At 40.6% G+C, this 72,089-nt stretch overlaps 1 pseudogene; it reads left to right on the forward strand.

Moving 5' to 3' along the window:
• The first annotated feature begins 26,304 nt into the window (after nucleotides 1–26,304).
• On the forward strand, nucleotides 26,305–48,347 carry LOC147322854 (uncharacterized; annotated as a pseudogene).
• Nucleotides 48,348–72,089: the final 23,742 nt, after the last annotated feature.

Genomic DNA, 72,089 nt, shown 5'->3' on the forward strand with positions numbered 1-72,089 from the left:
TAATACACTAATAATATACAGATACCCCTGATCAGGCCCTATAAGGAAGGAAATGGTGGTGAGAGTATTGTGTTTCTCTTAGCACAACAAAGAACATAGTGAAGCTGATGAGACTTGAGCTTGATCAAACTAAACAGCATGGCCACAAACATTTTGAGACTCCTCCTGCAGAAGGTTGTGGTCCACATCAAACATACCTTCCCTGCACAAGAACAGTTTCCATCTGACTTTATTACAGTTTCATTAAAATGAGTCACTTAAGTCGGTTCAGGCATCTGACTAGGATAAAACCTATGTGCTCCATAGCACACCCTACATGGGGGGAGGATGCCCTCTCAGGACACACTGGAAAGATTGTATCTCCTAGCTGGTTTTGCCTCGGAAGAGCTGGAGGGACAGGGGAAGAGGGGCATCTCTGCTTAGACTGCTGCCTCTGCAACTCAGACATAAATATACGTCAGATAAATGGATGCATGGCAAGAATGCAATCATAACACCTATCTCTATGGGTTAGATAATGGCACATTTTTCTGACCCTCTGCACATATGTTAAGACTGAATACTGTGGACATTTTTACACTCTGTAAAACAGATATCTATATATGTTATACACATATTGACATATTCTGTTTGTTTGCAGTACTTGCAGTATTATATAATTTTTGCATACGTTATGGAGCATCATTAAGCACCAAAATACCAAGACAAATCTCCTGTATGTCTTAACCTGTTTAGCAGTAATGCTGATCTGGATTCTGATGTGATCTTAGATGTCGTTCCTATTTTAGACTCTCAGATGTGTTCATCTGAAAGCGTATCCAGCATTTCGGAAACTCTCTCAGGATCTCTGCCCCCCTTTCTCCCTAGCATCCCACGCAACTCATAACCAAAATGAGAAGCAGATGTTATATATCTGTGTAGTGTCTCATGTATTTACGCATGGTTGTGTCTGAGTGTTAGCAAGAAACACGCAGACAGGTCTGAGGGCCATAATCTTGTCCCCAAAATGATTTGCCTGATGTTTTTTTTATGAATCGAATCTGCCGCCAGGAAGACTTACTGGCTAGCTCTGCCACCTCACAGTCACTAAGTCCTGGGTTCTATTTTGGATCTGCTGGCTTTTCTTTGTGGATTTCAGTGTTGCTGGAACACACGACCAAGCCGGAGGTACTGCTGGTATAAGGTCATGCAACATCCAAAAATAATAATACTTAATAGGCTAGGACTTTAGTGAGAAAATAAAACAGAGCAGCACTTTTTTCCCCTTTTTTTCTGTTCATGTCCTCCTTTTTTTATCCTAGCTTCTTTGTCTTATTAATGCCTTCCTACTAGTGTTTTGGGAGAATCCCCTTTAGCCATTACACAAGAGATTTATTCTTTTAATCTCTCAACTGAGGTAGCTTGTGTTACATGAGGAAGTTAATAAATTAAACTCTGCATGGTGATAAAGTTCACCTACTTTTATTAATCTCATTGTAAAAATGTGGTGCCTGAATACAATAATGTTCATCATCGATGTGTTTTCATTTACCATTATTATGTACTGTTTTATTTTTCAAAGCTGCCTGATACAGGTTACATTATTCATTACACAGACATTAAAATCATTATTAAAATAATAAATTTGGGGGACTTTGAACTCTTCCAGTAAATTGATTGGTTTTGTAATGCCTTCTCAGGTGACAGCAGCAAGACCGAATATCTCTGATGGATATCAAAGCGGATTTTTGATGCCCTGAGGCCTCTGGGGGAGCTGTGCTGAACTAGCATACAGCATTTAGCGACATAGCTTTTTGCAAAAGTATGTGTGCCAGGGGAAGGTACTGGCCCTCCATAGAGCAATCAGAATTTTCTAGAATATTTCCTCTTCTTGTTGTACTCCTGGCTTCCAATACTCTTTATTTACTCTTTATTTTATTGCAGGTGGTTCCTGCCAAGAATTTTAATGTTTAGCAGACAAAAACTCTCAGATGTGATTCAAACTCTCAGCTGTATCCAGTGGCTACTTCATCAGCTATGCAGCCACTTCTACCCTTTCTGTTCCACAAGTGGGTCACTGATCACCTGCAGCCTGTTCTTCACTTCTTTCCACCGTCACCCTCTTAGTTCCAAAGCCCTTAAACCCTAAAGGGCTGTGACAGTGTTTCTTCAGATCATCCATTTAACTTCCCCTTTGATTTCCGCTTTCCTGCTCCTGGAATTTGATAGCCATCAAACCTTCATCTCGGGATTTCTTTTGTCTCTGCCTGCCTCCTCTCCATCTCTACTACTTCTCTACATCAGGCTAGATATAAATCCTTCTCCATGTCTCCACCTGTATGCCTTTGATTAAAATTCAAGGCTGACTTGTGTGAAAGTTGAAGACAAGTCAACAAACAGTAATTAAGCATGAGAACCTTTTCTCTCCAGATGTTTATCAGGTTCAACAAGGTCACTGTAGCATCTTCTATTTGTCTGTGTGGCCTATAAGCAAACTGCATGGGGTCAAGCACATCCTCAGTCTGACTTTATATCGCTGTCTACAGAGTTTTGGAATAACTAGATGCAGGAATAGGGAGTAAAGAATGCTTTGATGCATTAGGTACATGCTGTGGCTGTAAATATTTATTAAAATGATAATGGATGGTAATGAAATACAGGAGTCAGCTGCTGAGCACAAGATTTGAGTACACAACCACAAATACTGTCGGGATTCTGAGCCTTGTTTAGTCTTATAGGCCTTTTCTACATCCTTCTACTCAAAGTTAAAGTGCTGATTACGTTCATTCAAGTAACTAGCTAGTTCCATAGTTGCTCAGAAAGCAGCTATTACCCTGCTATTGCTGCTGCTGTAGACGGTGGGCGGAGCCTGAAATTTGAAAATGTTCCATTTACGAGTTTACCTGCTTCATCTACATCCACATATTTATTAACAGCATGAGGTCTATTGAATATCTAATCTTTGTTGATTTAAGCCATAGAATTGCATTATCCTTTATCCATTTTAGCATATCTGTAGTTTAAAGAGATCAGTAATTGTAGACATTAATTGTGGATATCAATACAATCACCACATGAAGACCTCTGCCAAAATCAGTAAACCCAAAATTTGAACCCCAATTTGACCAAAAAAGCAAAAAATGTTATTAAATAAATAAAAGAGATATTATGTGTTACTCTAATGTCGAAAATTTTATAGTAAAGCTTAAATCCTAATATGTTTGACTTTATTGTCTAACAAGCTGTATAAGACGTGAAACCCGGCTAAGGTACAAAATATTACTTTTCCATTTTTTTATGTTTCCTAAATCTTCTAGTTTAACATGCAAAAAATGATCTCATTTAAATGTTCTATAAATTACACATTTGTAACATGAAGATGTCAAACTGTGTCGATAATCTGAATAATTCTGGTCTAGTGACAACACAAATATATAAAACATTCACAAAAAAGTTATCAGTGCTCCAATTAGTTGACATGTGCAATCCACAGTGTTATCACCACAAACTAAAGATGGAAAAATTATAACTAAGGGGACATATTTCACTAAATAACTGGCCATCTCTTATGCCCAGGCACGTTTGGCTGCACTGAGTGGAAGTCTGTGCCATCGGTTGCTGTTTTTGTTTAGCTTTTCCCATTTAGGGACCTGTTTAAACTATTTTTAGACTTTTGGTTCCATGTAATCTATCCAAATCTCACTTTCAAGGTAACAAGTATTGTAAATATTGTACGTATGATGTATGGCTGTGTTTGTGGACCACAGAAGTTCATTAGTCACACTTTCTTCATTTTAGCTCTGATTCGTTGGGCTCTGTCACCTCTTGAGAAAGATATCAAGCTCTTTGGTGGTAAGTTTTATAGCCTGTTTGCCAGCGAGTCACTAATTTGATCTGCTGTTTGGTAGGCTGTAATTAAGGGAGGTTACAGTGGGTTTATTGGTGTTTTTCTCTCACAACAGACGCCTGCTGTGGCTATAAACAAAGTTGATAAGCGCGAGTAACAGAGCACTAGAACACTGAACATGCGGGTGTCCGACCAAGGAAATTAACTACAATTAACTACAAACCTCCAGTAAATGCACTATAAACCTAAGAATAAACTGCAATGGTGAGTGAAAATTTTCATGGGGTTTACTGCTGTGACCCATTTTAGCTTTAATACAGCCATTTGACCTTTTCTGGCATAAAAATACTTTTAAAATACTTTAAAGTCATTTTAACCTCTAAAATTGTGACCATTCCTTCAGAAGTCTAAGTTATGCCACATTTACTATCTTTCTTCATTCAAGTGAAAGCAGTTGAACTGTTGACAGAAGGGGTTTGTGTTCACCCCAGACATGGAAAATAGAAGTCAGCGTTAACAAGTAGTAAACACCCAGATCGGATGCTTGACCGAGTAGTCTTACTGAAACCGGAGCGCTGCATAATGATAGGTAATCACTATGCTAACATGGTGCATTTGTGACTCAGCCACTGCAAGATGGCGATGAAACCCAGACCCAGGTGGAGATGACATGTCAAATATATACAAATGCATGTATAACCATCCCATATGTCCACCATAATGGACGGAACAAACGCGTAGGGTTTGTTTGACCTTCAACCTATCCTGTGATCCAACGCTACGCTTTCAGTAATGGGCCTCCTCTTCCAGTAAACTTGCTTCTTTTCCTTCCCGTAATGGCTACTTTGTGTGTACACGGTCTTCAAACCACATAACGACACATGATGGAAACGGATGAGAAAAAAAAGAACGGAGATGGAGTGACTAGTCGTGTATTACATGGAAAAAAGAAAAAAAATGACGTGTAACACTTTGTCCAGCTCCTAAAACACAATGGTTAGAAATGGTAACATGCTGAACTGATTATCACTAAATGTCAGTCTGCCATAACGGGAAACTGTGCCATATTCCTGCCTCCACTTTGTATTTATGCTGTGAGAGCAAGTGGAACTCCTCAGTGTTTCACTGGCTTACCTGAAAACTGTCAAAAAAACAAGCCCAAATCCCATCATTTTCCAATCCAGTGCTGTAAAAATTCTTGTGATCAGGCTGTGGTGTGACCTCTGTGGCTGGGTCATTAGCAAGCAGCGTGGCTATTGGCTGCCTGTCGCGGCAGCAGAGGGTTATGGCTCCTGCTAAATCTCCAGGGAGGGCTGTAACAGTGCAGAACAACAATAGGGCCAGTGCTGTGTTTAGTCTGCGTCTGTGGGGGCTTACGGCAGATTCTGCACTTTGAAACAAGACCCCGACTTGCTACCAAAGACTTTAAGACTCCCTCGCAGTTAGCTTATTACATCTTAGTTGACTTTTCATCTGTTTCCAAGGAACACACAAACACGCTCATATCATCACACCCAGACTCAAACCAGAAGCATGAGCTGATATTCGCTGTTTTATAGTCCCTCCTGGCATCTCAAAATTGTTAAATCTCATGGTTTAATGTTTTAATAAGTAATACCCGCCCTGGCCTTATCAATATTTTCTTTGATTGGACCTTTCACTTGACTTTGAAAAAAATACAACACCCCTCATGCAGCAGCCTACACAGCTGAAAAATGAATCCAGCAAGGAAGGGCCCAGACTGCCTCCCCATAGACTCCCACGATTAAATGTTTACAACCCTGTACAAAAAATTTTAAAATCTGTAGCTGACTTTCTTAGTCAGGTTTTTTACATTTGAGTTATTTTTAATCTATATAAATTTTAAATATTGACATTTAAAATTCGGGCTGGGTATTCTGATTCGATTCAATTAGGACTCAGTCAGAAATATTATATATCTGATCATTTACCACTACATATCCACATTTTATATCTATGTATAAAAACAAAGCTGACACTTGTGAGACTTCATCACAGCAGATGCCTTTGTGTCAAAGTAACTGAGGGTAAAACACAGAAAAACATGAAGGAGATTTTCTTGGCCTGGCTATTTATAGCATATGAGAAAACCACGAATCAACATATGAACATTACCTGATGCTGCTGAGGTGAAGCAGAGCAAAGTTACAGAGGTTTTATTAGAGACACAGCTGAGCGTTTTGCATCATTTGTAAACATTTACATTTCTTTGGTTTTGAACAGCAAAAATGAGATTTTCTTGGAGGAGGTCATTTTTTACAGCACTGTAAACAACGGTAGACTGGTGCGTAATAAGCTAGCGAATTAAGCAGAAAACAGATTTTTCATGGTAAATTGGTCTCAAAGTACACTGAGAGAGAAAGAGCTGTGCAGGAAGTTTGATTTTATTGTGGTGGAAGCAAAACAGCAAAGGTAAGAGGGAATTCATGACGAGGTTTATCAAACGTGAAGTACAGTTTTGATCTTCTTCAGTGAACTTTGGTCGGAGAGTGACAAAACCTGCAGCATCAGAATCTGTGAGATTTGGGCTATCAGCACCGACGGCTTGTCTGCGTACGTACCGTTGGGGGAGAAAGCCGACATCTCACTGATTATGAAGTGTCGAGTCCACGCTTTGTGTTTACGTCTTTGTACGGAATTCATTTACCTGCTCTGCTCTCATTTACTGTTTTAGCTGTTTGGTGGTTGTTGAAATAGTTTTGTGAGCTTTAACCTGAGATTCTGTTCTTTCTAGAAAAATATATATTTAAAACTCGATTCAGGATTTAATGAATCGAAATCGCTTTACTCAAGCTAAAATCGACGTGAATCATTTCATCTTATCCAATGTTTGGATGCTAATTTGATTAAGTACACATTGTTTCAGGTCTGTCTACAGGGAGTGCAGAATTATTAGGCAAGTTGTATTTTTGAGGAATAATTTTATTATTGAACAACAACCATGTTCTCAATGAACCCAAAAAACTCATTAATATCAAAGCTGAATGTTTTTGGAAGTAGTTTTTAGTTTGATTTTAGTTTTAGCTATTTTAGGGGGATATCTGTGTGTGCAGGTGACTATTACTGTGCATAATTATTAGGCAACTTAACAAAACAAATATATACCCATTTCAATTATTTATTTTTACCAGTGAAACCAATATATGGTAAATGGTAAATGGCATGTATTTATATAGCGCTTTATTAGTCCCTAAGGACCCCAAAGCGCTTTACATATCCAGTCATCCACCCATTCACACACTGGTGATGGTAAGCTACATTGTAGCCACAGCCACCCTGGGGCGCACTGACAGAGGCGATATAACATCTCCACATTCACAAATATACATTTCTGACATTCAAAAACAAAACAAAAACAAATCAGCGACCAATATAGCCACCTTTCTTTGCAAGGACACTCAAAAGCCTGCCATCCATGGATTCTGTCAGTGTTTTGATCTGTTCACCATCAACATTGCGTGCAGCAGCAACCACAGCCTCCCAGACACTGTTCAGAGAGGTGTACTGTTTTCCCTCCTTGTAAATCTCACATTTGATGATGGACCACAGGTTCTCAATGGGGTTCAGATCAGGTGAACAAGGAGGCCATGTCATTAGTTTTTCTTCTTTTATACCCTTTCTTGCCAGCCACGCTGTGGAGTACTTGGACGCGTGTGATGGAGCATTGTCCTGCATGAAAATCATGTTTTTCTTGAAGGATGCAGACTTCTTCCTGTACCACTGCTTGAAGAAGGTGTCTTCCAGAAACTGGCAGTAGGACTGGGAGTTGAGCTTGACTCCATCCTCAACCCGAAAAGGCCCCACAAGCTCATCTTTGATGATACCAGCCCAAACCAGTACTCCACCTCCACCTTGCTGGCGTCTGAGTCGGACTGGAGCTCTCTGCCCTTTACCAATCCAGCCACGGGCCCATCCATCTGGCCCATCAAGACTCACTCTCATTTCATCAGTCCATAAAACCTTAGAAAAACCAGTCTTGAGATATTTCTTGGCCCAGTCTTGACGTTTCAGCTTGTGTGTCTTGTTCAGTGGTGGTCGTCTTTCAGCCTTTCTTACCTTGGCCATGTCTCTGAGTATTGCACACCTTGTGCTTTTGGGCACTCCAGTGATGTTGCAGCTCTGAAATATGGCCAAACTGGTGACAAGTGGCATCTTGGCAGCTGCACGCTTGACTTTTCTCAGTTCATGGGCAGTTATTTTGCGCCTTGGTTTTTCCACACGCTTCTTGCGATCCTATTGACTATTTTGAATGAAATGCTTGATTGTTCGATGATCACGCTTCAGAAGCTTTGCAATTTTGAGACTGCTGCATCCCTCTGCAAGATATCTCACTATTTTTGACTTTTCTGAGCCTGTCAAGTCCTTCTTTTGACCCATTTTGCCAAAGGAAAGGACGTTGCCTAATAATTATGCACACCTGATATAGGGCGTTGATGTCATTAGACCACACCCCTTCTCATTACAGAGATGCACATCACCTAATATGCTTAATTGGTAGTAGGCTTTCGAGCCTATACAGCTTGGAGTAAGACAACATGCATGAAGAGGATGATGTGGACAAAATACTCATTTGCCTAATAATTCTGCACTCCCTGTATTTATTTATACATTTGCTATTTAGCAATAAAAAAACCCCTTTCATACCACACAGCAGATTACAAAGCTAGCCAGCTAGTACTAACTCCTTAGCACCGTCCTCTCATCCAAATATAAGTGTGATATTTACATCTTTGTATTGGCTGCTTTGTTGCTAGTACGTTGGCACGGTGGTTAGCACTGTTGCCTCACAGCACAAAGGTCCTGAGTTCAACTCTGCCACCAGGGTGGGGTCTTTCTGTGTGGAGTTTGCATGTTCTCCCTGTGTGCGTGGGTACTCCAGCTTTCTCCCACAGAGCAAAGACATGCAGTTAGTGGGGATAGGTTAGTTGGCAACACTGAATTGTCCATAGGTGTGAATGACAGCCCAAATGGTTGTCTGTGTGTTAGCCCTGTGACAGACTGGCAACCTGTCCAGGGTGTGCTCTGCCTCTTGCCCTAAAACAGCTGGGATAGGCTCCAGCGACCCTGAAGTGGATGGATGAATACTTGTTATTTATTTATATTTATTATTTCACAAAGAATTTGCATACAACTATTTCAAGCTAACATAGAGCAAATAATATAGCCAAAATAGCAGCCAAATAAAGTAAAACACATTTTAGTAAAACAGTACAGTCATTCTGAGAGCTGCAAATTGCATTTTAATAAGTCACATCTAACTTGGTGTATTCTTTTATAATTAAAATATGACAAAGATGTTGGCTAGCACTGGCTAGATAAGAATGCGTCTTTAACCTCTTATGAGGATGCACATTTGTTCTGTTTCTCGAACCTGATATTGTGTTTGATATTCTGATATTGTTAGTTTAACCTAATCAGATTAGGACATAAATTTAAACAAAGACAGATTTATAAACTGCGGCTGAGGCAACATTCATCCTCTTTACATAACATTTGATTTTTAGGAATCATTATCAAAAATTGCATCGCTTTTTTGACCCATTATTACTATACCGACCTTTACTACACGTTGGCACAGTTGTGCTGGCTAGTTCTGAACAACTGGATTTGTAACATTTGCTTCTCAGACATCTTTTAGCTTTTCTGTGTTTTTTCTCTCCGCAGCTGAGAAGAAATTTTGTCTAAATAAATGTCAATCTTTGACCAGTATTTTTTGTTTTTTAAAATCCATTATATACTGAAGAAGAAGCTGCCCTGTCCACCTCTCTGGGGTTACAGGCGACAGCCCTGGTGGGCTCTCATGTGGCTCACTCCATCTTGCTGCCATAACAATTGGAGGGCGTGTTGAGGTCCAAAACACACAAAAGGTCAGGTGCTGAGCATTTACAGCACTTGTGTCTCACAGCTCAGCCCCAGGGGCTTGCTGGGTAAAAGCCAGACCGCTTCTTTTTTTTTTTTTTTTTTTTTGTATTTTTATTTTTGGAAGCCAAGGTTCAGTACTCGGCATATTATTTTAAGGCTGAAAGAGTCGAGGCTTCTGTCTGGCTTGTGGTAGAAACCCATAATAATGCTTACCTTTAACCACACTGTTGTACCAAAGCATGCACTGCTGGTGGTATTTTATTTCATCACAGTGATACAGTACAGGAGTGAGATTTTAAATGTGCTATAATGGTGGCAAGCCAGATTTTAAAACAACATAGTATAGTATATTTCTTCCAAAATTACCACCTGAATCAAAAACATGTGAGTTTTGCATTATCAGTTAAAAACCTTCATATTCAAGTTATGTGAAATAAATGTTGCATGAAAACACTGGGTAGCTTTGTGCAGGATAAACAGGTTCACTAGCATTAATGTGGTGAATTCACAGTGGAGCAGTGTGTTGGACTGATACACAGTGTCTGTGGTGCTTATGGTCAGTGTTGGGTTACATCAAGTGTAGCAGAGATGAATTTATGTTTAAGCTGATGATGCTCAGATTAATTCACTGAATTCCAAATTTATCCTGTGTGGTGTAAAAACTGTGTGAACAGTATAGTGTCAGTGTAGGAGATGCACATCAGCCAGGATAGCTTGTGAAACAGTTTACATGTTGTTGAATTTATTTGTGTAAATCTGCAGCAGATCAGCTGATCACAGCATGTTAGTTATGATTCTTTTCCCTGTGCTGAGTCACTACACAGGCGTTAGGGTTCCCTGATCTGCTGAATCCCACTGTAACCCTTTACTGTACTAGTTGTACTGTTTATGTGCGGAAGTAAAGTCACCCTCTACAATGTAGGCAACAGAAAATAGTTAAATTTTAAAATTCAACTTCAAGCTAAGGACATCCATTAGAATTTTAATTTAAATTTGAATAATTTTGTATAACCTATTATGTGCTTATATTATTTTTATTATCATTATTAGTATCTAAATTATTATTCCACCTGCACAAACGCCGTCTCGCACGGCCCCGTCCACTGGACCAGATCTGGAGCACCCTTCCGGGTAAGATCGGTTAAGGGGCTGGTCAGCTGCGCAAACCCTGGCACGAACCGGCGATAGTAACCCGCCAGCCCCAGAAACCGTCTCACCTCCTTTTTAGTCTTGGGGTGCGGGCAGGATGCGATCGCTGCCGTCTTTTCCACCTGTGGACGCACCTGCCCGCCCCCAAAGTGGTACCCCAGATACTCCACCTCCCTCCGTCCAACCTCACACTTCTTCGGGTTGGCCGTGAGCCCCGCCTGCCTCAGGGACCCCAGGACCGCGGCCACCCGCTGCACGTGCTCCGCCCAGGTGTCGCTGTGGATGATCACGTCATCCAAGTAGGCAGCAGCATACGCAGCGTGCGGGCGCAGCACCCGGTCCATGAGGCGCTGGAAGGTGGCAGGGGCCCCGAACAAGCGTAACGAATTGGTACAACCCGTACGGAGTGGAGAAGGCTGTTTTCTCCCTGGACTCGGCAGACAAGGGAATCTGCCAATAGCCCTTGGTCAAATCCAGCGTCGTGAAAAAGCGGGCCGTGCCCAGCCGGTCCAGGAGCTCGTCGACCCGGGGCATGGGAGAGGCATCAAAGCGTGATACTTCGTTCACCCTGCGATAGTCGACACAGAACCGGATCGACTCATCCTTCTTCACTACGAGAACGATGGGGCTACACCAGGCGCTGTGCGACTCCTCTATTACTCCCATTTTCAGCATTTCCGCCAACTCTCTCTGAACGATCTGCCGTTTATGCTCAGGGAGCCTGTAGGGCCGTGAAGGCACTGTCACGCCAGGCTGCGTTACAAAATGATGCTCAATGAGAGACGTCCGGCCGGGCAGGGGGGAGAACACGTCCGCAAAACGCTGTTGTAACGCGACAACGTCCGCTCTCTGGGCCTGTGTGAGATGGTCATCACAAGGGAGGGAGGCGGGGATGATGGAATTTGGCACCTCCGGCCCCAACTCATCTCTCTCCTTAACCAGGCTTACCAGAGAAGCGGTTTCAACCTCTCTCCACACTTTAAGGAGATTGAGGTGATAAATCTGCGTGGCCCCTCCCCTGTCCGACCGAGCGACCTCATAGTCAACGTCCCCGACTCGCCGTGTGACCACAAAGGGTCCTTGCCACTTGGCGAGCAACTTCGATCTGGAAGAGGGGAGTAATACAAGCACTTTGTCTCCCGGTGAAAATTGCCTAAGTCTAGCCCCTCTGTCATAGAGGCGTTGCTGACGCTGCTAAGCCTGGAGCAAATTCTCCCGTGACAACCTCCCCAAAGTGTGGAGTTTTGCTCTCAGGTCTAACACGTACTGAATCTCGTTCTTGGCGGGGCTCGGACCGTCCTCCCAGCTTTCTTTGATCAGGTCGAGCACCCCACGTGGCCTCCTGCCGAACAGCAGTTCAAAGGGAGAAAATCCCGTAGAGGCCTGGGGCACCTCCCGCACTGCGAATAACAGAGGGTCTAGCCAGTGATCCCAATTGCGTTCATCCTCGTTAATGAACTTACGAATCATGGACTTTAAGGTCTTATTCAGCCGCTCCACCAGCCCGTCCGTCTGAGGGTGCTAGACGCTGGTCCGAATAGATTTAATGCCCAGTAATTCGTACAGTTCCCGCAGTGTACGAGACATAAACGACGTGCCCTGGTCAGTCAGTATCTCTTTCGGGATTCCGACTCGGGAGATGACCTGAAACAGTGCCTGTGCCACACTCTTTGCAGAGATGGTGCGCAGCGGGACTGCTTCCGGGTACCGCGTTGCATAATCCACCAGGACTAACACAAAGCGGTAGCCGCGTGCACTCCGGTGAAACGGCCCGATGAGGTCCATGCCAATGGGCTCGAACGGGACCTCTATGAGTGGAAGCGGACGCAAAGGCGCTTTTGGTATGGCCGGCAGATTAACAAGTTGGCAGTCCGGGCAGGACGCGCACCAGCGGCGCACATCCGCTCGGATGCCCGGCCAATAAAATCGGGCCGTTATTCGCTCCAGAGTTTTTTCGTATCCCATATGCCCTGCCATGGGGTTATAATGAGCCGCCTGGAAAATCGTTTCCCGGCGGCCCTGCGGCACCAACAGCTGGGTGTGCATCACCTCCGTGCGAGCGTCACGACTCACTCGGTATAACCTATCTTTCGACAAAATGAAGCGTGGGTAGGTCCGCACGGCTTCGGGGCGCACCACGTGACCACCAATCTCAATCACTTGGTCAAAGGCTGAGCGTAGGGTATCGTCACGAGACTGCTCCAGTGGGAAATCACCCGTGGGGGGAACTTCCGGAGCCGGCGGGACTACCTGTGAAGGACCCGCGTCACCACTGAGCGCCGCGCAGACACTACATGCTACTAGCGGTCGTCCCAACAGATGATGAAACCCCGGCCAATTCGTACCCAGAGTTAGGGGATGCGACAGGTGCGGGCTAACCGCAGCCGTTATTCTATGCGATTTACCCTTATACTTCAATAACAGTGGCACTATGGGATACCTGTGAACATCACCATGCACACACCTCACCTCAGAATGGGTGGTGTACAAGGGTCTGCGTGCAGCCCGTGTCCACCAAAGCATGGCGTATACCCCCTCGAGTCCTTACCGGAATGCTGTATGTCCCTCCCGGACCGGGAGAGGGCGCTTGAGCACCGGCAACGCGGAACACCTGCCCCACCTCCATCAGAGGACAGTCCCTCCTCAGGTGTCCCGGCTGTCCGCACTTCCAGCACTCCTGCCCCGGCGTCTGTGCTGCTCTCCGTGGCTCAGGGGCAGCGCTGCTTAGGTCCGGTCCCTGGGAAGGCACAAACGCAGCAAAAGGATTAGTGGGGCTCAACGCCAGCGTCCGCTCTGCCTGCCCTGGCACAGGCATCCAGCGCCTCGGTGCCGGCACCGGGGCTTGTCTGTTCGGCCTCCGGCCGCTGTCCCCGGGCTCCCCCGCTCTAGCGGCAAGGTGGTCCTCCGCTAACGTCACCGCCACCTCCAGACTCGCGGGACGGTGGCACCTGACCCATCTCGCCGTCTCTGCAGGCAGCCCCTCCACGAACTGCTCCAGCACCACTTTGCCCACCAGCAGCGTCTCGCCTTCTGACGATCCCGGCTGCAGCCAGCGTACGGCCGTGTCATGCAGCTTCCGGGCCCAAGCAAACGGCCGATCCGCCACGGCCAGCCGACAGGCCCGGAATCGTCGGCGACGATCTTCAGCGGTGAGCCCCAACCTGTCCACCACCGCCCGGCTCACGTCCTGGAAGCTGCCCCTCGAAGCCGGCGGCAGACCCAGGGCCGCCGTCCGAGCCTCCCCTGACAACAGAGGAAGCAAACGCGGAGCCCACTCCGCCTGCGGCCACTGGCAGGCCTCCGCCGTGGCACGAAAAGTCTCCAGAAAAACCTGGGGGTCGTCCCCGTCCCCCATCCGGGGCACCGCCACAGACAGCGGTGGGGGCTTCGGCGGGGCAGCGGCGCCAACCAGTCGCTCCAGAACCAGAGTCTGCCGGTCCGTCTGCTCCTGCAGCGCAGCCAGGTGAGCCCGCTGGGCCGCTGCCTGGTCGTGGCTCATCTTTGCCATCTCCGCCAGCATCTGCGCCAAATACTGCAAAGGCTGGGCAGGCGGCGCAGCCTGCGGGTCGGACATCCCCACACCGGCAGGCTCCTGGGTTTCGGCACCACTTGTGGAGTATACCAGGCCCAAGCACACACACACGCAGATCCGTATTGCCAAGGACCACATTTATTGATATTAACACAGCAGACAATATGACGCACAGACTGACAGCTCTCGATCCCAGCTGATGTGTGTCTCTTTTCCCTTAGCGCTCCTCCACTCCTCTCTGCCTCACTATATAAAGGGAAGGAAAACCACCATCAGTCCAAAATCGCCATCAGCCGTTCTTACCAGCACCGCCCCGTCGAGCTCACTGCACCACTCCTCCCCTGCAGCCGCGCCCCGGACCACACCTCCGCCACAAGCAGGGGTCGGCAACCTGCGGCTCCGGAGCCGCATGCGGCTATTTTGTCCTTATACTGCGGCTCCACGTTGTTTGGGAAGGTAAATTAGAAATATTTAGTGAAGTGTATTTTATTTGTGTTTAGTTCTTTTTTAACTTGTAGTTCTAAATTGGAAGATTATTGTGATATTGAAATATAAAGTAAAATTATATTTTATTATTTTTTTCATCGCTCAAAATAAGTGTCAGAGCCGGTGTACCCGCCGAAACTCTGTGCATTTATCGAGACTTTCAACCCCAGGTAGGCCAATTATGGATCTTCGGATCCACATTATGTTAGCAGCTGTTCTCCACCGTGAACTATGTTAAAAACAAACACCGCTCACGCCTCACAGATGACAGCTTATTTGAAGACGCTGTACGCAGAGGTTCAGGAGCAGAAGTTCCATTGTAAACATACCAGGGCAGACCCGTTGCTTTTTAGCATCTCTTTATTGACCACTGTTCACACACAGTTGCTGTACGCATACAGCCGGCTGTAGCTTTTCAGCTCACAGCCCGACACATACCAACACAACAGCATAGAGAGCACAGACGTTAAGGTGGCGAGGCGTGATTGCGGGTGCCGCTCAGGTGCGTCCGCCTCCCCTGCAGCGGCGCTGCAGACCACGCCCCACCACACACATTAACCAGGTAAAATACATATTTAGGCAGAATTTTGCATTTTTTAGCAGCATAGTGCTTTTTTACAATTACTTTTTAAAAGTCAGGTCAAGGATCCAAAAGCCCAAAGGCGAAATAAGGGTGGCGGCTCACAACAGTTTTTGTTTGCTACATGGATCATTTTATGTCTGTGGAGGTTCTCAGTCATCCAGGTCATCGTAGTCAAAGGAGCTTGCAAAGAAAAGCGTCTGGACTTCTTTAAGAGTTCAAAATGTGTTAATTGCATGAATAAAATGTATTTTTCTCTGTAGCACTTCATGGATTTCGTAAAGAACACATTTTAGTTGCTCTGTGGATTCTTTTAAAAAGCAGTTAAAAATGTTTCTGTTCAAACAAGCCTTTTGTTGATCTACGTATTTTATATTCTTTACATTATTTACATTTGATCTTTTACATTGTGTATAATGTCTATTGATTGTATTGTTTATTTTAATATTTGTGTACAGCGCTTTGTGACTGCCTTACTGTGAAAAGCGCTTAATAAAAAAACTTTACTTACTTACTTCAGTTGTTCACACAAAGCATAAAGGTAAAAAAAATATACAGTGTTATCTTCATTTAAGTAGTATTTAAAAGTATTTGCGGCTCCCAGTGTTTTCTTTTGCGTGGAAACCGGGTCCAAGTGGCTCTTTGGGTGTTAAAAGTTGCAGACCCCTGGACTAGAGCAATGACATCAGTGTTGTGTTTGACAGTGTGGCAAAATGGAATGGAAAACCTAACAAGGGTGTTGCGCATATTATCTAACTGTTTTAAAAAAAATAACAGTCATGTATCAGTTCATTCCACTGACAAACCACTACTGACATGTTATTTCCTGTAATCTTGTGATCTTGGCTCTGACCTTGAGCATAGTTTGAGTAAAGATCTGTTTTGTGCTCAGTGTGTCTAACTATGATTCAATTCTGATCAATACTGTAGAATGAATAGTAATTCTGGTGAATTGTGAACAGACAGATGGAAGGACAACGTGATGGCGTACGTTCATCGATCATTTGACAAGACAAGCTTACAAAGCAAATGACATGAATATCTGTAACATGTATGACTTCAACTTTGCTTTTTGGTATGAGCTACAAAATGATTCTTTCCATCACAAACCTCTCCAACCTACAAAAGCAGACTTTTTTGGGCCTTTTAACTGGAAAATATTTATTTCATGACCATGGACACAAATCAGTACATACAGTATGACAGCAGACTGATGAAATCTCATGCTCAGGACAACCAAGCAATGTTGGGAAATTCATGTTGAGGACCTTGAAAAGAATTCAAAACACATCAGAATTAACCGGCTTCACAGTTAATAGACCAAATGGTCAAATTTCTGTATCACTGTGTTTGGTTTTAAGTACTGTAAGAGTGAAAGAACATTGTCATCATCATCAGATGAAACGAGGAATAACAACTTAATCATTTTCATCCGCAAAATTATTGTTGGAAAAAAGGCCAAACTCCCTGATGAATACCAGAAAAATAGAGCTTAAATTAACAAAAGGAATTGCATTAGTGTTCTCCATTAAAATCAAAGGTCTTTTCCAAATTCAAATACATTACTAGGTGCAATCCAAAGCTGTTTTACTGTCCTGTGCTCACACTAATGCCTACACATACATACTTTATACATATGCTGGCTCAACAACTTTATCACTACACAGACAAGATTAAAAAAAAACATCTCAGCTAAGAAAGTGCATACAAATGAACACACATACAGTTTCATGATGGCACAGTGGGACATCACAACCAAACCCACAAAAATTTAGCTTGTAATTACGTATGTTACACAACACAAGTTTGCTTTTGGATAAATCCAAGGAGGCGTTTTATACTAAATATCTAGTAGGCTGATAAGACCATAACAGTGGCACCAGCTTTGTTGGCCAGTGGACAAAGAGGTTATTTTCCGTGTTAAATGCACAGACACTCAATGCTATAGACAGTCATGCAAACAGTCCTAAGCGGGCCATGTCCAGCTTTAGCTGAACCCTGATTAGCAGTGTCACTCTGAATCTTAGCATTGGTTTTAGTGCTAAACCAGACCTTAGGCTAATTGGGGAGGCATGATAAAAATTACTGAAAAATGGGGGCAGGGGATCCTACATAGGACTGAGGGAAGTGGAAGAAACACAGATGGAGGAAAAAAAGATACGACAAAGGAAAGAACAATCACGTAGAGATCAGAAGGTTTATGAAAAGTTAATGAAAGCACGCGTAGGGAATTCCTTCAACACGTCACTCTGCTGCCAGAAAAAAAAAACTGCTGAAGAAAAACACATTTCTCTGTGATTTTTCCAAAGCGTTGAATATATTTACTGTGCCGTAAAGGTTTTTGGACATTAATCAAACCTGACATTTTGAATTTAATTAGAATTGTGTGAGTTTGTTGCTGTAACAGTAGCAGGGAGCATGGGGAGTGTTTGTCACTACACATGTTCCCACTTTATTGTGAACTCTGCTGACTTGCACTTCAGAGGTGGCAAAGGCATACGCATTCATAACTTAAGTAGAAGTAGGGTTAAAAGTTACTCTGGTAAAAGCTGATTCTACTTCATTACAATATTAATACATCGTCTTACAAACTTTGCCCAAGTTGTAAATGGGGGACTTGGCTGCTGCTGTTTAGGGGTGGGTTTTTATAATCGATTTATCGATTAAAATCGATTCTGGCTTGGATAACGTAAAATCGATTCATTAAAATCCTGAATCGATTTTTTAATATAAATTTATTTTGCCCGAAATGCCAGAATCTCAGGTGAAATCTCACAAAATTTCAACCACCACCAAACAGCTAAGACAGTAAATGAGAGCAGGAACACGGATTCTGCACAAAGACTTAAACACACAGCGCGACCCGCGGACCAGAATCAGTTAGATGTCGCCTTTCTCACGGTCGGGGCTGAAGGCCGACAGCTTGCTGATTCTGATCTGTCGGCGGGTCCGCGCTTTGTGTTCACGCCCTTTATGCGCTGATTCTAAAGCTGTTAGTTTGATGCCTCGAACCAGCAGCAAAAGAAGATCCAAACTATGCTTCACATAAACATCGTCATGTATTCACTCTGACTTTTACTGTTTTGCTTCGACCAAGATTCACAGCTCTCTCTCTCTCTCTCTCTCTGTGTACTTCAAGAACAGTTTCCCGTCTAAAAATCTGTTTTCTTCATTATTCGCTTACTTGTTACGCACAAGACTACCGTTGTTTACAGCGCTGTCGGCCGACGTTTTTTTTTTTTTTCGTTTTATATACTTCCGAAAAGAAAACCTAATTTCTGCTGTTCAATACTGAACAAATTTAAACTTTTTAAAATTATGCAAAATGCTTAGCCGTGTCTCTAATAAAACCGCTGTAACTTCAGATTACAATCATGTGTTGATTAATGGTTTTCTTTCGTTTTTGATGTACTGCAGAATATTTTTATAAAATCCCAGGCCAGGAAAATCACCTTCATGTTTTTCTGTGTTTTATCCTCAGCTACTTTGACACAAAGGCATCTGCTGTGATGCTCACACCTTTGATAAAGTCTTACGTGTGTCAGCTTCCTTTTTATAGATACAAAAATATGTAAATGTACTTATCTGAATTATAATATTTCTGTCAAAATTTCCCAGATTCTAATCAAGTAGAATCGAATTAAATCGAATCGTGAATCGAATCGATCCGGGACCTTGTGAATCGGAATTGAATCGATTCTAGAAATCAGTGACGATACCCAGCCCTACTGCTGTTGATAGATGTGATTTGGTAGTGAAATTTGGCACTGATGGGTGTGGTGTGAAGCAGTACTCAGTAGAAGGATTGCCAAAAAAATTTATGCTCAGCTATTAATTGATGTAAAATAAATATTGGATACTAACAGTGTCATCTAAGTCTCACCAAGCTGAGCATCTTCACACAGTCCCACTGCAGACAAACAGGAACATAGCTCCTCACTTCGCTAACAGCTAAAGTTAGCTAAAGTTAAAGTCCTTAAAAGACTCACATTTCCTCCTAACATGTCAGAGGTCAGTAAAGTTGCTGTTTCAACACCATTGAAGTGTTAAAGAGTTTACATAAATGTTAACCTGGCCATCTCAATCAGTAAGCTAAAGTGCTAAAGCTAGCTGTTGTGTCTCTTTATGCTAACCATGTTCTGGTAGCATGTAACTTTTTAAAATGCAGACCCATTTTTTGACTGAAACCAAGTATTTTAAAAGATATTTCATTATACACAAAAAACACAAATTAATTAATATTAATACCTAACGTGGTTGGGCTATGAAAGACCATTTTTAGATTAGCTCAAGCTAATCAATAATGTAGAAATGTGGTAGGAGGATTACCAGTTCTGTTAAAAACAAAAACAGAGGAAGCAGGAAAGCATTTCACGTGTTAGTATCCTGAGCTGTCTGACAACAGGCCAAGCATATCACTTATAAAGTTAAACATTTCTGTTTTTATGACTTCTCAGAACATGTGAATCACTTTCTGTTATTTGACAGTGCACTCAGCAGTGGCAGCATATGAAGCACAACCAGGGGAAAATGGACAAACAGACCAAAAAGGCCCTGGCACAGTCTCGTAAAACTGAGTTGACTTTTGTGTGATTCCTTTGACAACATTCAAAGAAATAAGATATATTAACGATGCTGCGTAAAGAACAACAGGGGGGACAAAAAGAAGAGAGTGAGCGTGGAGGGGAAAGATCAGCAAGTAGAAAGCTCCACTAAATATCAGGAGAGGAAACGTGTGACGCCGGTCTAGAAGGTGACACCTCTGGACCAATCTAAGTTTCCACTACACACACACACACAAATATACACATTACTGATGTTTGTGTTGCTATGTGTTTGTTGAGCAGGTTGAGAGGTGTGTGTCTGTGTTGCGTGAAAGGAGGGGCAGATTTCTAGAAAAGAAATGGTCACTATGTCTGTGGTGTCGGGTGGGTATGTAGGTGGTGCCATGGGTGTGTATGGGGTGGAGTGACTGTGTATGTTAGGGTGTGTGTGTGTGTTTGCGTGGGTGTGGTAGGTGAAGTGTGTGTTTAAGTCCCTGGTAGCACGTAGCAGCCGCCTGTGCATAAATAGTAGCATTTCAATGGTAGGTAAAGTGACGGTGATGTCATGGGTATTTTTCCAGTATGTGCTCTATGTTTGTCTGTGTGGGTAGTCGTGTGTGTGTGTGTGTGAGAGAGAGAGTGTGTTTGTCCTTTATGAATCTGCACTGTCACTTTAGCACTTATGTTTTTCCCTGTTTCTGTGCAGGGATTATTACCCAGTCTCAGCCTTTTTGTTTGGAACCTTTCTTATATTAACAAGCTTCAGGGATTAAATACATATTTAACCAGAAAGGAGAGTGTCACTGATCCAGCTCTAACATTGGAATTGTGAACATGGCACACGTACCATCGAATTACACTAAAATCCACAAATGTTTTTGACATAGCAGATTACTTTGCTATATTCCCTCTGCCAGCCAAATCAGTCAAAGCGCGTGGTTCAACCAAAATGTTTGTTGACCGTTATATAGATTTATCTATGAAAATTCGTTTTTCTTTTCTGTTCTATTCTATTTTATGGTGTAAAAGTTCATAGCATATCATTTTAAATCAGCCTACAACTTGTCTGATTTGCAGTTCTTGTACCATACAAGTACAGGGACAGTTTGGTTCATATTCCTGGCAATCAGTCAGTGTCCAATGGGAATTGGAAACTCCCTCACAGATTTTCTTTATCATTTTTACAGACAAAATTTGGGTGTAGAAGTGTAGAACTTCAAGTATTTTCAGGATTTCTACACATGTGAGTGGAGGAGAGAGCAGGAGATTGACAGACAGATTGGTGTTGTGTTTGCCGCTTGTTTGTTGTGACAGCTGACGATGAATTGGCGTAGCCATGGTCCAACCTGACCTACAGCCACAACCTATGGGTGGTGGTGAATTTGCATCCATAGATGCAAATGGAATCTGCTTGTTCAGAAGGATGTCTGGGCTCCCTCCTGGAAATCAGGGGGGTCAGAATCTTGGTCATCTTGAGTCAAATTCGGCTGCTGCTCTTCGATATGAAAGAAAGTCAGCTGAGGAAGTTTGAGATTCTGATTAGCATGATTATGCCCCAGCTGGTGAGATAAAATTTCTTGGCCTGGCTTGAGAACTCCAAAGTGTTCGCCCAGTAGAGCTGGAAAAAGAAGCTGAGAAGAGGGATCTCCCATATCCTGGAAAATGGGTGAATGACATGCACCACCTCACATATCACTCATGAAAAACTATAAATTATGTTATAAATAAAGACCATTTTTACAACACATCCCTGACTTAAAGAAACAGTAACCACTGTTTATTATGAATGAGCACATTCAGTTCATGAATATGAATTTATTTACTTGCATAACTATTGGGACACTTAATTGTGTTGATTACTCAAACTTAAATAACTCTTCCTGGCAAAGAAGTTACTATTTTCCTCATGTTTCTGTAAAATGTCAGAAAGTCCCGATGCACTAAATACTGTCCTAAAATTCAACATAATAATGGCATGAAAAGTTTGCATTACAGCTTTTTATTTGGTCTTGTTGAGTTCCAGGAAGAATGATGTTAATGTGCGATTCTTTAAGCTGCCACCGTTGGTGCAGGCCTCCCTTGTTGTGCTGGCATAGCACCTCCAGTCAGCTGCCTGTAAAGCTGTCAATAGGGATCGCAGACCCAGGAGGTACACAGCACCGAGCCCTGTTAAAAAGCCGCAGATCACCCTGCTGGTTTTGTTCCTGAAAACCACAGTGAGTACATATTTTAGAACGGCTTAGAAGATGATGGAATTAAAGCAGAGGGTGGAGGAAGAGGACTTAAGGATGACATCTTGCATGTAATGCTGCTAATCCCCTCATTTTATTTCCCAAAAAATCTGCAAAAAACCCCCTAGAGATCCCGTTAGTTGTTTACCACAGAGTGCTCGAGAGAAATTCCACAACATGAGGTCATTACCTTTGGTTTCTATCGTGCACTCTGGCAGGTCATATTTCTCTCAGCATATAATTGTGTCTGCCTGTAGCTAATTATTTGTGTAAACCTGAGCAGGCTACTGCTGGTGGGTTTTATAGGATATATTAGTTATTTTAAATGACGTTGAGCGCAGCAGGAAAACGGTAACGGGTAGTTAAAAAAAGGCTGACACTTTGCATGTGTGTTTGTGATGGTTTTGGGGTATGTTTCAGGGCAATGCCACACAAGTATTGGGACTCACAAATGTAAGCTTTAAAAAATGGATGAAACAGACAGACTTACCTGGCTAATTCCTAATAATAGTAATAATAATAATAAAAGTTTATTCCAGTAGCTCATAACCTGGGCTCCAGGGCTTAGGGTGTTTTTAAATATTATTTTTAGGCATTTATATTGGTGATGGAGATAAAAGAGAGGGGTATGTCATGGAGCCAAGGACATTTACAGCACACACATGACACTTTTACTACTTTTACATAATTTGGGGCTTTATTCCTGCCATTAATCCAATTTTATTCCAATTTTTTCAAAACTTTTCTACTCTTACCGAGTACTTTTACACTGAATGCCACATTCACCCGTTTACATGCACATTCATATAGTGCACCCACATGTGATGCCTCAGGGACAGTTTGGAGTTCGGTATTTTGGGTTCACTGGACTGGAGGAGCTGAGGATCGAACTCCAAGGTCCAAATTAGCAGACCAATTAGTGGAAAGTAAAATGTCCTCTTCATATTTAAAATACTTACATGCATCCACCTGACCCATATAGTCTTTCACTCCCTTGTTCATATACTGTAAAAAAGCAGCTTTTAGCTCTATTTTTTGTCTAACTTTTGTCTGTTGCAAACTGCTACCCAGCTGTTTCTTTTCAGGGTGTTCAGTATTTTTATTTCAAGGAATTTTTAACTGTAGTTTGGACAATTTAAGGAAAGTTTGCCGCTTTCAGCTTATATACATATTGAAACATACTGAACCATGGTGGGAACAAGCTATAATAAAATCTTTACCTTCATCACTCAGCGTAGCCCAAATATAGAGGTTCCACTCTGCAAAGTGTTATGATTGTGCCCACCAAGAACTTATTTAACTTTGTATCTCTTTCAATTAAGATAACTTTTTTTTATTTTTATACCATTAATCATTTTGTCATAGTTCCTTCTCCATATGGCCAATCCTCATTTTGAACAGAACCGTGTTTATATACTTAACATGTAAAAGCAAGTACACATGTAGGAGATCATTAGAAGGAGCCTGTGAGAAGCAGAGGGGTTGTTGCTTTTCATGTTGTGGTTTGGTACAGAACATTGGTGAAGTCAGATAGACAGTCTGCAGAGCCACGCGGCACAGCGCTCCAGAGCAGCTTTACTCTGCCAGCCAGACTCGGCCTGTGGCTCAGTCCTGGCATCGGCCTCCAGCGGGACCGTCGATAGACTCGCGGCGGTTTCCTTTCATGTTGCTTTCACAGGCTTAGCTCCTACTTGACAGTAAGACATTAGCAGTCACAACCACAGCACCAGAACCTGGTATCTACACTCCTTTTACATTACCCCATGTCATTACACAGCTAGCTAAAAGGTTGGTCACATGGTGAGATTTCCATTACTTGTGAATTCTTTGCCAAGGTGATCGTACCAGGTGTTCACACACTGTAAACACACACATGGACAAGAAATCAGCGGGTAAGTACAGGAAGTACATTTCAAACATATTTAAATCAGTGTTTGCTGTTCAAAATTTGATACATTATTTTAGCTGTTTCAGTTTCATATTAATGACCTATCAGATAGTTTATTACTTTTAGCTGCTCAGCTGATGACTTCTGTAATTCACAGAGATGTTGCTTACCTGTCTCTGACCCCAACGAGCCAATCAGGTGGCAGCGTAGATATATGCTCGCCAGCCACTTTGTTAGGTACACCTGTTCAGCTGCTTGTTAGTGTGAATATCTAATCTACTGATCCCATGACAGCAATTCAACACATTTATGCAAACAGACGTCACTGAGACAACGTGCTGCAGTTCAAACTGAGCATCAGAATGTGTCGGAAAGAAGATTTAAGTGACTTTGAATGTGCCAGGGTTGTTTGTAGCAGAGAGTATTTCAGAAACTGTTGATCTACTGGGATTTTCCTGCACAGCCTTCTCCAGGTTTACAGAAAATGGTCTGAGAAAGAAAATATCCAGTGAGCAGCAGTTCTCTGGGCAAAAATCCCTTGTTGATGCCAGAGTGTTTCCAGCTGACAGAAACAGAAGACCACACCAGGTGTCACTCCCGTCAGCTAAAAAAAGGAAACAGGCTCATCAAAATTTGGTCTGATGAGTCTCAACTTTTCAAAAAGGACAGAATTTGTAATAAAGAAAATAAGAGCATGACTCCATTCAGCGTTGTTACCAGAGGTTCGGGTTGATGGTGGTAGTGTAATGGTGTGGGGGATGTTTTCTTGGCACACTTTCGGGTTCTTAGCTGACAGCCTCCCTGATTATTGTTGCTGGACATGTCCATCCCTTTAAGACCATAATGCATCTATTTCCTTCGGTCTCCACAGCCCTCACATCTGTCATTCAGGTGTTACTCCCTTCCTGCGCCAAGTTTCTGTGCCTTACTTGTTTCTAAGCGTATCAGGATCTGCGTCCCTGCAGATTTGAGGTGACTGTGGTTGTGATTTGGCATTTTATAAATAAAATTTTATTAAATTTATTTCATATCTGCTTTTTATTGTAGTGAACATGTAGGTACTATGCTGTTTTTAAAAAAAATAAATCTCTTTCTATTCATTTGAATTTAATTCAGTTCAATTTTATTTATACAGCACCAAATCACAACAACAGTCGCCTCAAGGTGCTTTATATTGTAAGGTAGACCCTACAATAATACATACCGAGAAAAAACCCAACAATCATATGACCCCCTATGAGCAAGCACTTTGGCGATTCTACTTTTAAATACTCTAGGAACAACAAGTAAGCCTGCAGTGTGAGAGCGAAGTGCTCATTCTTAATCTTTCTATGGGTTACCATGTGCATAATTTCAGTTAGAGTTGTTGTTGTTAGAGTGCTCTGGTGGGACGTGCCCCCTGAACTGAACCCTTAAACTCTGCATGTGTAAAAAAAGCTTTTAAAAGCTTGCTTTGGGGCAAAGTCTCCAAACTTCTAAATCTTTCTTTAAAATCCATTTTGACAGCTGATTCTATAGATACAGTCTGTATAACTCGGTGACCATTAAACTAAAAGCTGAATCTCTTCCCATTCATTTACGTTGGATGGAGTGGAGTCTTGACAAAATAACTGTCAAAACGCCAAAATGCCTGCCAGGTGGCAAATCTTTGCCATTCCCCCTAAAACCCAGTTTGCATTGGCACTTGCAATTGTTTATTCATTAACTAACTTTTTAGTTGCTTATTTTTTTGGACTTGCTCTGAATAACACTGTTCAGATTTTACAGCTGACTTAGTATATGTTTATATTTTCCAATCAATATAATATCTAGTTTTTCAAATGGGTGGAGCTGCACAAATTGGTGTTTGAATGGGAGTCACACTACAGTAGTTTTCCAGTTAAAACACTCTCAGATTGCCAGATTGGCTTGGTTTCACCTTTCAGCTCTTGTGTTTCCTGTGGCCTGATTTTAAATATGCCATCTTCATGTATTCCACATGACTGCTTGTAGGTAGCCTGGTGTTATTATGTGTTTACTGGCGAATCCTCTCATGGCCGTAGGTGGGTAATTTGAGTGCAGTGTGCATGCAGGTGAATATGAACACAAAGCCTCACGTAAACTACTTGAATTCATTACGCCACTAACTGTGCAAGAGGCAAGCTGTTCCTTGGCAGCGAGCCACCCCAGTTTAAAAGGCAGCGAGATGGAAGTGAAGATGGATGGAGGGAAGCTTGCAGCCAAGTCTGCACTGCCTGCAGGAGAGATAATCAGAGCTCCTGCTCCTCTCCTAACGAGTACTTTCAGTGTGGGCAGTGCTAGGCCAACGTTAACAGCCTCAAACACCTCATCAGAGGCTGGAAGTAAGAGTCAGATAAGGCAACAAACAGAGTCTGAGTGAGTGTGTGCGTATCAAACATTTGTTGAAAGGAAAAATCAAGAGTGTCAACTGTGTGTGACAGTTTAGCCTGAGTACAAGACGAATCTGCGAGCTCATGTTTCATTTGTTCTGGCAGAGTGCATCTGAAATGTGCTGCAACAGATTTCAACCCAGTGCTACCTGTTTAGGGCCAATCAGCCATGTGTCTGGTATGTGGCAGGTTTGATCCAATGACTAGAGAGAAGTGTTATCATCAAAGTTCTTACTTGGAACACACTTGAAAAAAAAAAAGCTTTTGTATCAGTATTAACATTTGGACTCTAACACTCACTGACACACAGTTTCAAATTATGCAATCTCTTACTTTTTTGTCATTCAGTGCTGCATCACTTGGTTGTGCACATGTGGAAACCTCAGGAGCTAAACCATGAAGCCAACGTATAGCTAGCAGAAACAGTATGTAAGTCAATCCTGATAGCCTCCCATGTTAAAATGTCCAGATTTACAGCTTTAAAAATACTGATACAAAATGCAGTTTTGTGGCCCTGAAAGGTCAAATGCACTGCAATTACATTTTATTTATATATCACAAATTATAATTGTCACTTCAAGAAGTGTAGGGTATTGTAGGGTAAAAACTCGTCAATAACACAGAGAAGACCTCAACAATCAGACGACCCCTTATGAACAAAACCAGGCTCAGGGAGGGGTGGCCATCTGTCATGACCGGTTGGGGGTGAGGGGAGGAAGACAAGACAAAAAACACACTATTGCAGCATACCTCAGGGAGGATTCAGCGCCACCTGATCCAGCCCTAACTATACACCTTACGAAAAAGTACTAAAAGCACCAAGAAGTATTGCATGAGTTGGAGAAAAAACATGCTACGGTGTGATACGAATTAAGTGATTAAAAAAAAATTATCTGCATCTTCTGGTTTCTATACTTATGCAGCTCTTCAGTCACTGTTGCCTCAGAAACTCTTTTGTTGTGTTTTGTATGTTTTTGACTGCTGAGGGCCACCGTAGTTTTGGCCTCTGTGCATAACTTCCATGACATAGCAATTGAGTGAGTGGGTCTGGATATTTTGATTGACACGTCTGCTGGGTGTCTTCCACTACTCGAGTCATTAAACTGGATGTCTTTATTGAATTCATGCTGCTGGTGCTTTCTTGAGCACTTTTGGCTGAGCTAATATTGTGGCTTGTCGTGTGGTACAGTCCATCCAGGAAGTTTGTGCTTCAGTTTTGGTGAAATCCTAGTGTTTTATTAATCAGTTCCTTAGCACTTATTAGCCCATATATGTGTGTGTGTGCACTGCACCTGCACGCTTTGAATGCATTTTGTCAATCAAGCCAGATATTGTTAGCTGATAAATTAGCGCCCCACCCCCCATCCAATGAAGCTTCAAAATACTGCTTTTATCTCTTATCCTGCCTCTTGTCTGTGCTTACTATTAACATCCCATGCTAATCCGAAATGAAATGAGTGCTTTCAGACTAATTCAACAGTTTATACAGTGAGGGGGAAAAAAGTGAATTGTAAACAAGCTCATTCGTTCTCTTTATGTTCTTGCACTTAAATGTGGCCAAAAGCGCACATGCACACACATACAAACACACACACGTGCAGCGGTAGAGCAATAACACTGTCAACATCGGCAGTGAGAAGGGCAGGATCGCAGCCCTGCCACTGTCTGTCTGCCACCTTGTCATATAAATCTGCAACACAACTCCCTGGCACACGCCGGGGTGTGGATGGATGAACCCTCAGTGTGTGCACAGATGGTGGGAGAGCATGTGCATGCAAAAACCTGTTCATAATCGAGACCATATAAAACCGTGTCTGTCAAGAACATGTAATTGATTGTGTGTGTGTGTGTGTGTGCGTGTGTGTGTGTGTGTGTGTGTGTGTGTGTGTGTGTGTGTGTGTGTGTGTGTGTGTGTGTGTCGACAGTGACAGTATTATTGGACTGTTCGGGATGCAGAGGGATGTTGAAGCTGTAGGCAATGAAAGATGAGGGGTAATCTTAAGTGAAAGGTCTTTGCTCTGCTCATGTAGCAGCATGTCTATGAACACACTTAAATGTGTGTGTGTGTGTGTGTGTGTCAGATTCATTTTTTTTAGTCAGCGGCAATGTGACATGAAATGAATCAGTCTGTTAGACATTTTGTCTGACTGATTGCAGTCCGTTGGACAGTGAATGTTTGGCAACAGATTGCCATCAAACGAGGGTCTCACGTACTCAACATCTGTGCAACAAGCTTTTTGCCTTAACTACTTGCAGTTGGTTAATGAATGCAAATTTTTTAATGCAATCACCATTATAATTTCCTAGTTGCAAGCAGTTTGTTGTCCTAATTAAGGTCAACATTTTGACGTCAAGTGGTGTAGAAATGTCTTCATGAGCTGTTTCTATGTGCTTCTCGTAATGAATGATTCTACTTTGGACACACTGAACAGTGAACAGAAATATGAAAAAAGTCCAATATTCAAGACCGGAAAAAGTTTTGGTTAGAAATCAAACTCATACCTTTTTTACTAGAAGGTAGCTGTAGGACTGAATTTAGGCAAATGGAACAGATGCATTATTGTGCAGCTTTAAAGTCCTGTTGCCAGTTCTGTTGCTTTTACTCACTGAAGAGCTGATTAAAGCTTTTAACATTATTAAAATCCATCTTGGGTTTCAAAGGACAGAAAAGTAGTAAACGGTGTCATAATCAATTAATGTAATGACAATCACCGTTTCCATTCAAGCACACTAAAACAAGTAGAAAACAACTGTTATAAAGTGATTAGTTACACTGACCGTGATGTTACAAGTTGTAAAATGTGTATGCCTGCGTGTGTGTGTGTGCGAGTGTGCGCACTCGCCTTCATTTTCTGCTGCCGCTGCCTCGTGTCCTGGCGAGGCAGAGCTGCTGCCGGGCACCTTGACTGAATCATGTTCATTACCTCTGCTACTGGAGCCCTAATGTGGCTTTATGGGGAGCGTGCAGCGTCCCACAGGACAAATTAGGCCGCAGATCGCTACATTTGAGGAATAAAAGTGGCTATTCAAAAAGCAGATTGTTCCAATTTTGTCATTAGTTTTACTGCTGGGCTGACAGACGATAGATGTCTGAGGTGGCTATATGATATTTGTTTGAAAGGTTTTGTTCTTAAAAGCTACAAGGCCAAATTGGGAAGTAAAATAAAAATAATAATCATAAATGTTTTGATCTTGCAATTATCCTTCTTATTTTTGCTGTAATATTTATGTGCTCATCTTGTATTGTACAAGATATAGAAGATAACCAAAGCCAGAAATGAAAAAATTAAGTGCATATATATATATATATATATAAGATAAGATAAGATAAGATAAGATAAGATAGAACTTTATTAATCCCTCAGGTGGGTTCCTCTGGGAAATTCGACTTCCAAAAAGCACAGCAACGACCGAAGTTACAGTTACATATATATATATATATATATATATATATATATATATATATATATATATATATATATATGTATATTTAAACAGTAGTTGCTACTACAGATACACATTATCTCAGGATTAGATTCAACTCTTATGAAAATACACAGCAAGAAGGAGCAGCAGGCCTCCACCAATGAACACTAATTATCTGTGTCATTCTTGTGTCGTTGTGTGTGCAGTTTGCAACCCTTGTGAAAATGTTATGTTAGCGAGGCAAAGGATTAGGTGTCAGCATGGGGGTCTACAACTAGCGGGGGGCATGAGAGGCTGCTGTGCATGGCTAAAGCATGTACTGAATGAATCCTAAGTAAGTGTGTTGGCTTGAATTTATATAGCAAGAATCTATGTTCCGTGTACATCGTACATTGGCTTTATTTGTATGTACTAAAAGCTACTGTAGCAGTTTCTCTGTTTTGGAGTGGAACAAACAGATATAATTATGTGACAAAAAATTGAGGGTTTGCAATTGTTGCAATTGCAAATGTTTTTCACACTTTTGTTGGTCATGTAGTGTAGTAGTATCAGTAGTTTAAGTACAGTATAAATGCATTGTTCAGGTAAACAAGCTATGTTACGTTGTACAAATGTGAAAACACAAGTTGCTTAATGTCAACAGGTCTTCAAGGCAGACAGGCTTGTGGTACTTGTTTAATGGAAAATAATGTATCACAATATTAATATTTGCGGTTCAGAACATTTTTTTAAATTCAACATAAATTTGTTTTAATAAAAAATCAAGGTATGGTCTGTTTTTGGCTTATTTGGTTAATTAAAGGGACTTATTATATTTTTCCTTCTTGTTTATCATACATATATTGGTTTACTATATACAATAGTTGATGTTCATATTAAATTTTGACAAGTTTCAAGTTAACAGCTCAGCTCAGGCTTCAGACTGTCCTGACAGCTTATCCTCTACTTGGCTCTGTATGAGGTCGTATCTGAGAGTCGATGTCCTTAATATGATCGTCTCAGGCTCACAGTGAGGGAAATGAGTACAGAAACTCCACCCACCTGCTGTTAAATCCTCCTGTTTACAAAGTGGTGCAAGTTAGAAAAGCTGGCTTACAGGGATGAGGAAGTAGCTAAAACTGTTTGTTTGTCTCTGGGTAACATCAGTTGCAAAAGGACCTCTGTGACTGGGTATGACGCAGTGATTGCCAGCAACCTACTGAATCTCCTGGGCGAAACACATTTTCCCCTCACAATCAACGGTTGCCGAGCGTTTTCTAGGCCAGCATGACTGAGTCTTAACACAGAGGATGAACTAAGCAGCATAGAAGTAATGATTACTTAGAACTGTAATGCCAAGTTACTCTAGTAGAAATCAAGAATAAAAATATGAGCCTGGAAATGAGTATACCAGTAAAATCAAAGCATTATAGGAATAGATTATGAATGCAAGGTTAATGTCATAAAGCTGGTCTCCTCATGGATTTGATTTAAATGATTTTGCAATCTCTAAACCTGCCTAACACAACCAGATACAATACATGGAGTCAAAGGACAGATACTTTTTACTGGTATTACTTTGTTACTTTGTTGGAAACCTTGGTCTCAGCCATACTCAGGTCATCTGCAATGATTCTCTGGCCAGGTTTCGTAGCCGCTCTGTCGTAGTCCACATGGTGGAGATGTGCTGTCAGAAATCTCTTTGCACGACTCTCTGACTGCCTAAAGCCCTGGAGGAAAAGCTGTGCTAACCAGCCAGACTATCAGACTCCAAGAGCACTGAGACCCCCAACCCTCATCATTTCCCTCCTTCCACATGAGTCAAAGAGCCCTTCTTTTACATGCCAGCTGACTGCAGGAGGAAGGAGAGGACAGCAAGGGGAAGAGAGCGTGGCCTGTCGAGGGCAGAGGGCTGGCTAAAACCCACGCTGAGTTTTAAGCATCTAACCTCTGATTACACCAGTGTGTATATTCTCTAAAAGACCATTCAACAAATGTGCAATACATGTAATACTGCTATAATACATATTATATAAGTCTACTGCTTCGCAATAGCAAGCTGCAGCTGTTATGGCACATGGACATCAGAGCTATCGGTGTTGCTCTGATATCTATAACCCAACCTGCGTTATGATCTGCTGGAGAAACTGCAGAAACTCTGTGTGAGGAAGAAGAAGTAGCGCTAGAATAAAAGCAAACCCCAGCTGGTCGGCTCTTCCATCCTTCCTGCTCAATGGTTGCTTGACAAAGGTGCAGCTGTAATCATAGTGTTTACTTTTTCATTCATTAACTGCATGTCCTCAAACATGATTGGCAATCGGTGTGAATCGTAGATCGTGCGAGTGCTACTTCTGCTCCCTTACATGTTAGACTGAGTTAAGACTGGATGCGTCACTGATTCCCTGCCTTATCTTGAGTTACAAAGTGGTAGCTGCTTGCAGACATCTCTTTGAGTCTTTCTCAGAATATTTCACGCTTTCCATTCATCCAGACTCTGTTGCCACTTTTCTGTCAACTCTCTCTACTATCCTTTCTAATAAAGGCAAAATCCCTAAAATAAATTCTTAAAAGAGAAGTAGGGAAAAAGGTCATGATCTGAAGGATATCGCATTACCTGTCAAAACATGGTGCAGGCAATGTTATGGCACGGGCTACCTGCAGAACCGATGATGTGATTGCAGAAGTGGCAGGATGAATACTAAGCATACAGAGCTGTACTTTCTGCTCCAAATCTGTAAAACAGAGCAGACAGCACTTCACAGTGTAAACTGATAATGACCTAAAATAATAAGCGTTTCTCAAGTCAAAGATATGGGATAATCTTCAATGGACAATTTAGTCATCTGATCTCAAACCAATAGATCAAACTTTCCAGTTACTGAAGACAAAACTGAAGTCAGAGAATCCCGCAAACAAACAACAGCTGAAGGTGGCTGTAATAAAGACTGATCAGTAAATGCCTAACATCTCTCGAAAATTCAAAAAAAAGTTTTGTTCTGAAGCCTCTGAATTCAAAAATTTTACACTTCAGTCATATGTTGATTTTTTACTTTAAATCCCACTGTGGTGCTGCGTGGAGGCTGTCTTTGCCTTTTTCTTTTAAACACAAAAACAGCTGTGAATGTTTTAAACTTTGTGTTTAGCTTCACAAATCTAAGCAAATTTGAACCTAACTCAGCACTCCTCACAGTGACAAATGACTTTCCTTAACCTGTTGATTTTTGTGTGATTACTCAATATTTCAAACGTAGTAAATCCAAACTGGTTCTTTTTGCGGATAATGGCTTCATCATTTGATGGCTTCCAGCTCACACTGGAGTACTTTGCAGCTGAGTGTGAAGCAGTGGGAAATTAGCAGCTCCAAGTCTGAGGCCATGGTTCTGAGCCAGAAAAGAGTTGAGTGTCCACTCCAGGTCAGGGACGAGTTGGTGCCCCAAGTGGAGGAGTTTAAGTATCTTGATAATGAGCACAGTGAGAGGGGAGCGAGAGACTGACAGATGGACTGGAGTCACGTCTGCAATGATGCGGATGCAGAATTGGCGCATCGGGGTGAAGATAGAGCTGAGCATGAAAGTCGATTCACCAGTCGATCTACGTCCCTACCCTCACCTAATAGGGTAGTGACTGAAAGGCTGAGGTTGCGGATACAAGCGACATGTCCTACCGGAGGAAGCCCAGAAGTACAAGAGATTATATCTCTTAGCTGGCCTGGGAACACCTCAGTGTTTCCCTGGAGGAGCTGAAGTAGGAGGCTGGGGGACAATTGATGAATGGATGATATTAGAGCAGATTTCCTTCTGAATAAAAAAATGAAATTCTTACAAGCAATTACTGCCACCAAAATGAATACAAGCTTCACAGGCAGTAGGGTATATTTCCACAAAAAATATGTTAATTTAATCAGTTAAATGAGGTGAATTATTTGAGCAAGTAAAGCTGCTGCACTGAAATATTTCTAACCACCAATTTCAGCAACAGACCTAAGTAAGACACACATACCTACACACACACACACACATATACCAGTCCTCCATTTCTCCAAATCACATAACACCTGAACCTCACACACAAACAAACACGGGTGTCCAAAGTGTTAAAGACGAGACCCACCTGCTAATCTCTCAGACAATCTGCCTACTGTAACCGACTTGATATGCAGGGATAACACACACACACTCTCTCTCTCTCACACACACACACATAATTAATGAACACACGTATTACTAGTGCACACACTTGCCACGGGCGCTTTCCACACACGCGGTTTACCCCAGTGTTTCATCCCTCATGGGGTGGAACATGTTCTTTCAGCACAGTGCACCCTCACAGTCCTCACTGAGCTAGCAGCGCTATTACTAATAAGGCAGAAAAATAAATATGGAAAGTCAAATTATACTCTGAGTCATATTGCATTGCGTGTTAAGTTGACACACAATAATAAGTCATTCACGTGTGCTACCGACGGTTTTGATTAATGAAACAGGATGAAAATACTTATTCAATTTAGGCTTTTGGATCCACTCTGAAGGTGACATACAATTTAAAAAAAAAAAATATAAAATAAGTAAATCCGTGAAGAAAAAACATTTATTTTTGACGAAGAGGTATGTGGAGTCAGATGAGAGAGCGCTGTGTTTAGAGGAAGGGGATGTTGGAAGGTTGACGAGTGAAACACCAGAACAGGATGCATCGGGGATGTGTCAACGCTGAGCCTGATGGAATAGCTGGCACCCATGCCACAGGGCATACACACACACAGATACAAACACACGCACACAGATTTTGCTGTAGACGGGCAGGCGTCCATCACTCGCATCGCTCCTCTCCTACCTCTCCTAACGCTGGCAAATTAGCAGGAATTTGTTGGGGAGGGCTGATTGTTTTCTCTTTAAACGGGGCTTGTTTTCGCTGGGGAAGTCTCTCTCTTGCATGAATATTGTGTGAATTGAGGTGAATGGAGGCCTTCATGAGCTGCGAGGTGGCTGTGGTCTCTCCTGCCACGCTGCCAGCCACGCGTCCTCTACCACAACTCTCGTGCTGATTGGCCCACCTGGAGGTAGGACTGTGCTTGGGCTTCAGCAAGTTTCAAACTGCAGATGCTTACAGAACGACTTCATTCAAGTGAGTGCAAATAACTGGTTTACCAGTTATTACTGTGTGGATAATTAAATGAATCTTATGTATGTAATGAAATCACAGTTGCCTCAAGATGCTTTAAAATATAAGGTTATAATATAATAATACAGAGAAGACCCCGGCAATCAGTTGAGAAAGCACTTGGCGAAAGTGGGAAAGAGAAACTCCTTTTATCAGGAAGAAATCTCAGACAGAACCAGGCTCAGGGAGGGGCGCCCATCTGCCACGACCGGTTGGAGCTTAGGTGAGGAAGACTGGTTCTTTTCCATGGCATGTCTTTTATCCTGAGTATAATAACAATTAATGATTAAACATGATTTTTTCAAAAGACACACAGAAAAAACTACAAATACCAAATAAGAAAGACAAAGTACAAGAGAAACCTGTTTGGAGTTGCAACTTTGTCAAACTTGGACCTCAGTTCCTGAAATTTAATTAACTTTAAGTAAGGGAAAGACCTTTTGGGGGTATGTCTGTGTAGCTTTTCAGTCATCCAGGTCATGGTAGTCTAAAGTGTTTAAGTTGAAGGCAGTTGGACTTGTTTTGAGACCTTGAAGATGTTTCACCTGTCATCCAAAAGGCTTCTTCAGTTCTAAAACCTGACGGGGAGTCCAAGGTATTTAACTTCTAATGGCGTTACCAATGCGGGGGTGGTCCCGACAACGCCAGAATATGTCAAAATATATTTGTGAGTCACCAGGACATGTCAGAACATATTTGTGAGTTGTGAGGGTCACATGGCTCCAGGTGTGAACAGCACTTAAATTGCCCGTGAAAGGATCTTAAGACTGCTTTAGGTGGCTGATACTTAATGTCATAGCTGAAAGGTTGATTCTGCCCAGAACGTCATTCAGATCTTGGTTCCATCAGTGGAAATTCATGAATTTGCAGGTACAGGAGCTTATTCCTTCAAATGGTTATTGACTGAAATGTTTCCATTGGCCAGCATTAAGTAAAATTTGGATGAATCCAGCCACTATGTCAAAAAGCACCTAGATCCAGTTTGCTATGATTCACTCAGCTGGACAATGGATGTATTAACAGAGCCAAATCTGGCATGGTGAGTCAGCCCTGCTCCCTATTCGTCCCAACAATTTGTCCTTCCAACTGCAAGAGGAAAAACATAATGTACCAGAATGTAATGTAATTAAAACATTGATCTACATGGGTGACATCAAGTCAATTTAAAGTCAAAAAAATGAGCTCCTGATTATTAGTAAAGAGTTGGTACCACTTCTGTTTATGCCCACAATGACTACAAATGAGCCACTGTGCCTTTGAGGTGCACAGGAGATTCTGTACCTTGTCCTTCGATCTTTATTTTTTATTCCCTAATTTAACTGAATTTTAATTGATGCATGCTGTAAGCTAAATGATACTGGACTCTATATCCAGTGTAAATATTTCACATACACTAAAGTGGCTTTAACAGTTAGGTTGATAATGTAACCCTAACAAAGAAAAACTGCAAGAGGTACATTCAGGCATTAAAGTGGGCCGAAATGATCCAGAAAAGCATTTCACTGTGTTCAGCTAATGATGAATTAAATCTTGCAGGCAGTTTATTATAAGATCACTTTTCATTGGCTGCAGGCTGGCATCTTTCCAGCTGATGCTGGTGAGGTGCTGGTTGCATTTGTGATGCAAACGTCAATAAAGTTGTGTTTGGTGTAATTTCAAATGTAGTGTTTGAAACGCTTCAACAAAAATCAACAAAAACTGTTAAAAAAAGGAGCAGTTTTGCATTGAGTTTACTAGATAAATGCAGAGCTTCTGTATTTTCTAGGGACAAAAAGTTAATGTGTGATACTGAGCGAAAAATGAAAGATTGTTTTTAAAGGTAAGACTGCTTAGAAAATAATCTTTCATTTTATAAACTAGAAATTTAAATCTTACATCTAGGGTCATAATTGAAGTTAGATTTTTTTTCCTTTCAATCATAGTGTATCTATACATGTGTGTGTGTGGCTCAGGTTGTCAATTAACGTGCACACTAAAAAAATGTTAGCTCATTTAATAACATGCATATTTTCATTGTAATTTTGTTGCATAAATACAACAAAATTAGGTCAATTTACTGCAATCTAGTTAAAGGAAATTTACTTGATTGGCAGACAGTCGTGGGGCAGCACGGTGGCATGATACTGTGCACGGTTAAACACTGTTGCCTCACAGCAAAAAGGTCCTGAGTTCAATTCCACCATCAGGCAGGGTTTTTCTGTGTGGAGTTTGCATGCGGGCTTCCTCCTACAGTCCAAAGACACGCAGTTAGTGAGCAAAGGTTATTGGAAACTCTAAATTCCCCATAGAGAGTGCAAATGGTTGTCTCTGTCTGTGTGTGAGACTGGCGACCTGTCCACGGTCTACCCTGCCTTTAACTGTAAGACAGTAAACATTCCTCCTGGCTGGCCTGGGAATGCCTTGGTGTTCCCCCAGACAAGAGGAGAGGGAGGTCTGGGCTTCTCTGCTTAGGGTGCTGCCCCTGCGACCTGGCCCCGGATAAGCAAAAGACGATGGATGGTAGACATTGAGTTTATAGCAAGCACATTTTCCTTAAAGGTTATGTAATTGTATAAATGAACCTTTTGATTTTATATATTTTAGTTGCATTTTACTCAAATAATTGGTGGTGAAAAATAATTTTTAGTGCATGCTGGAAACTACAGATACGTTAGGTTAGACTGCTGTGGCATGGAGCAGTTTACAATGATGGATGCTGGATTGATGCAGGGCAGACTGTGGTATCCGTGGTCACTGCCAGTTAGATACCGAATAGAAATTTCTGGAAGGATTTTGCAACAGCAAAGATAGTGGTTGAAGAGTAACTTCCAAAAAGTTTTGAAAACCTTATTTTTTTTTATAATAAACAAATCACAGTCACCTCAAAGTGGTTTATATTGTAAACCAAAGACCTTACAATAATACGAAGAAGAAAGTGTACTTTATTGGTCCCCGTGGGGAAAATCCCTCTCTGCATTTAACCCATTCACTCAGTGAAGCAGTGGGCAGCCATTGGGCGCCCGGGGAGCAGTGTGTAGGGACGGTACCTTGCTCAGGGGTACCTCAGGGTAGCTGTTCAGGGGAATCGAACCCCCGACCTTCCGATCATGGGGCCACCACTCTACCTACTGAGCTATCCCTGCCCTACAGAGAAGACCTCAACAATCAGACAACCCTGTATGAGCAAGCACTTGGGGACAGTGAGAAGAAAAAACTCCCTTTTCAAACAGGCAGAAACCTCCGGCAGGCTCAGGGAGGGTTGGCTGTCTGTCGTGGCCGGTTGAGGGTGATGCCTCATGTAACATCTGATCATGTACTGTGAATACAGTTGACTGAATCATAAAGTGTAGTAAACTTTGGTGGAGAAGCAGCATCGTTCAGTCGACCACAGCCTGGACACAAAGAAAGCAAAGCTGCTGGAGCTCACAATAAAAGTTATTACATGACTCATTTCTAAGCAAGTCATGTCCACACTGCACCACTGGACCGGAACTTTGGGTTCGCCCACCTCATTCCCATTGAAGCACCAACGTTCTTACAGTAACATCTGTCTAAAGAATGTTTCTTTCTATCAAACTACAAAATTTAACCTATATATTAACAGGGATTATTCATAATGATAAAAATAAAAAAGTTGGTTAATAAAAAAGAGCTATTCCTTAAAAACACAACCAAACACATGCAGTGCACATGACATACTACTTATTCACAAAGCCTTTAGGTTTTTACACTGATATAAAGTCACAAGTAAGACATATTTCTAGGCTTGGAGGACAAATTAATATTTAAAAATAAACAGACACATCTTGACCCTCTTCAGGCCTCTGTGTCAGTCACTCAGCTTGTTTCGCACAGACCGACTCCTGCTCTCTTCTCAAAAATAAAATGCTTCATTTAACTCTCCTTCCCACTCACACAGTTTCATGCATTCACACCTGTGATCTGTCCAGTATCCACCCTTTGCTAATACTAGACACTGAGCAGTAATGTCAGGTTGAGTGCCTTGCTTAAGTGCTGCCCTTTCCCTTATTAAACACATATAGACATATACAGTCCATGACTTGATTTTTGCAGCTCTTTTTGCCGTGTAATAGAAATGTCAGAACTGGATTGCTGAATGTTAATCTCAGCTAAATCTCAGTTTTTAATGCTGGCGCTAGTTTTCCAGAAAGACCTGCATGCTCGCTGTCATTTTCCCCGTAGTGATCATCCTTTGTGACAGGTGTGTTTACATGTATTCTCCAAGGCAGCTAATGAGAAAAGACTTGGTGGAACATGGCGTTTTGAGAGATTTATGGGTATTTTCCTTCTTACGTGCAGCATACGGAGCAGAGGCCATGCAGTCAGCACAGTCTGAGCGTGAACTGCATCTGCTCTGAGTCAAGCAGGTGGATGTTTACGTGTGTGGCCGCAGAGAACAGAGAGAGTGATATAAAGTCAAAAGAGGCAGGAAGATGATGTGTTGCTGGTGTTTCACTGTTTATGTCTTGTGTCTTCAAGTGTGCCGGTGGTGTTTGTGCAGACCTCTAAATGTGAGTGTGAAGGCTGACCACAGATGAAGTGTCCTCTCTATACAACCATGCAGCTGAATCACAGCAGTTTCAGGCCTCATACACACACACACCCTACCTTCTCTTCCAGTAACAAAAGTTAAAGAAACAAACATGCTGCTTCTCAGTCATGCCGCGATGTCCCCATAGAACTAAGCGTGCACATTTCTTTCACCCCGGCTTTTACTTCCAATTGTAACTTAATCATTTTGCCCTTAACAGAGCCAGCTCATTTTTTATACCACCTTGGTTTATTTTTACTCAGTTCTTTAACAGTAAATTGATGCCAAACTAATATTCAGCCACGCTTAGCTTTATTTAGGAAGTGCCATCTCTCTTCTCAAACAAAACATTATTTTGAGAGAAAGATCTTTCTGCTGTTTAGTTTTCTACAGTTTATTCTATCTATTCACAGCAACTGAGAAATACTTACCTCTAACATTAATGGAGCCTCATTTCTTCAAAGGGACAGAAAAGGTGATAGAGAGAAGTAAGACAAGTAAGTAAGATAAGATAGGAGAGAGCAGAAAGGAGTGCCCGATCTGGCTTCCCACACCTCCCCGCTGGATCGGGCTGTACGCTCTACCTCCCCACTGCCTCCCAGAAAAGGGAAGAAGAGCAGAGGGGAGAAGAGCGGAACGTTTTTCTTTCCTATTCTTTCATTCCTCCTTTTAGTTTCACTACCATGAGGTTATTTATCACTTAACTCATACAGCATTCAAATACAGCATTTAATATACATTTATATAGTTGCAGGTTTAAGCTGCTAATAATCCTGACATCTTGGAAATATACAGTACTGTTGTTAAGGTTCTAACACAGCTGAGCCCTCTAATTCAGGTTACCTTAATCCTGACATCTTGGAAATATACAGTTCTTTTAAATCCTCAGTACTGTCATGAGATTCTCATCAAAATCAAAGCAGACATTTACCGGCAACTTTTACTGAATAGACATTTAATTTTATCATCCAATTCAGCACACTTCGGATAAAATCAACAGGCCTGTGCCTACCTCTTTTTAAAGGCGCCTGTCCCCTCAGTTTGGTTGCCGGGTCACGCCTGCCTGTCTGACCACAACGGACCATACATCACCGTCTACACCTCCAATCCTCCCTCCTCAACCACCGGACGAAGCCCCCAAATGTTAAGGTTCAAAATTGAGGAGGGAGAGTACAAACCACCCTTGGTCCAGAAGCTCTTGGTCAAACAATGATTTTAATGAACACACGTGTGGGAAGACACTCTGTACGCAGACAGCCAGTAGTCCTCGATTTAATCAAAGCATGAACAGATATTTTATAGCATCAGGGTTTGATTTACTGACGCCCCTTCATGCGTCACAGATACATTTTATACATAGATCAGATCAACACTACAATGACTTTTCACCCAGAAAATCATCTTCTATTTTCATGGCTGGTACTTTCCGTTCTTGTCTTAAAGTAAATTGTTCCTCTTTCTTGCCGAGACAACAAGGACGGTTCCTCTTTTACCGAGACACTTTTGCAGTTACAACCAGACATGACTAATCTCTCCTCTAAATAAATTTAACTCATGTGTGTGTGTCACGACCTCACATGCTCTTTCTCAATTCACCTGTTGCACTTCTGACCTTTCACCAGACCAGAGGCTCACTGAGACTATGTGTATGTCTTCTACTAAATAAATGTTTTAACCAAGAACTTCTACTTAAAAGCTTAATATAAAATGATCTGATATATAAGTGTTTTGTAAGCATGTATTGCAATTCCTTCTATGGCTCCAAGTCACTTGCACAATAGATTGTCCGAACATCGCGCCGAACAAAGCTTCCGACCCCCAATTAATTGACCGAGCTCCAACTCTTTAATAAGCACAGATATGCATTGTGTATAAAATAGTCATAACTGCTTAAGGCCTTCTTAAAGCTATCTGTTACATTGTTAAAGCCTCGTCTTAGCCTGCTGCTCAAAATAACTTCCACTTCTGCAAAACTCTCCAAGCCTGTTTCCTGTCCTGTTACTTCTAGCCTTTCTGAAAGACACACTGTTCAACCCCTGAATGCAATATAAACTCCAGATTATATTATTAATGCAATGGTAATGATGACAATTATTTAACAATAGCAGTAAAATAATTTCCCTGCTCCACACTGTGTAAAAATCTCAAACTAGCAAGGCAAAAACTGACTTTTTGCAATTTTGAAGACCTTGAAAGTCAAAATTTGGTATGCTTTCTTAAGTCTCTCAGGGAAGCTTTCTTGTAATTTCTTCACATAGGCAGGAATAGCTCTCCAAAGTTCTTAAAGAACATTTAACGCTCTTCTTTTGATGGCAGCTGCGTTCTTTTCCATTCTCTGATAAGACAATCCCACACTTCTTCAACAATGTTGAGGTCCGGGCCCTGTGGAGGCCAATCCCTGACTGGTATTGTTCCATTGCATCTGTTTCTATCCAGGTATGCTTTTACTGAACTGGCAGTGTGTTTGGAATCATTGTAACGCTGAAAAATGAAGCTACTTCCAATTGCTTGTGATGGATCAAAATGTGACGGTAGCTTCTGCCTTCATAATTTAATCTGTTTTGATTTAATTAATTAATAAGATCCTGAACACCGCTGGCTGAAGTGCAGCCACGAACCATGACATGACAGTGTTGTATAGATGCTGGGGACACTTGCTTTCGTGCCTTTCTCCTGACCTCTTAAATTTAGACGATGATTTGAACCAAAACCTTCAAATTTGGATTAATCACATCACTGGACTTGTTGCCACTGATTGTCAGGCCAGCTCTTGTGTAATTTGGCATACCTCAGCTCTTTCTCCCCGTTTCCCCTTCTTTAAGAATGAGTGTTTAATGAGGCTTCAGTAAACAGTAGATGGATCAGCTGAATAGCCAGATTCATCTCTCAGTTGCTTGTCAGGTCTTTGCTGAAGCTTTACATATTTCTAAAGGACATGACTTTCAGATCGTTCATCTACTGTGGATATTTTTGTGTGTGTTATGTTTGGCATTTTTAGAGCAATGGGAACAAATATGTTTTTGCAATGGGCTGCTGGTAGCAAAGGGCCTAAAGATACAATGTAAATGTAGTTCTTAGCTAAGTTGTGCAGACAACACTGCTCCACGGCTTTTTTATGCTTGAAATTATCCATAGATTGATGTTAAGTGGCTGACCAATCAAACAATCTCAATTCTTCTGACAATTTTTAGGTACAAGAACTGTACTGAATGAACTAGAAGTCAAATAAAAACTTTCAATAACCTTCACAAAGCCTGGAGAACTCTTGCTCAAGAAGCTCTGGCTCCTTGGAAGCATGAAAAATGAGGGCTATTTAAACGGCGTTTTGCACAGTACTGTTTAATAGAAAGAAGATCCAGGAAGCATTCAAGCCATAATGCAAAACCAAAGTGAAAATAGAAGCCACTCTTATTTTATTGATCACTTAAAAATTACAATACTGCCATCTGGACATCGAATGGACCATCACTTGTGTTTTTTATGGTGACAAACACAATCAAAGTTCACATTTAGCAGCTCACACATTTGAAATGTGAGACGCGTCTATTAATTTATTTTTAAACATAACCTGACTACATCCACCTCCAGGTGTTTCACGGCGACCGTCCATCAAGCACTCAGTGTGGCAGCAGCTGCTGCAGCTGGACCACTGCAGGAACCAGCTGTGTGCATGTGTGTGTGCGTTTGCATGTGTGTGTGTGTCCTTCCAGCCAGCTGTGAGGAGAGTGAGAGGTCTTTTCCACCAAAGTCAGCAGCACCTGGGCCAGCTCAGGGCAGGACCAGCAGCCAGACCAGGCCACCCAGCTTATCCTGTGGACTATTAGTCCCAGACTGTCTATTGTTGTTTTAAGCAAAAATCCCCCTCAGATACTTTTACATCGCTCATCAGTCTGCAACGCTCAGTGCATTCCACAGGTTCATATGAGATGCAGTGCTGTGATTCATGCTTTAGGACCCACCTTGCCTGAACCTGCTCCCCTGATAAGCATGCAGAGAATGAGCTATACATTATATAAGCATGTAGAAAGAGCATTACCTTTTCTAAGACGAGAGACTAAGAGCTGGCCTCTGACTCTGCATCCTCTGTGTGGCCACCTATGGCATCCTAATGCGTCATCAATATTCAGCACATATGGCTTACAATAATAAGATAAATCATACTTTGGATAGAAACATAATCAGTTAACACACATAATCAATTATTTGTTTAGATCTTGTTGCAGGGTATTCTGGCTCAGGATCACCTGCTTGCAACATGTAATCCTGCAGGCACAGAAGATAGGAACTGAATTATGAAATCACATGTTTATTTTTTGAAGGTTCTTGTGTGTTTGCTAGAATTTATGGTGAAATGCAGGCGTGAAATGGACGAGAGGTTTGGATATCAGAAGTGGTCTGAAGAAAGGCATCGTGGAGAACTGGGTATCTACAAATGATTTATCTTATGCATGCAGAATGGCAGCTATTCAATGTTGCTATTGAATGTTAGTTCAAATAATCAAAATTCCTCCACAATTTTGGAAATCTTACCACTGAACAGCATGACTAATGGTCTCGGTCGTTCTCATTTCAGATGTCACATATTTACTTGTGTAGTACATGAATTTCCATAGGGTGGTGTCTTGAATCTGAAGATATGAGTCGGACACTTGCATTTTGCAACGTTTATGCTCCCTGGCATGTTTTAGTGATCATCTTAGATATACTGAATGCCTGCAAAAAAACAGTCTGCTCATATTTTGTGTCTACTCGCCCTTTGTCAGTAAAAGGCCCTCCTCTTTCCACTTCATAGCCAAGATGTTGACCAATGAGGATGAGACAAATGATAGATCTACCACAGTTACCACAGAGGCTGAAAATCTGAATAGCTCTATATCACATTGTTATCATTGTGAGCTTCAGATCAGTCTATTGACCTTGAAGGAGAGGTAAATAATTCTGGACATGCTCCTGTCTTAGTGAATTTCCATAGCTGTGTTTGATGCTGCAAAAGCACTTACAGTACAGGTGTAACATAAGTGCAAGTATGTGATTTTTAGGAAAATGAACCTCTGTTCCATCCATTGGTGACATGTTGGCCTACACTGAAAAAATGGGAATTGGCAGGCTTTTGAATTTGCACAAATGAATTTAGTTAATGCTACACAAGCCTCTCATGTTTCCCTTATTTACATGATTAAATAAAGTACCATTTATTTATAAACAATACTGAGACTACTCATTTTTCTTGCATTGATTTAAAGTGACTAAATTAGAATACTAAAACCATTGTAATCATGTTTGACCACAACCGGAAATGATGCAATATATTCAAAGACAACAACTAAATGTGATTGGATAATAAGACCTACCTTATCCAATAAGACAACAACATAATTTAAGGACAGCGCAATTGACCGCCAGATTCTGGAAGACTGTTCAGCCGCATGCAACCTTTGGCACTGAGTCAGGCATAGTGAGAAGGTAAGTAATTTAAATACATTTGTTTTAGTTGGGTACGTTTTCACAGAATTGTTGTAGTGCATGCTATATGAAACGTAATCTGTAATGCATCTACATGTTGTTTTTACAGTGCTAGCTAAAGTTGGTATTAGCTTTGTGGCTAAAGCTGAAAAATATTAACGAATTGCACATAGTCGGGAGAAAGCAGCTGTTGTCGGTCAGATATGGAATTTATGCATGTGACAGAGAGCACTGACGTTTTTGATGGCTTAGCAAGTTAAAACGTCACTGAGAGAGCGCAATAGTGTTTGTGTTACTCGTGCTAGCTATGGCTACAGTGGGTAATTAGTCTGGCTCTAACCGTCAGAGTTTCAGAAGCTGGGAGGGCCACAGTGCCATACCTTAATTCTTGCTGATGACATGCACTCAAGTTATAATAAGCATCCTGCCACCTTAGACGTGGGTTTGAGAACCTGTACCCATAAATGCCAAATCATTTTTCCATTTAGTCATTGTTTTAGGTGAAGTGTCACTTACTTGACTATTCTATCGGTCATGCCCAAATAATACAGCAGATATCTACAAGGAGATAAGTTTGTTCAACAGACTATGTCTTATTAAGTGATGTATTGTGAATTTTCCAACATCGGCCCAAAACAAATTAGGACCCTTTCCCCCCCCCTCTTTTTTTCTAGTTTGTGTAGAACATATGTGAGCTGCTTCTCAAAACATTATGTATAAATGAGGGAAAGATTGGTACTTTAAAGAAACCATTGATGCTCTTCTGGACTGGAATACCTTTCTTCAATTAAAATTAATGTTTTTTGTGATGGTGGAATTTTTACCTTTATGATTACAGAAGTCAAAACATCAGATGATGATAGCTTACCATCTAAACTCCCCATCTCTTGGCAAGTCTGAATTAGAGGGCTCAGCTGTATCGGCCTTTCTAGTGGATTTGCTTAAAGAGGAGATAGCTTAAGTCATTAGGTACATATTCCCTGACATTCTAGAGGTCAACCTTGCACAGTGTGTGACATTAAAGGGCATAACTTATAGAAATGGAATGGTACTGGCCCAAAGGGCAGCAGGTGGATTGCCAGAATACTGAAAAACCATATCTGCATTGTACCACAGCATATTCTACATTGTCAGAGAGCTTGGTGGCTGGTACAGAGAGCACGACAGAGCTTTTGAGCTCCGCCCAGTATCCACAAGAATATTCACTCTCGCTTCGCTCTGTGAACTCCTTGATACTTATCCATTGGTTGACTATGAGATTGGATCAGTCCACATTGTGACTTTAAAAAGGCATATAGAAATAAAAGGTGTTCATATAAGTGTAATAGGTTCAGTCGCATGTATTTCATTAGATAAATTCTTCTTTTTTATGTCTGATCTTTATAACTTTGAGTATTGGGTATGGATAGCTTTATGAAAACTAAACTGAAATGATTCTTTCTGAATGTCTGATATTTAATTCTTTTTTTCCTACAGAGTCCTATGGGGAGTCCTATGGTCCTAAAGACTGTTTTGGCTGACGGAACCTGTCGAAGGCTCACTCTCTAATGGAGTGCCTGAATCAACTGAGGATCTCATCGCTGAAGTCAAGAGACAGTGTTGTCTTCAGGGCAGTTTCAGACTTCAGTTTATGGATTCCTTGTTTGGGAATGAGTTTCTTAACCTTACCTCAGTTTCAGAAGTAGCAGACAAGGGGACTCTTAAAGCTATTGACATGTCAAAGCCCACCACATGGATATAAAAAAGAGTAAAAGAGTTGGTGAAACTCAAGATGGAAAAGACTTTTTCATACAGAAGACATGAAGTTGTTCGTGATGCACCAATGGTGGAGGCTTTCATGGCAAGATGGCCTGCTCTATTTGATTTCCATGAGGTAAGGTTTGCCTCATACACGGTGTTCTTGTGGTATTAGCCTAAAATGGTTAAGGCACAGTTGTTATTTGACAGCCCATTTCTTCAGCATGAGTGATTGAGGCCTTCTTCCAGGTATTAAACCTTTGAAGCTCATTTCTCTGTGCTCATGTTTTCAGATCAACGCTGAGTTTAAGAGAATTGCCACTATCCCCCCTCAAACAAAGTTCCTGGCTCAGCTGGATCTCCACTTGGACAACCTGGTGAAGTTGGTCAACAGAAGAGGAGAGCTTGGACTAATACTGAAAAGAATTGTGGCATAAATGGATAATGTAAGTGATAAAGCCTCAACATTCACTTAACATGATCCTCTTTGGATGAAATTTTACAATTGTGGAAGATTTCAAATGTTTTCCCATGATAAATTCTCTCATTTTGTATTTTTACATCTGCTTGTTTTTTTAACCTTCACTTTGTCAACTTATTATTAATTGCCAGTAAACCTATTATTAATTTGTGTGCCTTTACTTTAAAAACATTCATGTAAAGTACACTATTAAAACTTAAATGAAGGACAAGAGCTGAATGAAGATGCTAATTACATACATTTCATTTCAGTGTGAAGATGTTGATGCTGAGTGTGTCAAGGGAGTGTGTATCTACATGGGTGAAGACCCTGGCATGCTTATCCAGGAGTATGTGGTATGTACTTGTCTTTTTTTTCTTTTTTTTTTTTTTTGGACTTTCCACAGTGTGTCATATTACTTACTTGGAAATGACTAACATGGCTTCTTTTTTACAGGGCATGGAAGAACGTGCCATCAGTGAGACTGTTGAAGACACCACTGTTTGAATTTATCTTCTTAAAGAGCAAGCTTCAGCAGATGAACAAGAGTTGTCCTTGCAGGCATCAGGGTGGCGAAGACTTTGGATAATGTAGCATTTGCTGTGATAATGCTATTTGGACTAATGTATGCATTAAACCTTGCCTACCCTGCTGACCTTCGCTGCAACTTTGACGTTTTCCAGAAGGTTTTCATGGAACTGGATGGAGCTAAACTCTCTAAAGTTCTTGCTTTCAAAAACCATCTGTTTCATTGAAAAGTCAAAGACTGCACTTCTGCAATTCTTTGCAGTTTTTCATTTTGTGTTCAGTAACGTTATACTGCTTATGTTTTTATTGCTTTCCCCTCGTGTGACTGCAATGCAGGATAATTTTTCCTTTTGGTATCATGTTGTAAGAAATTTCTACTGACGATTTTTAGCAATATGTTCTAAGTCAACCTTAATGTCCTGCTTACATGTTTAAAATGAAGATTAAAATTCATGTAGGTGTTTGGTATTAGTTATGTAACAATGTCATTTAAGGCTCAACTTAGTTGAAATCTTATACAGGTAAATACATGTACAGAAGCTGAAACTGTTGTCAAATAACACACAAGTTATATTTGGATAAATCTGTTTATTCATAAAAGCGTGTTGCTTTTTTTCAGGTAGTCTTAATTTAGTTTACATTTTCAATTGTGTAATTAATACAAATGTTATATGTAAGAGATGACGGGATCATCTATAAGCACTTTCTTTTATGTGCTGCTGAGGTCAGTTTTTTGTGAAATATTTGCAAATATATTCTCAAACTAACTTTTTCTTTTAGTTATTTCTGCAGGCTATCTTTAAAAATGTGTTAACAAGTTTATATGGATGCGATTTTGGACTTGTTCATGGCAGAATTGCTGCTTTCACTGCTGTTACAGTTTAATAAAGGTGAATTGTTCAGTAGCACTCACAGTCTTTGCCTTTTTTGTCAATAATAATCAGTTAATATTTCAATTGAAAAAATTAAGTAGGATTTAAAGCCATAATTTGTGTTGCAGGAACATAATTGCAATGTGTTTACATTACATAATATCATTGCATACCACTGGCAAATAAAAATAAGTTGGTGTTAAACATTAAAATATATTGACATTATGCAATACATTTATATTATGATAATAGATTAATATTAGTACATCAAACATGATTTTTTAAAGTAATCTGATGTAAATAAAATACTTTGATCTGACAAGCATTAATTACTTGAGGGAAAGTGGAAAATTAAGTCAGTCACACTTATTCATATTATGTGGGACCGATGTACACAATAAAATCAAGTAAATTGAAAGAACTTTTTTTTTCAGTGTACCACTAAAATTCCATTCGTGACGCTGCTGTTAAATACATCATTATTATCATGACAGAAAGAAATTCAAATCCCACCTTGAGTTAGGAGAAGTAACCTGCTGCATTTTAAACAGAGGAAGAGAATTGTTGCTTAACCAGACGTCACCCCTGCACGGGCTAAGGCAGCTTTCAGCCTGATCCCCAAGCCGCGAAAACCCTCGCTAAGAGAAAGAGCAGCTTTACAGCAGGATTAGAGCCCCGTCTACCTTTTCCTCCTTTTTCTTTTCTGTCTCGCTCTCTCTTCTTTCTACCTAGGACAAACATAACATAGCCTGCTATTCATGTCACATCTTGCCAGTAGCCATCACCTCGATGGGAGCCAGTGCTCCACGCACGGTCTGGTGTTGAGTTCCACCAATAGGGGCAGGTTACCAGCTCCCACTGCCAACAATGTCCATAGAGTGCAAATGTTTATTTTAAAAGTTATGTTCGAGTATTGATTTTATTTCATTTTCCCTCCTCCTAGGCCGCCTGCTCTTGGCTCAGGTAAAGTGCCTGTCCATCATGAGGTTTTCCTGCTGGAGCCAGGCATGTTGTCTGTCTCATAAAAGCCGCTACTATAGTATAATGTAGCCCCGTGCCCCGAAATGTCCGCCTTTCCTCTCCAAGCACGCTGAGCTTCCACTGAGGATGTGTGTGTGTAGTGTGTGGGCCCTGTCCAAGAAAAATATGTTAGGGGGCCTCATGTCTTATAATAGTCTGGACATAGAATATCTCACCTACTAGCAGGAAAAATATAACAGTTAACATTAATACCCGATATGTCTCTTTACCCACTTATCTTATTTTATATACTGACCCTGTATTTGTATTCAATTAGCTTTAAATGGGTGTATGTTTAATATATGGAGTCACACTAACATTCTCTGTTCCCAAAACATATAGCATAAAATATATTATCTTTCGCGCTTCCTGTCTGAAGTGCGGCTCACTTTCCACCGTGTTCGTGCTTTCTGGAGCAGGTTATTACTTTTGAAAAAGACAGAAAAAGATCCGAAATAGCTCGCGCGCAAGACATGAGCCAGACGTCCTGTCATTCCCTGCAGCACTCCTGAAGCGAGGCAGACGATAACTACGATAAGTCTGAAGATGAAAGCGGACAGCAGCAGGTATAAAGGTCACTGTGTTAGCTGCTCTGTTTCAAAGTCCGCAAACATTTCTACAGCTTGTTAAAAACACACTTGGGTTTGAGTAGTTCCAAATGAAATCAATCCTCAGTATAAGTGCTTTGTTTGTTTAATTGGCAGCATTTTCAGATGACGAATTATTCGAAACTGCCCGTGGCCTCAGGACCATTAGATTAAGTTTATCTACTAGACAGAGTTTAGACCGTCCAAAGTTTAAGTGGCATAAAAAAGTTTATGAACCCTCTGGAATGTTTCTGTTTGTGCAAAAGTTTTGAGACACCCTTCAAATTTTTATAGTTGGCTTCCAAGAAGCCAGACTTTCATCTAATTTTTAAAGTAGTCTTGAGCCAGACCACTGTTCTCCAGGCTTTCACAGGGTCTTTGGCTGCTTTTTCATTCAGTTTCAGTCCAATCGTTTTACCTGATTATTTTCAGATGAATGTTTTTTGTTTGTTTGGCCACTAATATTGACTTATGACTCATTCAAGCTAATGCAACCAGCGACAAACCAGTGTTGTGTACACATAAATAAGGTAACCTAGCAAAAACAAAGCTTAAATGCCAAATTAGACAAGATTTGGATTTAAAATCTGTGGCAACAGGTCTTAAGGAGTAATGAATCCAAATTTGATATTTCTGGTTGGTTTGTTCTGGAGTAGTACAGCCATCTGTAAAACACAGCCGAGCGTTTGGCGCTGCATTTCGGCCAGCGGTGTTGGGGATTTTGTCAAAACTGAAGGAATGCAGAAATGCACCATCAGATTTTGATCCACCATGCAATACCATCTGGAAGGAGTTTGGCTCACTTCAGTTTTCAGCATGACAATGATCCCAAACACATTGCCAGTGTGGTAAAGGCATACCTGGATAGAGACACACAATCTGATAGAATACTATCAGACATGGACTCCCCCACCCCCTGCCTCCAGCCAAGAACTCAACATTATTGAAGCTGTGTGAGATCTTCTTTATAGAAAACAACGAAAACAGTGGCCAGTTTCCAATGAAGAGCGTTGGACTGTTCCTAAAGAAAAAAATGGCAAGAAAGTTTGCCTAAGAGATTCCAAGTTTTATTGAAGAATCAAGGTTTTATACCAAATGCCGACCCTCGAGCTCAACAGAATTGTGCAAACTCTGTTTTGCCTTATATATTTCACCTATGTTTGGATGTTTCAGTAACTCACTTTACCTGTTTCCTATTTTCCCTAGGTTTAAAGGCCAGAAACACCTTGATAACGATCATATTGTTATAGACAGGCGAGGTGAAGAGTTTGGGAAGTGGTAAGACTCTTACGACGCTCCAAGCAATAGTGATTTTATCTCCTAAAACCTGTCAGAGAAAGGACATCCCACAAACTGGTGATAGGATGATGGGGAATGGTGCTGAAAGAAGCGTGTTCCACAGTCGTTCCAGCTCATCCTAAAGGATCTGCTGCATATTTAGCATCATGTAGAGTCCATACGTTGGCAAGGTTTTTGATTGCTGATTTCAATGCGTAAGCCACAAATGAAAGCCAGAATGCTGTTGATGGCAGAATATTTTTGCTTGCAAATTCCTGGATGAGAATGAGTGCAAATGTGAATAGTTTTAGCAAAGCACACATCTAATGTTGGCTTTCCTGCTGCTACTTTTGGAAAATTAGGTTCTGCTTCAGTGAGGAAAATGCACTTTTTATCTAGTAAAATATGAATAGCAGATGAGACATTTAAGAATATCTTGTGTCATTTAGAGAATGTAATAACTGTTAATGACTTATCCAATTTATGTCATTTTAGGATACTGTTATAGGTTTATACAGTAATTTGCTGGAACATATTGTAATTCCATTTTACAGTTATGCAGACTTTTTGCACATACAGTGGGTAAAATAAGTGTTGAACACGTCACAAATTTTGTAAATAAATATATTTTGTAAAGGCGCTATTGACATTAAAATCTTACCAAATGTTGATAACAAACAATCCAATCCACACATGCAGAGAAATCAAACCATAGATGCCCATAAATTAAATTATGTGTGCTGATGAGAAATGACGCACAGAAAAAGTACTGAACATGCTTACTAAAATGTATTTAATAGTTTGTACAAAAGCCTTTGTTGGTGATTACAGCTTCAAGATGCCTCCTGTATGGAGAAACCAGTCGCATCAGGTGTGATTTTGGTTCATCCTTCAGATCCTGAATTCTCCATGGTCCCATTGATGAACTCTGAGCGTTAGCTCTTTACATAGAATTTCAACTGGCTTGACGACAGGTGATTTATTTTCTTTCTCTGAAACAAATTGAGAGTTTTATTGACTGTGTGTTTGGGATTATTGTCTTGGTGAAATGTCCATCCTCGTTTCATCTTCATTATCCTGGTAAATGGCAGCAGACTTCATCAAGAATGTCTTGGTAAATTTTTACATTCATCCTTCTTTCATTTTTACGAAGTGTGCCAGTGCCGTATGGTACAAAAAACAGCCCCACGCAATGATGTTCCCACCTCCAAACTTTAATATCGGTTTGGGGTTTTTGGGGTGAAATGCAGTGTCTTTTGCGTCTAAAGACTACACTGCACCAGACTATATTCTCCCAGTATTTTAGACTTGTCAGGCATGTCTAAATGTTGTTCAGCAAACTTTAAACATGCTTCAACTTGCTTTCTCTTTACCAATGGAGTCTTGCGTGGTAAGTGTGCTGATTCCAGGTCCTTCCGTAGCTCTCCACAAGTGGTCTTTGGCTCTTGGACAGCTCTTGTGATAATTCTTTTCACTCCTCTGTCTTAAGTCTTGTGGGAAGCACTTGTGGGGGCCGGTTTATGGTGAAATAATGTTTGTTCCACTTCTGGATTATGGCCAAAACAGTGCTCACTGGAAACTTCAGTAGTCTAGAAATTCTTTTGTAACCAATTCCACCAGTATATTTTGCAACAATAAGGCTGTTATGGTCATGAGAGTGCTCATTGGTTTTACCAATCAATGAGACACCTTTTTATAGGCCATCAGTTGGGACTGAACCAGCTGATGTTAATTTACACTAAGCAGCAGGATTGCTTTCAGCTGGTCTCATGACTTTCCGCATCTCCTTTTCTAATTGTGATCAGTACTTTTTCCCTGTCATGTGTCTTGCAGACATGTGTCTTGCAGACATGCGGTCATGTGTCTGCTAACCAAGTGACATTAACTGGTCGGCCATTTTGGATATGTAATAAGTAGGTAAGAAATCTACTAAACATTATGTAGATGAGATAAACTATGGCAACTATCAGGAAACGTATATATTCCCTCTCATAGGAAGTAAATGGACTGATTCTTATATAGCGCTTTTCTACTCTCCTGAAGAACTCAAAGTGCTCTATACAACATGCCACAATCACTATACTTAGTGCTTCCTAACATTCATACTCTGATGGATGCATCGGAGAGCTATTGGGGTTAGTATCGTGCCCAGGGATACTTGACACGCAAACTGGAGGAGCCAGGGATTGAACCACTAACCTTCCGATCAGTAGGTGACCTACTCTACTCGAGCTACAGCCACCCACATGTAAGAATAGGAAGTAAAACACTTTCATGACTAGCATCTTGCTCGTTATGTGGAGAAACTGGGTAAGGGAGGACAGAAGATGGATCTTAACTTACACCCTCCAAGTGTGTTTCCTGGTACTGTGAAGTTTAGCCCTCTAAAAAGTAATTTTAAATTATATCGACTAGCCCCTCCACAACCCTGACAAGGAAAAGCAGAAGAGGATGGATGTATGGATATTAAGCCCTACAAAAGTACAAGCAGAATATAGGTGTTGTGTTGGGGAAAAAAGTAGTGATAATTTCTATGTAAAGTATATATTGGATGTGATCACTACCGATACTGGCGGACAGCTCTTGAACAAGGTGCAGATAACATCACGTGCAAACTATACTTATTTTACCCAATGTAGTTTTATGGCCATTGTGTCCCCAATGGATCTCCTGCTTATAATGCAACCTCGCTGTTCGCCCACAACACGAGAAAAAAGACAAAATAAATTTGATGCTCAGTGTTTGAATTTCTTAGTGATTTGCAGTAATGCCAACATTGTTTTTATTGAGCCAGTGATTCTTTTGTTATATTGGTGTCTCATGCAGTTATGGCACAAAGGGAAACAATGTTGAGTTGGCACTAGGGCAGAGTTTGGAACGAACTGTGGACTATTAAATGCATTTACAGTACAGTACAGAAGACTGTATGTGGAAACGCAAGCATGCGTTCGGCCACAGCTGCAGTATATGCATGCAAATATACAGCCATCCAAACACAGTGCACAGAGAGATATACAAAGAAATACAGAGTATGTCTACACTGAAAATAAAGACTAATGAGTTAGTAAATGATATTCTTTTCTTTGGAAGGGGATTTCAGCTATCGCAAGACAGATTTTTTCAACCATCACAAAATACCATCCAATCTCTTTTTAAATAAATCATTTAGAATGAAAATAATTTCCAATTGTACTCCCTAAATCTGATTAGTTTACTTGTCTTGGCATAAATACCCAGCGCAATACTTCTCATATCTAAGCACTGGCTCATAAATTGAGCAATTATGGCGTCAAAAATTGCTGTTTGGTCTGCTGCTGAAGCTTATAAACCTATCAGGCGCGGTCTTAAACAATCTAAGAGTCCCTGCGTTATGCCCTCTTAGCTTCTCATTTTCCCCAACATTTAGAGCTAAAACTGTGTGAGAGTCCATCTGAAACAGCTCTGATGAAACTGTAGTGAAAAATGCTCATATTTCTGTATGTCTCCTGAAGTTAAACTTCTGCAAAAACTATGTTTCTTTAAAACTGTTTGAGGTAACCAGGTGGAATTTGCTTCCAAATGAACTCAATAAAGGAATCCAAGACACTTACTGTGCCAGAGAGCATTAAAAAGTCATTATAATTTGTCATGGTGTCCAGGAGGAGTGGTGTTATCATCGTCTTCCCTTTAAGTACAGCAGGCTGTCTAATTTTCACAAAATCAAGACAGAGCTGCTGGAAAACAGAGCACCAAATTAAGTGATTCTTCAGCAGTAAAAACATTAAAGAAAAACTAAACCAGAAACAGGAACTGCAGACGCTTTTAAATATAGTAGGTGCACAATGAATTTCTGGAACAAGGCCTCAAACTTTTGAATTTTGAAAGAGGTTTTAAAATTGAGGTAAGGGTGGTGAGATGAGCTTTCACAAAATAAATAAATACATTTTCACACTGCAAAGATGTTCTTCGAGTAAATATAAATGTCTAGTCATCATTTGGTTCAATGGCAGGTTAAAAAAAAGGTTTATTCATATATTTTTTTCTTTCCCATAATTATCCAAGTAGATTGTTTCAGTGTGAGTTGTCCAGTTTGGGAGATATCAGCTGTATAAATTCCTGTTTTTCTTCATTAATATAATGAAGCATGATAAAAAAAAAAGAAAAATATCACCTTGTAACTCGGAAAAATAATCAAATCAACAAATCTTATTCTGAGCAGCTTTGTAATGGAACAACTTTCTTTCTACAGTCTACATACGTCTACATCCAAAGTGTGGAGCATGGTGACATTTCACGCGCAGTGGAAGTTGTCTAGACAAATGCGAGAAGATGATCTTGAATGGAGACTGTGAAATTTAAATCAGGTTATATTAAGTATTGTTGGTGAATGAACCCTTAGTCTTAGAAATGCGGAAAAATGGTCACATGGCCAAATGAGTCATGGTCAGGGATCAGGCTCCTTTAGAACAGAAAGTTAGAAGTGGTGAATAAAGTGTTTCATACATGTAAAACTATAAGTAATTCACTGTGCCCTTCATTGTCACTGGATTGCAACTGAAGGCACATCCCTGGGAAATTTCCGATGAATATATAAGAATAAGTGAGGGAAGACCAAGTGGCAAACTTGGACAACAACTGCAGTTCCTCAAGTGGCCACTTGGGGCTGAATAAGTCCCCATAGACTCCCATGTTCAAAAGGCCAATCTTAACAGCATTTAAAAGCATATTTACATCTGGGTACAAAAACTAGTTTTGACCTCTATGGATAGCTTCCCTCTAAAAGCTCTGTTCAGTGGTGTGGCCACTCATGTTCGGGTGAAATCTGACCGATTTGCAAATCAAAAAACTCATAAATACTGTGTTTTGCATCCGATTGCCTCAAGGCCTTATGACATCCTCCACACTATGCACTTGAACATATAAACGTGATGAGCACCTCTTTCATTGAATTTTGAGTGTTTTAATCAACTTTGGGAACACTAAAGAAATGGAGTGTGGGTGCACACAACCTGACAGCTAGCTATAGCCAATCAGTACCTGCTAGGCCTCACCTACGCTACCTAGAACTAGACCTCTCCACCTTGTTTGTGAATTTTTGAGCACTTTTAGTTAAATTGTCTAACTAAAAATGTAGATGGCTGTCCAGTTAATTGTACATAAATCTTACAAAAAGTCTGTTGCTCAGTTTTTGCGGCATGAAATTCTAGTATTTTATTAGCTAGCTGGCTAGCTAGCTAGCCAGCTAGCTAGATGCTCTGTATGAAATCATAAAAAATCACAAATTTTTATGTTATCATTCTAATTCTGAATAGGTTATTACTTCCTCATTTGTCACTTAAAATAATATTAATAAAAAAAATTACGTTATAGCTAACTTTTATTTGTCTCTATGGCACAGACACCAAAAATGGCAGACTAAGTTTCAAAAAGAAAGAACACAAAAAAAATTGAAGGCAACACAGCAAGAGAGTAGTGGGAGGTGCTTTGCTGAATGGGATGTGGCTCATTACCTTTTAATCAGATATTAGCCAGCCACTGACGGGAGAATTTAGGAGCAATTATGTGTGCTAACCAACTGACATGACTCACTGGCACAAAGAAACACTGGCTCTTTAGAGCTGGCACAGCGGCTCTGATCACAGAGCAGGAAACGCACATATACGTACAAACATTCATGCTCCATGCAAGCTGAAGAGCCGACGCTTGATTAAAAATGATAATGATGGGCAGTACTGGATTCTGCAATGCATGCTGTTGGTCTTTGTTCAAGATGGATGGAAACAGCTGATGACTTCTAGCTGAAGGCAAGAAAGTGTCAGTGTCAAACAGATCTGCAGAATTATGGGTTTCAGAGGTTGACAGTGTAACATTTCACAGCCTGTTAGGCTTCAGATATCTGCATTTGGCCATGCACAGCAGAGGCAATGTGCCCCCAGGTTACCGCTGACAATGCAAAGACAGGTTGAAGTCCCATATGCAGTCTGTTTAGCATTTTCACCACATTCTCTCAAAGCAGATTCTTCCATTAATGAGAGCATGTGCACAAAACTTTATTTGCAACAGAAATCATAAAAGATAACTTCGCACATCTTTTGTGATGAGCTTGTATTCCAAACATTATTATTGTATAATTTAGATTGAATTTGCATCTTGTATAATTGCTATGTTTTGCAATTATTCTAATACATTTTTTATATTAATTTAACCTGGTCAAGCATACCTTTAAATGGGTGTGTGCTTTTTAAGGATATGTACAGTGTAACAATGGTGGGTGTTCATGTTAAACGTGGCCATACATATATATATATATATATATATATATATATATATATATATATATATATATATATATATATATATATCTCACTGTCACTGTAAGTAAAAGTAATCCCTCATGCCAAAGCTCAAGCTTCACAACATTCAGTTTAAAACTGATTCTCTCTACTTTATGACACTAGTAAGAGCTGATAGTCAGGCATACAAGTTTGAAGCATGAAGCCCCACCCACATCCTGTTCAAACCCTATGTTTGTAAGGGGCAGCCAATCAGAAGAGAACTGTCTCGAAAAGCAGGGAGCGATTATTACATTTCATTGATATTCAGTGTCTTTTTTTAGGACAGTTGAGTTCGCGTATAAAAACATTATTTTTAAAAATGCATCACTCCTGTGTTTGGAAGCAGCTATAACATATATCTGATAATTAGCTAGTAAGGTTGTTAGCAGAGCAGTATTACAAAAGTGCATTTTTTTAGATTTCATCAGGTAACTGACAGCTAGCAGTGTGTTTGAGATTGAAATAATTCTTGTAAACATTAGCCTACAATTGAAGGCTAACAGCTAATGCGCCACAACTCCTTATCTCCATAGTTCTTTTTGGCCATGTGCTGTGTCACCGTATTTGTGAAACCTCTGCAATACTAAACATACCAGTTACAACTAACATGTTTTAAAACTTATAAACATAATGCCTTTTAAACACATGCATAAACAGTGCTTAACAACTTGATTTACTGTTGTTATCCATGAAGTTTCCAATTTTCTGTTTTACAAAGAAGCAGAACACATTAAAATGATGACAAATTACAGCTATTTACTTTGCTTCCTGCAGACTTAGTTTTAGAGGTAGAGGTTGCACATTAGGCTTGAATAATTTCTGACTTCTCAGAGACACCCAGGCTCTAATTTGGTTAAAAAATAAACAACAATACAGTTTTTAGTTTTAAACACATTTTGAAATATTTCTAAAATATTACCACTTGCTTGTTTTTGACAGGTTGTCTAATAAATAGAAGCCATGGACACCATTATGTTCCAAAATACCGAATGCTAATTTTTTGCACTTTCTGCATTTACAATGACTTCTGTACCTTGTGACGTTCAAAAAAGGAGTTTTTAAGCTTTATATATAATTTAAAATATTGTTTGTTAACTAACCATTTCTGCACTTTGAAGAAGTAGCTAGCAGAGCAGCTTCGAAGAAGATGATTTTTGGGTTTGTGTTTGCTATTGAACTTATTCCTGCATAGTTCTTTTCAGCTATATTTTATCTCAATATATTTGTGAAATGTTTACACTATTAAGCAATCCAGTTGCACCTTAATCATTAATCTTAATCCTAACTAAATTCTGCTTTTTAAATACTTATGTTCAACTTGCACTACACAAAATCCTAATAGCTACAAATGCATTTCCTTATATAAACCCAAGTTTGTATCATTTGTAGTGATGTCATGGGTTAAAGATGCTTTAGAATAATTACATGAAAAAGGAAAGACCATCTCTGAATCGAGGAGGGGGCCTAAGCGTACATCTTTAACCAACTTATAATGCTGTGATTGCAGCCAATCCCCAACTCTATGTGAGTGGTAGTCATGACGATTAATCAACGGTCATTGATCAGTAGTTGTTGATCAATGGCCATGAACATAATTTGCATATTAATATTCAAGAACGCTATCTCCAGATGAACAGAGTGGTTTATCTGGACTAATAGTTTACAATTTATAAAATGGGTAAAGTGGATTATGCAGTGTGTATCATGGTCACAGAAAACTACAAATGCAAATGCTTTTAATAAGAAGTACGCATTTGAACTGCGCTAAATTTATATAGTCAACAGTAGAAGGACTGGTCTTTTTACAGAGTACCAAAATATGTTTACTATTCTTTTCTTCTGTTTGTATTAATATAGTTCAACGCCATATTTGTTTCATACTCCCGTCAGCATATAAATGTAAATAATACCTAAATGTGAACCGTATGATAAACCTTTATTAAGCAGCGTTATTAAACAGCCTACAAAGCGTCTTTCCAGTGACAAGTGATGACGGCTGATTGGTCATCTGGAAAGCACATGATCCTCATGTTGAGTGCGAGGATGTAAATGTGTACACATGCTACTATCCCCGTCCCCATCTATAAATACCGTGCATTTATTCCAGAAATAAGTAGCAGTAATTTTCGTGAAAACCAGCACTTCCTCTAAATAAACTCAAAGCAAGCTGAGAAAACTTCAGTCTTGTCCACAGCTGGGCAGCTCTGCGTATTAGAGTTGACAAACGTCATTAAAATTCACCGCTCCAAATAACAAATCTTTCAGCAGCCACGCACACACACTCGCACAGAGTATATAACACACAGAAAAACAGAGACACACACACGACTTTCAGCAAGTCAGCCGAAACAGGGATATGCTAACCTCGGCAGAGGATGTCCGCTGGGACGCCGAGGCCAGACTTAGGTTTCTCTCCTGGGACTGACTCTGGCTAGCACGCATGCTAATGCTTGAACGTCTCTTCTGCCTCTGCTTCAGTCTTCATCAAATATTCTGCTTCATCTGGGCCTCCAACCGGGCTTTTCATCACCTATTAGCTCACAAATGTGTGGCGGTGACAAAAGAGACGTTTTGACAAAGTGCCAAAACAGATTGTCACATATTGCTGGTGTTCAAAAGCTCCTCACCCTACCCTTTACTTCCTCTGACTGGAGGACCGCTGATTAGTAGCCACTTGAGAAAACTGAACGTCAGGAATGGTAAGTGAATTATTTAGTCATTCAGATCAGTAGATAGTCAGCAACAGAGACAGGGTGCTTTAGGTGTGCTAAAGCCTCTGTGGCAAAGACAAGCCATCTATTTGGCTAAACCACAAGCTTTCAAAGACCAACAACAGGAATGCCAGCCTACTCGGAGCAGGGCGGAAATTTGGCACTTTCCAAGGGTGCAAGGTTTCAGGGTAGAAATAAAAGCTCCTAGCAGTCGTTTACCCCTGCTTTTCCCCTGCAGGAACTTTGTCATCGCTGCAAATTCAGCGAAATGATTTTGGATGACTCGGTCTAAAACTAACAAATTATGTCAGTTTTATTTCAATATCAAAATAAAAAAAAAAACCTGACTGGTACTCAATCAGCATGCTCTGCTGTATTTTCAGCCAATATCTTAAATGGGTCTCACCTCAAAAAACATATTTTTTAAGAATAGCAATTACTCACTGAATAACTGGTGGGATATGTTGTTGTAGCTGGTCATTATGGATTCATTTGCACAGACAGCAGCTTTCCGTTAAAGCAGGTATTTAAAGACACACTGTTGTGTGTTTTACCTTTACTGTCTCAGAAGACAGTAAAGGTAAAATGTTCCAGCTGGCTCCCTCCTATATAGCTGCATTTCACAAATACTTAATAATTATATTAACAAATGAAGATGAATTGAATAATTAGCTTGAGAGCAGGTGAGAAGGCAGATTTCAAAATGCAGGAAGATGTTATAGTTTGGTAACTTTACCAATAACATGAATTAACACGGTGCGATCAAAAAGTTTTGGGCTGTAAAAATTAAAAGATCCCTGATTTAAATTTAGGTGATGCAGGTTTGACCACTGATGCTTCACAGCAAGACGCTCCTGAGTGTGAATGCACAGGCTGTGGAGTTTGTTCCTGTGTGGGTTCACTCCGGATAGTCTGGCTTCCTCACGCAGATTAAAGACGTGCATGTTAAACAGGTTAATTGGTGATTCTAAACTGGCCTTACGTGGGAACGTGACTGTGTCTGTTTCTCTGTGGTATCTAGGGGGTACTTTTGACAGCTGTGTTAGGCTGTCATAGGGCAGCTATCAGTCCCTGAAAGTCCCATTCTATCTCCTCTTCGATACATTCTCCATTATGTCAAAACTGCAACATGCCAATGTGATTTTTATCTTGTGGAAATAAGAAGGAAACGTCAATTAATGTTAAATTACAACTTTGTATTGACCTTCTGAACATGGGGGATAAATCCATGCTGTTGAAACTCATGAGGAACGGGTGAAATTAATTGTTTGGACACTTTTAAGATTAGGCTTTAACTTTCCTTTTTGCTAAAGCATGTAGTTCGGGCTGGATCAGGTGACCCTGAATGCTCCCTTAGTTATGCTGCAATAGGTGTAGGCTGATGGGGGATTCCCATGATGCACTGAGTATTTCTTCTTCAGTCACCCTTCTCACTTAACATGTGTTAATAGACCTCTCTGCATTGAATCATACTTGTTATTAATCTCTGGCTCTCTTCCACAGCATGTCTTTATCCTGTCTTCCTTCTCACACCCTAACCGGTCGCAGCAGATGGCCCCGCCCCTTCCTGAGCCTGGTTCTGCTGGAGGTTTCTTCCTCTTAAAAGGGAGTTTTTCCTTCCCACTGTCACCAGACTGCTTGCTCGTATGATTGTTGGGTTTTTTCTCTGTATGTGTTATTGTAGGGTCTACCTTATATTATAAAGCACCTTGAGGTGACTGTTGTTGTGATTTGGCGCTGTATAAATAAAATTGAATAGAATTGAAAACATCCGTGGTTAACTAATTAGCACAAACACTAAAGTCATTCCATGAAAAATCATGAAATACATCTCCCACTGGACCCCATCATTATTTGTTTATTTTTTATTCTGTACACTAAATCTGAAAATGTACTTAAATTGCATACATACAAACTAACTTTGTTACATCTTATTTCGACAAGCTACCGTTTCCACATGGTGATATAATATCCTGAATTTGCGCCCAAAATTGACTTTTTACAGTTGATTAGTAGATAACAGATGCTCAGTGTTAGGCTTTTCTTGTAGCCTGTAAATTATAAAGGTAAGGAAATTATGAAGTACGTAAAAATGTAGACAGTGTCTGTAATTCTAAGAGGTTAGGTTGGAATGTTTTTTTCAGATTTTCATTAGTTTGAAGGCTAAGAGCAAAAATATTTAACTTTTGAGCTACTTTTTTGGTCTTAAAGTAAGGGGAATGGTTTAGTGGAGCAGTTTAGCAAGTAAATGTAGTCAAAGGTTACTTTTCTACCAACTATTATAGCTCAGAAAAACATAAAAAACATAAATCATATTGATTAATACAGTTGTCCAAATGCATACAAATGACATAGTGATTCAGCAATATAACTGTCACTGAAAGTAACCAAGGATCCTGCACGTGAACCAATAACAGACTATTTTCACAGCTTCTCCTGCATTCATCGTAAAGCCTGTTTCACTGTGTCGCCCTAGAGAGCATTGCATGGGCTAAAAAACAGACAGCGTGGAGACTGACTGACTGCTGACACACAGAGAACATGCCAGCTTTTGTCAGACTTCCACATATGTTTCTAATGCTGAGGGGATGTGTATTATATTCCGGTCTGGTATCGGCTACAGCTTAGGCTCGTGCTTAGCTCCGTCTGCACACAAACACACTATGTAAGCACTCGTGCGTACGGTATGATATGTAGAGAGGCTGTGATAGAAGTGTGGTGGCAGTGGGTCACACTCAATATGACTTAACGTGTGTGTGTGTGCAAATGGGTCATGTTACTATATGGCTGCTGAATGTCTAACAAGGGAGGATGTCAGTCTTGTTTGAGAAGCGGGTGTGACAGCAATGAGATTCAGAGGAAAATGAAACTTCAGCAGAAAAGATTATATACACAGTAGTAGGTATTTTAAAAGTAGCTTGTAGCCCTAAGGTCTTTTTGTAATGTTACGTGCTACACACATTTACACGGTTGTTCCTTGACATAGTTATATACAAATAAAGAAGGCTTTTTAAAATTTTTGACGTAGATGTAGCATCAATTTGTGAGGATACCGAAAAACTCAAGGTTGTAAAATGATAAGATTCTAAAACTGTACCAAACATGACAAATAATGGAAGGACATTTTCAGTCTACTCACATTTGAAGTTTTTAATGTTTTATGTCAGAAAAAAATACGGACATTAGTTCTGCTTAGTTATGCTAAGTTTTCATAAACCTTATGTATAAAATATCCAGGGCTACTTACTGATTGGAGTTTTTCTTGAATAACTGGTTATGTTGTGAAAACACCACGGCCTGAGAATTTAAGTAAAATTATCGATTGCAAGAGTCCAATGTTAAGTTAAGTGCTGGTTTAGCATTAGCTACAAGGAGACAAAAAGAGTTAGCTTGGAACTGTACAGTTTTTTTTTTAAATGCTACACATATTACAACTTGTAAATGTTCACATTTTAATATGAGAAGTGTACTTTTGTTTCCATTCACTATGGAGGTTTTGCTTTAGCTAGGCTATAGCTAGCTAGCTATAGCCCAGAAACATCACATATGAGTGGGCTCTCAATAATCTCTTATTTTAGTCTATTTCCAGAGAGAAATTGGAAGTCTGGAATTATTTAAATCATTACACTGTTGCATGTATGGAGAGCAGAAACAGACTAAAACATTTTCAAGCTAACAAAAGTGTGACCTATTTTTCAAAAGTCTTGTAATCATTTAAAGAAGCCAGTTTTTATTTCTGTCTTCATTATCTCCTAAGCAATAACAAATATGACTATGCTCTTCTATCTTCCCTCTATACCTCCCTTGAGAGGGCTGTAATAACATGGAATGGATTTCTACTGTGTAAGCTAGCAGTGATAACATGTACTTAGTTATTGCTGCTCTGTGCCACATATCCACCAGATTTCCCTTTGAACCAGTCGTGCGTTCCAAAATTGAAATGGAAGTTAGAGGTTAAGAGTGTTCTCAGCAACATTTTTATTTATTTACATTCGTAATAGATTAAATATACAGATTAAAATCCTAATGATTTATTGATGTTTGAGGAGTTTATGTAATGCATTTAAAAACATGTGCCTGGATAAAAGGGTCTTAATTAAAGACAGGACCAAGAAAGAAAGCTCAGGTCAAAAATACAAAGATACTTACACTCGCCCAACAAAAACTGATCTATGGAAAAAGCTTACATTCTAATAACACACAGCTAAGTAAAAGTTTATGTTTTCAGCAGCCAACAAAATAAATGAAACAGCAGATGCTGGCATTTAGAGTTGTTTTTATCAAAGCAATGTGGACTTGAGGAAGTGGAGTGGCCGTGGTGGGGGAGCACCTGTATATTTATACAGACCTCAGTTCTTGTGATGTCATCTCTTAACAGTAAACATTTATCTGTGTTTTACAATGGCAATCCAGATCCAAGGTCATTAGCGAAACACGGAGTCAATGAAGGAGACCACCATCTGAGGCTGAAAACAGCCGTGGGTTACAACTCTGGAGGCCGTGTTAAACTTACTGAAACGTAGATAGTTTATTTAAAGGATTTGTATGGAGTTGTTCTTGGTTTCCTGGGGTGTGTCGGGAGGTCAGGATGAGGTCTGGATGTAGTCGCTGGGGATGTAGAGAAACTGACAAATCAGTTATCGGCATGTAATAAGTTGACAGTCATCTAGTTCAGTTTGCCTATTTTCAAAATTTTCTGTACAGACTGAAGTATTCGATACTTCACTTTTGGTACATTATATCGGGGCATTCAAATTTAATCATCCGATTCATCACTGGAAGTGCTAATGCATATTTATCATATAAATATGATTTAAATATGTTATATTTTGTGTTATGAGCTTATACCAGGTACATCCATACATTGCATATGAAAATGGACATGGCAGTCAGTTTTAAGAAATCATGCAATTACAGAAGCCATTCTTTCTAATGGGTGGTAGGTGGCCTGTGATTGGAAAAAGCAGTCTGTTTATGTAGAAATCTATGGGAGAAAAGCTCTTGACTCGCTTGCTCTGTGATCTGTGGCTGCTGTTGTGATTATGCGATATACAAATAAAACTAAATTGAACTGAATGCAGATATGTATATTCCCTTGATGTCTTTGAGAGATCAACACCACGCCATTTTTCAAATCAAGATAGCAATGGCAAAAACCTTCAGCTCTAGTCTTCACATGTTATTTTTTATATACCATTCACAAACACACACCAAGGATATGACACTGTCCTTATTAAAGTTTACTGACTTTTTCACCTGGGATGACACTGAGATATGGTGAACAATCAGGAGATGGAGCTTGTAATGATACTGATCACCAAAACCAGATTTTATTAGTTATATATTAATTTAAACCCTTCTGTTATTTTAGTAAGACAGTAACTGACACCTTTAAGGCCTGGGCACTATCTTCATCTTTTATGTAAAGTTTATGAAAGTAGTTCTGGTACGGGCTACTTTAAATCGCTGACCCTGTGCCCCTTACTCACGCTTCATGATCTTCCCGAACTAAATAACAGAGAAACCATGAGATTTTTTCATGCTGATACTATCTCACATGTTTAAAATGGGTTGTAGCCAACTCCATTCTGAGTTGTCAGACAGCATTATTTTCACACGGCTAACAGGCTTTGACAAAACCAAAGTCTTCTCATAATGACTGGTCAGTGTTTGTATTCATTGTGAGTGATCAGGGTAGTTGCTTAGTCTGGAAAACCACTAGACTCTTGTAAATGACACACATTGTTTGAACAGGGTGAAATCTCAATTTAGTTTCACATTTACTCAAAAAAAAAAAAAAAAGAAAGCAGTGAATTAAAAGTACAAAGAGGAATTTCAAAGCCATGTGACGAAAAAAAAAGAGAAAATCCCCCAAAGAGCGCCGATCATTGCGGATGCAGTCAGACATTCAGCCCGAACTCTGACAGCTGCATTAGCGCCATGCTCACTGTTCTGCATATAAAAGTATCTACCAAACAGCAGGGATTATGAGCTTTTTTTTTTACGGCTCACACACGAGGAATTCTGGGTAACAAGTCAGCCAGATAATGGTGCGGAACCTGTCCGAACACTGGGAGGTGAGATCGGTGTTGCTCACACTGATGACAGTAGTTCCACGACCGGTCTCAGCGGGGGTCCGGCCCACACACAGCTTTAGTGTAGTCCAAGCATGGAGAACGTAAACAGTGATGAAGCTCTTGCCTTCCCCACGCGGCGCATCGTTTTACCACAGACAGAAATAAAAACAATGAAAACCAAGTGATGATCCATGTTAAGGCTTGGACCAGACAACTGTTGCAATAGGTCATGACAGGTAGTCAGAAGTTCCCAAGAACATCAAACTGTTTCTGTTGTTACGTCTATTGCAGTGGTGTGCGGCTTTCGACTTATCGCTCTTTTTACACTATTCACAGTTGAATCTCAGCATGATGTTCAGGTGGAAAAATGCTGATTAAAGTCTAAGAGCTAAGTCATCATAGGTGGTAAACTTTATTTTGGAGACAGGCAAAACTGACCCTATTTTCATTTGTTGCTTGATTGCCAGGACTTGGGAGAGCAATTTAGGGCTAGAGTTAAGTTTTATGTACATTTGTTTTACATTAAAGACATCAAAGTCTGGTTATTTGGCCTTTTAGGTCTTCGGCAGGACTTGAACCTCAAATGTTGCAGATCACGATTAATGCTGTAAACGGTACACCACCTATAAAAATCAGGTTTTTGTAGTATTTGGGAGTCAGTTTTAGCTTTCTGCTTGGGTAACTGTTAATTAAGTCTTTACAAATAGAATATTCTGAGTGCTATTTGTATATGATTTGTCCAGATAAAGTAATAACCATAAAACGTGATTTTGTTACATTCATAATAGAGCTGTGGACCTTTCTGCAAGTGGATTTTAAAATGGACTTCCTGCAAGATGATGGCAAACACACTAAAACACTACATGTGTTTTAGTGTGTTGGAAGATTGCAACATAGAGGACATAATACCCAGATGCCTTGGTCTCTCGTTATAACGTGGTTCACCTTTTGCAGCCTCGCTGCTTTGCAGATTTGCTGTACTGTATGTTTGTAAGTTTTCTCCCCAACAATGTCCACGAATCATTTTGCACCGTCAAAGGCACCTGCACAAAAAGTTGGACTTCTGGACATGCTAGAGGAAGGTAGAAGTTACCGTATTTTTCAGAGCATAAGGCGCACCCGATTATAAAGCACATTACGCGAAACAAAACAGTCAGATAAGTCAAACTTTACTCAACTCATTCTTGCTTCCTCCACTTCCGTACCATTGATTCATTAATGTTGAATTCTCTCGCAGCTGCTCTATTCCCATGTTCTGGACCTGAAAACAGGGTTTGATCTTTGGTTTCATTCTATAATACTGGACTTATTTTTCTGCGAAGGTTTAAACTTTGAGAGTGTTTAAACAAGAGAGAAAAGTCTGAAAATACTCATGCCTGTCTGAGAAAATTGTATACAGTGTGTAGTGAAGGGTTTTACAGCCTTAAAACATCTATAATACTTGTAAAAAATAAAGCTGCCTACTTTGCAGGTTATTTTTAGAACGTAACTCCCGCGATAAATAAGGGACCACTGTATACAGTATCATCTTCACTGAACCACCAGTGTTTGATGGTTCTCTATAGTTTTATCCCTCCACAAGTCCTGGTTTGTGATTGGCTGTACTGAAGCAACCAAATAGGGCAGCTATTTGTTGACCACCTTTCTTGTACAATCGTTCAGTTTCACTTAAAACCAGATACGGTAGGTGTATGCATAGATGCTTTATATCTAGATCGTTTTATAACCCACTGAAAGATGGAGGAGAATCATCAAATAAGAGGCAAGGCAAGTTTATTTATATAGACAATTCAACAACAAGGTGATTCAAAGTGCTTTACAGAGACATTAAAAAACAAAAACAAATAAAAAGCATGATTTAAAATTGATTTAAAAAAAGTAGAGAAAATCAAAACAGTAGATAACATCAGTAGTTAAAATGTAAGTTTCAAGTTTAAAAGTGTGGATTTGGTGTTTTATTCAAATGCAGCTGAGAACAGGTGAGTCTTCAACCTGGATTTAAATAAACTGAGTGTTTCAGCTGATCTGAGGCTTTCTGGGAGTTTGTTCCAGATATAAGGAGCATAAAAGCTGAATGCAGCTTCTCCGTGTCTGGTTCTGACTCTGGGAACTGATAAAAGTCCGGATCCAGATGACCTGAGGGATCTGGAAGGTTCATACTGGGTCAGGAGGTCACTGATGTATTTTGGTCCTAAACCATTCAGAGCTTTATAGACCAGCATCAGAACTTTAAAGTCTATCCTCTGACGGACAGGCAGCCAGTGTAAAGACCTCAGAGCTGGACTGATGTGGGCCACTTTTTTGGTCTTAGTGAGGACTCGAGCAGCAGAGTTCTGAATGAGCTCTAGTTGTCTGACTGATTTTTTAGGTAGACCTGTAAAGATGCTGTTACAGTAATTGAGCCTACTAAAGATGAATGCATGGACTAGTTTTTCCAGGTCCTGTTGAGACATCAGATCTTTTATCCTTGATATATTCTAGAGGTGATAGTAAGCTGATTTTGTTATTGTCTTGATGTGTTTTTCTAAGTTTAGGTCTGCATCCATCACTACACCCAAATTTCTCGCCTGGTTGGTGGTTTTAGGTGTATAGACTGAAGTTCTCTGGTGACCTGTAATCGTTTTTCTTTGGCACCAAAGACTATTACTTTAGTTTTGTTTTTGTTTAGCTGGAGAAAATTGTGGCACAACCAGTCATCAATTTCCTCAATGCATTTACCAAGAGCCTGTACAGAATAGAATAGAATAGCCTTTATTGTCATTGTACAGAGTACAACGAAATTGGAGTGCCACTCCCTTGGTGCAAGTTTCAATAATAAATATAAATGTAAAATATAAAAAGTACAAAAAAACAATCGTAAGTACTCAAACAATAGTATGTACAATATATACAGGATAGCAGCATTAATATGATGACAGTATGAATAGCAGCATAATATAATGACAGTGACGGTATGGAATACGTTCAATTGTTTTTGTGCTTATTTACTACGCTGATAGCTCTGGGAAAGAAGCTATCCCTGAATCTGTTTGTCCTGGTTTTATGTGACCTGTACCGTCGGCCTGACGGTAATAGTTCAAACAGTTGGTTGCTGGGGTGAGAGTGGTCCTTGATGATATTGCCAGCTCTGCTGAGGTACCGAGAGTTTGCAGTGACCTCCAGGCTGGGCAGAGAGCAGCCAGTGATCTTCTGGGCTGTGTTGATGACCCTCTGCAGTACTTTCCTGTCCGCAGCTGAGCACCCTGCATACCATGTTGTTATGCCGTACGTTAGGATGCTCTCTATGGTGGCTCTGTAAAATGTCACCAGCAGCCTCTCCTCCAGGTTGTTCCTCCTGAGCACTCTCAGAAAGTGGAGACGCTGCTGGGCCTTTTTAACCACCGCCGTAGTATTTGCAGTCCAGGAGAGGTCATCAGAGATCTGCACGCCCAGAAACCTCATGGAGTGTACCCTCTCCACACAGTTCCCATGAATGTAAAGTGGGGCCGGGTCTGCTCTGCCCTTCCTGAAGTCCAAGATAAGTTCTTTAGTTTTCGTGGTGTTCAGTTGGAGGTTGTTAACTGAACACCACTCAGTCAGTCTGTTGACCTCATCTCTGTAGTCCGACTCATCCCCCCTTGAGATGAGTCCACTGTGGTGTCATCCGCGAACTTTATGATGGGGCATGACAGGGCCTCGGTCTCCTGGTGACATAGAGTGAGGATAGATCAGGGCCAGTTTCAACAACATAGACAAATTTGCTCATTGCTACAAAATGTCACTGGTCTTCCTGTTTGCTACAGTGGACTGAAAGGCCAATGGGACAATACAGGACATGGCCGTTCTTCTACAAGTTCTGGTTTGTAATGCCAGTCTATCCACCAGATATGCAGAAATCTCAGAGAAGTTTCTATTTCTGAGCTGTATTCACTGATAGAACATGAAAGAGTCCAGAAAGACAAGAACAAAGAATAAAGAGATTTGACAGTTAAACACACATTAGAAATGCAAGCATCAGACATATGAACAGACTGCCCAGAGATAAAGAATCATACTTGCAATTAGTGATACTTTTATCTAAAGTTTCTCTAGATGCAGCATGCATTTTTTGGCATCCACGGTCCCAGTGGAAATTGAATAAACCCATGAATCTGGCAGCACTACCTAAGAGCTAAAATTAAATCCATAGCTAAAGTCTGATCATTTGGATTTTTCATCCTAAATCAATAACGCCAAAAATCTTTGATTCTTTTCTCATGATCTGGCAGTTAATTTTTTGGTGATCAAAGCTGTATTATAGAATCAAACTATATGCACAGACAGATGTTGTACAGATGTTATCTTTAATTCGACAGCCATGAATTTAAATTACTCGCCAACTTTCAAAGTGAACCATACAAATAATGTGAGGGGGCCCTTGTTTAAGATTCAGTTGTTGGAGCTTTCTTCTGTTTGTTCCTGTCACATTGTAAGATATCATTATGAGAAGTAGATCAACCATACAAGTCAACCAGCAAAAAACAAGAAGTCACCCATTCATGCAGCAGGACTGGTTCTGTTCCTTTGACACCTCCGTAATTACAACTCATAAATTACACCGCTCTGCCTGGCAGGCGAAATCAGACCTGGAACGAGTCTGGAATATCTGCTGTTAGTGAACAGAAGACATCAGTTGATTAATGGCAGTCAATAAGAGCACCTTAATATGATTTTAATTATCTTAACACCAGGATCACAGGAGATCCTGATGACGAGAAGAATGAGAGACAGTGTTAAAGGTCTCATCTGGCTTTTTAACATTCTGACATTAAATTATTGAGATATTGTAGATACAGACACAAAGGGACTTGGCAGGGTGAGTTGAATAATTCTCATCCTTTTAAAAACAAACGCTAACAATGATGGAGCTCTCAGGCTTTGCTATGTATCTTGTCAGGGTTGTGCTAATTTAAAATAAAAAATCTCACTGTGTGGGAGCTTTCAGATGCTTAGGCTTTAAGAGAAAATGTGTGCGCCTGATAAATGAGCTCATATGTATCTCCACATGTCTGTTTGTGCATGTGTGTGTCAGAGGTTTCGGTTCAAATGAGAGGCAATCAAGCAAAGTTTGTGTGCTTAGCCAAGGCATGAAAAATCCGGGTAGGACTTGACTTTGCTTCCCACAATACTTCCATATCGGTGTCTCTCCATTTCTCTCCGTCTTTCACACACGGAGAGCCCCCACAGACTGAAAGCTGTTTCTATGATCTACGTTCAAGGGTGAGTAGCTAAATCTTCGCCTTGACCCCAGATTCCATACTTGTCCCTTTAATCCCATCCCATCCCACCGGCAATCCTGTTTCCTCCCCTTTTGCTGTCCCGCCATTGATCCACAGCTCAGACAGAAAAACATACATTGCTTCCACACACACTAAACACACACACGCTTCTCATTTTTTCTTACCAACCCACACACCCTTCT

The sequence above is a fragment of the Aulonocara sp. 'chitande type north' Nkhata Bay genome, linkage group LG8 (genome assembly GCF_057382095.1).
Source record: "Aulonocara sp. 'chitande type north' Nkhata Bay isolate Kocher_YH1m ecotype deep benthic linkage group LG8, A_spYH_male_GT1.1, whole genome shotgun sequence".
Classification (NCBI taxonomy): Eukaryota; Metazoa; Chordata; class Actinopteri; order Cichliformes; family Cichlidae; genus Aulonocara; species Aulonocara sp. 'chitande type north' Nkhata Bay.